This window comes from Lissotriton helveticus, chromosome 2_1 (genome assembly GCF_964261635.1).
Source record: "Lissotriton helveticus chromosome 2_1, aLisHel1.1, whole genome shotgun sequence".
Lineage (NCBI taxonomy): Eukaryota > Metazoa > Chordata > Amphibia > Caudata > Salamandridae > Lissotriton > Lissotriton helveticus.
In genome coordinates, this window is record NC_136059.1 from 2,068,627,063 (window position 1) to 2,068,699,151 (window position 72,089).

Below are 72,089 nucleotides of genomic sequence, written 5' to 3' on the forward strand. Positions count from 1 at the left end.
AAAATTCAAAACTCACTCAGAAAAGTCAACAAATTATACGAAGGCCTCAGTGTAAGAGTGACTGAGGTGGAGGCTCGGACTGGAAAACTAGAGGATGATATTGGAGGATGGCAGGACTTTAAAATGGAGCAAGAGAAGCTGTCAGTTGACCTACAATGGAAGCTGGAGGATTTTGAGAACCGCCAGAGGCGGAATAACATACGCATTTTGGGAGTAGAGGAAGGTGCAGAGGGAGATGACATTATGCAGTTCATGGTTAATCTGTTAAAAGGAGCTTTTCCCGAATCACAGTGGGAGTGGGGGCGAGAGATACAACGTGCACACAGATTTCCATTTACTATCAGGAAAAACCACGGGGATAAGAGACTGGCAGCTCAACAGGTCTTGCCCAGAGCCATTTTGATCTACGTCGGGAATTACCTGCTCAGAGAGGAGATAATGGACAAGGCCAGACCAGATAAGAAAAGATCGTTTGAGGGAGTCACTTTCTTTGCCAGACCGGACTTCTGCCACGTAACGGTGGAGAGAAGATGGAGGCTTAGGCAGCTGATCAAACCCTTTCAGGCTCTGGGCTCTGAGGCCTTTCTCTTGTTTCCAGCTAAACTTAAAGTGGTCACAAGGGGTAGAATAAACATTTTTCAATCCGAGGTAAAAGCCCAGCAATACTTGGAGGAGATCAAGGCACAGAAAGGGAGCTGAGAAGTTTAAAAGAGGACAAGGAAAGGAATGGCAGACTCTGGTGTGCAATGGGTTGGAGGGTTGGAGAGTTGGTTAAGCAGAATGGATTGCTCTTTGCAAATGAATAGGGAATTGGCACAGAGGAGTATATAGCACTTGGGGTGTTGGGTCCAGGGGGGGGAGGGGAGCGATATCCACAGACTGCGGCTGCTACACATAGGTCTGCCGGACCTATTTGCCTGTAAAGGGGGGGAGGGGGGAGGGGTCCAGAGCCAGGGGAGGGCGGGAGTAGGGGGGGAAGGGGGGGCAGAGAGGGTTAAAAAAACAACAAAAAAAAGAGTGAAACTATGGAAGAAACAGCACAAAAAAACACACTTCAGATCACAAGTAAAGAATTCTTATTGGTATTCAATAATGGAAAGGATGAGACCTCACGATACATATCAGGTTTTCTATGAGAATAAAATCTTTGACAAGGGACGGTTCGCGGAGTTGGGCAAAATAACCGATTTAGGTAAATGACCTGTAGGATAGCTACTATTAATGTGTGCGGTCTGAATGATTTGGGGAAAAGATTAAAGGTGGCGGCCTTACTTAGGACACTCAAGCTGGATCTGGTCTGCCTTCAAGAAACGCATGTTGAAGCTCCCAAGAGTTATATAATGAGTCAGCTAGGGTTCTCGGTATTGGCAAATACTACGCAAGGGACAAAACACAGAGGAGTGGCGGTATTAGGTAGACCCTCTGATGTGGTAGTAATAAGGAAGTTAGAAGATAAGTGGGGAAGATGGGTTATAATAGAAATAAAATTTAAGGGGGAAAAATGCACTATAGTCTCTGTGTATGGGTCTACGGAAGATGACCCAGACCTCTTTCAATTCTTAGACACAGAGCTGGCACTGTGGCCTGAGCCAATCATATGCTGCGGAGATCTTAACATTCATGATCCTACTAGTTCATTTGGTCAAATTGGGGCCATTTATACAGGAAGAAAAAAGAGAACTCATAGGGCATTATCAGCTATGGTAGTAAATAACTCTTTAGTAGACCCATGGATAAAAATAAAACCAAGTATCGATAGTAGTACATTCTATTCGGCCCCACATAAAGTACTTGTTAGGTTGGACTACTTTCTGATCTCACACTCCCTGCTATCAGAGGTACAGATAGAGAAACAGCCTCGAATTGTTTCAGACCACAGTCCCTTGGTTTTAACGATTAATCTGGGTCAGGCACAAACAAAAGATAGACAGTGGACTTTTGACAGAGCTCTGCTGAAAGATGAAGGCTATAGGGGTCATATGACAGGATGGATTAGATCATATTGGGAAATTAATAAAGATTCAGCCCCAGTGGGTGTAGTCTGGGATGCCTTTAAGGCAGGAGTACGGGGAGAAACAATGACGTATGTGTTCTCAGCACAGAAAAGAACAAGACTCAAAATCAGCGAAGTGGTACAAAAACTGATAAGGGTGGAGGAGGACTTGGCGCAGGCTTTAAGAAACAGGGCACCGATAGAAGATCATCTGCTAAAAATAGTGGCACTCAGGGCAGAGGTGACGGAGAGTATCTCTAAAAAAGCAGCAGAGAATTATCTATCTAAAAGAGAGGATGCTTACGAGCTGAGCGAGAAGATAGGTCATCTTTTGGCAGTACGTACCAGGCAGAGACTAGCTGCATCGGATATTGTCCAGATTATGAATGAGAACGGAACTTTGGTAACTGAAGTAGATAGAGTGAGAGAGGTATTTAGGCAGTTTTATGAAAAATTATATACCAGGGATAGCACGGGAACGGTGGGTGAGTTGGAAAATTATTTAAGGGAGGATCCCGATCCAGGTCTGACGGTAGATGAGAAAGACAGCTTGGATTCCCCCTTTGTTCTAGAGGAATTTATCATGGCTTTAAGCACGCTCCCGGCTGGTAAAGCAGCCGGACCGGATCAGATCCCGGTGGAGTTTTACAAGGTCTTTTATCAAACAGTGGGTTTGGAAATGTTCAATGTCATGATGGAGGCACAGAAAGGCGATAAAGTACCCGAGACATGGGGGGAGGCAGATATTATTGTTATTCTAAAAAAAGGGAAAATTCCAACACTCCCAGGGTCATACAGACCTATCACACTGTTGAATGCAGATGCGAAGATATACTCTAAGATCATAGCGACAAGACTGGCGGGAGTAATAGAGGGGTTGGTAAGCCATACTCAGCATGGTTTTATTCCTGGCAAAGGCACAACGCAACACACCAGACAAGTTATTACAGCATTTGACGCAGCAAATGGCATGGGGGACCCTCTCGCAGCACTATTTTTAGACGCCGAAAAGGCCTTCGATAGAGTGTCCTGGGAATATCTATGGCGAATATTAAAATGGAATGGATTTGGAAATAGTTTTGTAACTGCAACGAAGACACTTTATAAAAACCCAACAGCAAGGATTAGAGTAAATAGAGGCAAATCACTAGCGGTTATGATTGGGAGAGGAACTAGACAGGGCTGTCCTGCATCACCATTATTATTTGCTCTTTACCTAGATCCCTTGATAAGGAAAATTGAAAGCAATATAAGAATCCCCCCAGTAAGGTTGAACGGATGCGTAATAAAGACACTAGCTTACGCAGATGACATTGCTATCTTGACTCCTAATCCTAGCATGGCCTTAGTGGAAATTGAGGCTGAAGCTCAAAGATTCGGGCAAATATCTGGTTATAGCCTGAACAGCTCCAAAACCCAAATTGTATGCAATCAACATAGCGTATTTACTGATCAAAGAGTTGTAGACTCTGCTATATACCTGGGGGTCGCAATCACATCTAATTTGGATGAGTTGGTACAGAACAATCTTGCGCCACTCATGTTAAAAGTCAAGTCCGATCTAGTACGTATGAATAATTTGCACCTGTCATTAGTAGGCTGCACCAATGTTATAAAAATGTTAATTTTACCGAAATTTTTGTATTTGTTTAGGACAATACCTTTATTTTTTGAACTAAAATGGTTTAATGATCTGGAAAAAATTCTGAATAGATTTATTTGGGCCCATGGCAAGACTCGAAGGGCATACCGCTTTATGTCCCTTCCCCGAGAGAAAGGAGGGTGGGGGGTGCCCGATTTCAGATTGTACTATTGGGCATCTGTACTCCAATATATGCGGGGATTGATAGGGGGGGGAGGTGTAGACGTTAGAACATTGAATGACTCATCCAGGATATACTCTACTGTGTTGGGACCGGAGGTAGAGAACTCCTTCCTCAAATGTATTGATTTTGCGTATTTTAAAAGAACTAGGTTCAAGACAGTACAAGCTGTTACTAAGGTTTGGATTGCAGTGATGAAAAAACTTGGGTTGGGCCGATACAACTGGTATACGAGGTTATATAAAAACATCTCTCTCCCAAGGCAGATCTTCGGCGATACTACAATGGCAGGCTGGGTGGAAAAGGGGATAGTTCAGCTTGGAGATGTGAGGAATATGGAAGGGATGCTTCAATTCACGGAGCTAATGACCAAATTTGGGTTAGATAGGAGGGACCTTTTTAAATTTTTTCAGCTAAGAAGCTTTCTTGGGAATAAGCAAGGTGGAAGTATAGGGTTTGCTAAAGTAGAAATCCTCGAGAAAATAAGATTGGGGGGAGACTGCTCAATACGGAGCTTTTATGCAGAACTGGTAGCAAGTAAACCAGATGACATGGATAAACATGGTGAAAAGTGGGCAGAGAGGCTAGAAGGGGAACCCTGCTGGTTTAAGGAGTCGCTGGACTTAGGGCGTACTCTCCTGTGCTCAGCTCCGCTGCAATCGCAGCAATATAAAACACTTTATTCGCTCTACTTTACCCCTGCAAAAATAGCAAAATGGGGGGGTGCTACAGGCACTACATGCCCAAGATGCTCCGCCCCCAATGCAGATCTAATACATCTATTTGCACTATGCCCACAGATAAAGACAGTGATAAAGGATATAGAGCAGTTTCTGGATACCACTCTTAATATCCAGATTACTTTAAAACCTCCAGAAATACTCCTCGGGATAGCTACAGATACGAATGTTATGCAGAGAGAATTCATCTTTGTTGCAATGGCTGTTTTTAGGTTATGTCTAGCTAGGGCTTGGTTAGATAAAAACCCCCCAGGAATGCAAGTTTGGCTATCGAACTTGTTATCAACCTATAACTTGGAAAAGAACATATACGCTCGGAAAGGTAGGAAAGGGAGGAGCTTGGGGTTAAGGATATGGGATCCTATAATAAGCTGGAAAGAAGGACTGGATTTGTGAGACTTGAACAGGTCATGACATGGCAAATGAAATAAGTAAATAACCTGAGTAGATGCTGATATGTTGCTCAATGAATTCTAAACTGCCTTTTCTTTTTTTCTTTTTCTTTTTTCTCTTCTTTACTTTCTATTATGTATGATGTAATACGATAATTGAATACAATGGATGGTTGAAGAATCGATAATGAACTGTGTAAATTGTGCAATGGTTTAAATAAAAATATATATAAAAAAAAAAAAGAAATTATGGCCCTCATTTTTATGATGCTCCAGTGGTGCAAGCCTCTGAATCATATCTATGAGGCAACTCAAAACCACCCTGTGTGGCTCTGCATGGCCTTATAAAAATAGGGTAAGACAAGGCAGCCAATAGGAATTGTTGTGGGTGTTACTACTCAATACCTATGGATTTGAGAATATCCCAGATTTAAACCATGAGGTAAACCTGGGACAGCGCCAAAAATTTACGCATCCCCAGACCAGGCGTAACAAGGAGAAATTTTTACATTTCTTCTTGTTTTTTCCTCTTTTCACATGTCCTGCATTCTGCAGCACATATAGATAGAGAAAAACGCCTCTCATGATTGTTTTTGTGTAGGAAGGTGCCCTTTCCTGTGCAAAGACAATCATGCCAACAACACAGACACAAGTCCAGTGTGCCGCCGGAGCGTCACTTTTTTTGATGCTCCAGCACGCAGAGTGCAGACCCCTATCTACAAGGTCATGCAAAGCCACCCTGCATGGCTTTTCATGGCCTGGCCTTGTAGATATGATGTAAGGCAATGCATTGCAAGTAGCTGCGTTGCCTCACACTGCGTCAGGGAGGCATGCTATTGGCGTTGCGGTCGGTGTTCCCACCCAATGCCCATGGATTTGGACACATTCCCAGATTTACAACAAAGGGCCTCATTGCGATGTTGCTCGCAAAACATTCTGACCGACTCCTCATCAGAATCGTTTCAAACCGACTTGGGTTCAAGGAGTCCGAAAGACAGATTGCGATGTTTCCGAACACAGTTCGGTCGGACTCCTATTGACTTCAATGGGAGTCTGTGTTCCGACCAACAACACAGGCTCCCATTGAAAAAAGGGGTGGACGCGGTACACCCTGCACCCTGAGGCAGGCACCCCATTGTACCAGCCACACTGTGCATGGTTGTAAAGAGGGGTCCCATGGGCACCCCCACGGGCTCCAATTGGAGGCCTCTGGGTGTAGTAAGGTCTGCTACAGTGTCCCCAAAGTCAGTTTCCGACAGCTGGACCGATTCAGAAAGGTTGTATGAATCTGACATTGTAAAACATGTTGTCGGAAACGCGGTCCATAGACCTGTATGATTCGGCTCAGACTGACTCGCAATCTCCAAATGCTGGTTGGAACCGAGTTGGAAGGACCAAATGGTTATCTTTCCATTGTAATAAGTCGGTCAGAAATGTTTCCGAGTCGATCAGAAACATGGGTTCCAACTCGGGTTAGGAAGATCCGAATGCCGTTTGAAGCCTTTCCGACATAGTCAAAACTGTGCGCCTCCCCAGGGGTGGCATAACGAGGAAAAATAACTTTTTTCCTCTATGCGTGCTGCACAAAATCAATACTTCCTACTACTCTGATACCCTTGCACCATGGAGCAAGGTTGCCTGTTTTGGCACAAGGCAGCCATTTGTGTGCTAGCGCAGTGAAAGAGGACAGGAATGGGCTGTATCCCAGAGATATGGTGCATTCAGCCCTTTTTTGACACAGGGTAACACAGCAAGAAGCCTTGTGGTTTTGCCCTGCACCAAAAAATTGTCAATGAGGCCCTAGGAATGCTTTCTATGTTTGTTACCTAAGCCCACCCTAACCTGCTTGAGCCACTACATGCTTTTGAAGAAAATGAATAAAACTTCAGTCCCAGATATAGAATCAGAGGCAGGATCATCAGATGTCAAGTGTGGATAACAAGTATACCATGTCCCCCCTTGCTATCTGGCACTGGAATGGGGATACTTCCCCCCAGCTACAAATGTGTCCATTGTGAGACACAGGGAGCTGTGCAGATGTCTTGCTATAATTCTATTCTTTAAAAATTACAAAATTGTCTCATAATTTTACTTCATGGCCTGGTATAATATATGTTTATATGTTCCTTTATAAATAAAAAAAAAGCATGTACATTAGGAAGAAACTGTCAAATCAAATGTACATTATCTAATTCATTTCAAAAGTTATGAGAACTTTAGCATTTTCAAATGTTGTTGTCATGCAATTTTAATTGTATTTGGTACAGCGCACAACTTACCCAAGAGCATCTTGGCGCTGCCTACAGCAGCAAGCAAGCATACACTGGAGACAATCAATTAAAATAAGGAGGCATTCAGCAGTTTCTTAATTTGACAGTAGTTGGTGCAGAGTTGCATGTGAAGAGTTATTTTTTTCCAGGGAAGCGGAGCCAGGAAGGAAAAGGCTCTGCCACCACATCTAGACCGGCGGATAAGGGGTGCGCTCAACAAGGCTTTGTCCTGAGATCGTAGGCTTCTAGTAAATATGTAGGATTTGAGTTTTCAAATTCCACATTTCAATGAAGGGGCCAAAGGCATTCTGGGTGGAAGATTGAGAACAAGCTTGGCTGCAGTGTTTTGAACCACTTACAATGTATCCATAAGCGTCTTATTTACTGCTGCCAGTGTGCATTCCCATAATCCAGTCTGCTAATTACAAGAGCCTATACTAGCATTCTTCTGACAGATATCAGAAGATAAGGAAAACTCTACATATTAAACACATAGTATGAAATCACAATCCAGTGGTAACCAAAATCTGCTCTTTCATAGAAAGAGCGTGATCAATTTTTATGTGAAGATTCTTCACAGTCTTCTGGGAGTCAGAACTGTGCCCAATTCAGGTGGCCACTACTCATTGGACCAAAGAGTATTTGCCTTGCCAAACAATATGATCTCAGTCTTATCAGCATTTAGCTGTAGACAATTAGCTGTCATCTAACTAGAGATGGCTAGCACTCCCTTTGCAAAACAATCTTTGTTTTTGGCCAGAGCTTTGTGAAAAGTGTGGATCAGCTGAGTGTTTTCGGCATAGGATATTCTTTCAAAGCCAAATGACTCGACAATCTTAGCAGAGGGCACCACATAAATGTTGAACAGAGTCAGGCTCAAACATGAGCCTGTGGTACACCCTTGTCCATCCGCATCATGCGGGAGGTATAAAGATCAAGACCAATAGTTTGGAATCTATCTTCCTAGAAATTTTGGATCCATTTGAGACTGGTACCCTAGATATCTATCTCACGCAATCTCTGCAACAGCCTTGAGTGAGACACCACATAAAAAGGCTGCAGAAAGGTCCAGCAGCGCTAACATAGATGAAGGACCTGCATTAAGTGAGAGTCTTAAAGACTATGTGAAGGCCAAAAGGGCTCTTTCAGTGCCATGGCATGATCAAAATCCAGATTTGCACGGGTCCAGAATCTGATTCTCTTTGAGATAGGTTGTTAATTGTTTTTCAATTAAGCCTTCTAAAGGTTTTCCCAGAAGGGGTAACTTAGATATGGGGCGATAGTTGGATAAGATATTAGGATCAAAACATGCTTTGTTTAAGATAGGTAGGACTTGCACAGATTTCCATTCAGAGAGGATAATGCCTGTTTCAACAGTTAAATTAAACAGTGTCTGAATAGCCAGGGCAATATGGCTGGAGAGTAGAGCCAAGACCCTAGGAGGGCAAAGGTCCAGGGGAGAGCCAGCTTTCGCTGTATCTAAGGATCTCTGGGCATCCTATTGAGAAAAAGGTTTGAGCGTGCCTAATATAGGAATTCTATATTCAACAACAAGAATGATGCATAGGAAATAATAATCAATCAATTTAAAGGACAGATAGAAGTAAATTATCCCTTCCTATTTGAATTAAATCATATCGAAACCAATCCCTGCTTTATATTCATCTGAAACCAAACTTAAGGATGCCAAAAAACTTTCTAAGTAGCTTTTTTATATTTTGATTACTGTTCTATTTTTTCATAGACAGAAGGAATTCTTTTTTTGCTTTTACAAAAACTACATATACACAACAGATACATATATATATACACCACATTTATATTCAATACAAACTACAGAAATATGTACACAATATTTACATTGACACACTAACACATATATTCAACCTTTTATGTATTATAGACCATTTTTTTTAGCAAAAAGGATGCTTGACTCTCACCCCCAGTCACCGATCTAGGTTGAATCCATCATCATTCATGAGTTTAAACATGCTTTTTAAAGAAGCATGTATATAGCAATATGTGTAGTGCAATTTTTAAAATAGAATTTTTTTAGTTATTATTTTTTGCATGTGCTGGTGGCCATTGTATGTCTGCTTTAGTTTTGTGATTTTGTGACGTGTTCGCGACTATAGCAACGTCGTTGCGGAGATTCCCAAAAACGGAAAAAAGGATCTTTATAAAAAAAATATATATTTTTGGGGGGTTTTGTGGTGGCTATGACAAGAGCCTTTGTGTTGATTGTGTGTATATGACAGCTACAGATAAGACTGGATGCAGTTTTAAGTTACTTAAAATACCCTGTTGCCTATATCTGTAAAGTGCACTCCATCAAAACTATAAATTCCATGCATGTCAAAATGCAGATTGTTGTTATAGATGCAGCCCATGCGATGGTCTCTGTGGAATGTAGAAACAGTTTTATTACCATGCTTCCTGGCTTTTTCAATCTGTATACAGAATTGATTGGAAATTTGCATTTCTGTCTTTGGCATATATTAGAGTACACCAAGACAATGTGAGGGAAAAGCAACATCAATTCTGCAAAGGTATCCTTCATTATGAATTCTATCAGTACCCCAGTCAAAGTGACTAGTTCACTGTTACCACAGTCCACAATCATGAGTTGTGGAGCTAGGCAATCCACAATGGTTTTAACCAAATCCAGCAACTGATGAAAGTTTAACCCTCTCTGTCCAAACCAAGTAATCTCCACATTTAGCAAACCCAAGTCCCTTTTAATACCTCTCTTTTTGCAGCCTCTTCTGCCTAATAGAAATAGCTGTGGCCAACAATCCACACTATAGGCATTTTGAAGTGAAGGAAAAATAGCAGTCAGGAGAAGGCTGGGGCTTAATGATGACGTTTTGCAAATGAAAGCACTTAAAATGGAGGTGTTTTAAAAAAATACAATTAAAAAAACAATATATTTTGTTGAATGCCGTCAGCATGTAAGTGAATAAAATCAGGTAGTGTGTTGGATGCATTTGCAAGAAATCCTAATATTGGCTGTTGTTTAAAAAAAGAAATGTAATACAGACATGGATATGCTTTTGAATCTGTGTAGTTAACCACACCTGCTGCATCTCATTTGGAAGTAGCATGATCCTTCTAGAATGTGCTGTGAACTTGTAACCTACTGGTTCTAGTAGGTTTCAATGGTGATTCTTCTGAGGGTGTATTGGAGGAAGGGAGTTAAAGAGACAGGTATTAATATTTTTTAAATTGGAGAGGTTCTGGTTCATTGTTTTATGAAGTAAGTATGATTACCTAGTGGGGATTTTGCATAAAGTGTAGTGTGGTGTTGAAAATATAAAACTATAAAGGAAAGTAAGTTTTCAGATTCATGTTTGTTTCATTGCGATCGTTGTTATTACCACATGGTAGTTGACACAAATGCATGCATGTTGGGCTACCTTGAAAAAGGAGTGAAATGGTGAACAAACAGTAACCATTCAGAAATGTAGTTATAGCAATGAAATATGAAAGGAGTGCTTTTATTTGCTGACTTTTTCAGTATTAGGTAATTCAAAGTTCAGAAGGTTGCCATTTATGGTGGCTTTGTATAGGAGTGGCATGCCATTCTTGTGCTACGTTTTTTACAAACCCTGAAAATATTGCATATATTAAAAAGAGAAGAAAAACACTTTTACCAACAAACTCAATATTCTGGTATGATAATTACATTTTTTGTAAGAAAAAACATTGATTAAAAATGTAGATAATGATATCATGTTGTGATAAAAGATTTATATATATATGTATATATATATATATTCACTGAAAAAACCATAGGTTATAGACCATATATAGTTAGGAATTAGCATTTACAAAACCTTGAAAATTCACTGAAAAAACCATAGGTTATAGACCATATATAGTTAGGAATTAGCATTTAAAAAACCTTATTTTACTCACACAAAACCATTGAAATTCCATATATAGTTAGTTGCACTAACTATATATCGCGCACCTGCAATCCACTGCTGATGATGTCACATATTACATCATTCATGACATGGTCAGTGACATCACTGATGACATCACTGATGACATCTCAAATGACATCACTGATGACATCACTGATGACATCTCATTTGACATCAATGACCACATCACTGATGATATCATTCATGTGACAATACAATGCATCTCCTCACATTTTAATATAACCTCTGTTTCACCCAGTGTTAAATACAGAATATAATTTTTGAAACCATTGACACACCAATACTAGTTACTACATACGCACTCACTGATTCCTACGTCTACACACACCTTCACTCATTCACCCATACTATCATTCATACATACAATCACTCATCTTTACAACACTATCATATGCACTCATACACCTATACAGACACTCACAGTCTGCCACTCATCCATGGAGTTACTCACACACCTAGTCAGTCCTGTAAAGAATCAATGACACTTCCATTTTCTTGTCTATACAGTTAAACATAGAGCACCTTACATTTTCAAACATATACTAACACATACTTACCTTCTTATAGAATCATTGATACAAGTACACATTGATCTGCACAGAGTCACACACCTCCCAGCCAGCCACACACACACTCAGTCTCCCATACAAATACTTGGACAATCAATCAGTAACCCATATAGTTAATCATATAGCTACTGATCAAAACATGCAGCAGTTTACAGAACAACAGACATAATGATGCACAAATTAAGACACTTTAGTCACTAACCCATGCACTCAGTGAGACACATTTAATCACTCACTCATGCATTCAGTCATGCACCTACTAAATCCTTTGTCCAGACACTTATACTTCCACTCATTCTTCAATATGTAAGACACATTTTAACTCTACAGAAACATACAGTCACTGGATGTTGTCATCAGTGATGTCATCAGTGATGTCATTTGAGATGTCATCAGTGATGTCATCAGTGATGTCACTGACCATGTCATGAATGATGTAATATGTGACATCATCAGCAGTGGATTGCAGGTGCGCGATATATAGTTAGTGCAACTAACTATATATGGAATTTCAATGGTTTTGTGTGAGTAAAATAAGGTTTTTTAAATGCTAATTCCTAACTATATATGGTCTATAACCTATGGTTTTTTCAGTGAATTTTCAAGGTTTTGTAAATGCTAATTCCTAACTATATATGGTCTATAACCTATGGTTTTTTCAGTGAATTTCAATGGTTTTTTAATTGCAAATATCATAAGCTGTCGAATGTCAAGTACGTGGTAAGTGAAAACATTTTCGTGTTTATGCACACTGATCTGCTTTGAATGGTGCCCCCCCCCCTCATTTCTATTAGGAGTACTCTCTCTTTGCAGATAGTGAAAGGTAGTTAACGCAGGTCTTTGCCCCCATTGTAATCCGTCGTGCCTGCTTCTCTCTCCATTTGATTCATTGTTATCCAAGTATTTACTGTTTTAGAATTAGTTATCTTTGGTTCATTCTCTATTTACAAACAAACACAGAGTCGCAATACTCTGTTTAGTCTTTGCAGATAACGAAAAATCGTGTAAAAAAAAAGAAAAGGAATCGAGCAAAATCAGTAGGCCACTAATGGGATCTCTTTTTGACCTCGCTAAAATAGAAACATTAGGAACAACCCCTCATGACAAATACAAAACGACTGAGATGAACTGAACTCCACACAATGATGGCTGCAAAACAGCTCGGCTCCGCCACCCACCCCGCCCAAAATAATGATAAAGAACTGCTGCCATGATTGGTTGCGGAATGACCACGACGGAGCTACGAAATGGTGCTGCTCTCATGCTAACCCCAGCTTCAGTCTGAAACATCCAGAAACACTGTAGACTACCAATTCGATCAGTTCCGGTAGCGCCCCAATGTAACCCGGTAGAGAAGAACTAGCCCTCCCCTCTTTGACTGATGGTTCTTGTTGCCTGTCCCTTCTGTTGTCATTTAACAGAACTATTTAGCCTGCTGAAAGGGGTTGTGTTCCGATCGCTGGTTGGTGGAGACATTTTGACTATATTCTGTACCTGCGTTGTCGCGTAATGCGTCATATGACCCGCCGCGTTAGCGCATCCGGAAGTCATCCGGGGCGCGCAGCGCGTAACGTAAGCATAACAAGTCATGTGACTTGTTAATAAAACTTTTCATTGGTTCATTTTACTTTTCTTATTGTAATGATGAAAGGCTTGGTCATATGACCTAAAAATTACGCTTTTCATTACTTCCGAACATTATTTTTTCTTAAATATATGTTATAATGTTCCAGGCTAATGTACTTTCCCGGAAATTTTACAACTGTCCTGCAAGTAAAATATATTCTTTTTTCGAGAAAAAGAGCGTTTCTTCGTCCCATGACGGAGCCGTTGAGCAAAAGAGGGTCGACCTGCTGTCTTAGTCGCCGATACGCCTGAATATGAGATTCTTATCGATCACTTTATGTTGCAGGAATAGAAAACACAACAGCCCTTGACCATTTATCTTTACTGCGTTCCTTCGTATTATACCTTTTACCCTTCATGTAATTGGTCTGCTTTATTTCACTTGCCTTTTAATGATTCTAAAACAGTGACTATTATTAAAAACTTTACCAATGTATATACTACTACCATGTTTTCTTTTAAAAACCTTTATTGTGAAAATTTCATTATACAAATACGAGCCTATAACCACGTGGGCCGGCCACGGAGCAAACTGTAATCGTATATGATGAATAGACATTTACACTGTAGAGGAACGTAACGGGCGGGCCATTACGTTGCAAGAACTAAGGTGTCTAACAGTTACGGAATCGGTGGACGTACATTTTATAATTAAAATACGACAGGGCCAGTTACAATAAAATTATCTAGATATACATTTGCGGGCAAGTACCATGGGTGACGTTAATTCGAACTTTCAACAGTACAGTAATCAATAACACATCAGAACTTAATATCAATAGGGATGTCGAAATATTCAATCAATTCTCGTCCCCGCCCGCCATTTGCTTCAAAACTGCATACGTATCTCGTGATTTCAAGGTTCTGCAACCAGTACACAACAAGGAGTTACGAGTCCCATTTATTCTGGCGCCATTTTGGGCGAGGACGGGCAGGTCCAGGATATAGTCAAAATGTCTCTACCAACCATCGACTATGATGATGTTCATATGCTGTATTTATTAGAGTAACACTCATCTGTCCACATGAAATTAATTTGCCACAATCTAAACATGTCATTTTAATCTTTCCAAAGTTCTTCTAAATATTTGGGACCGTTTCCCTTGCCTCTGAAGCTCTCAGTGCCACTTCTTTGATGAATGTACTAGCAGGTCAGGGGTTCTCCTCCAAATCTCTCTTTTATGCAGCACTATAATTAATTGGTGCCACCTCTCCATATGACGATGCATGGTATAGTTACCACAACTATATTTTTTTTCGGTTCCTCTGGAGAGTTCATCGTGGCAGATGAAGCGTGTAACGTACCGGGCATTTACCTTTTTTTGCATGTACAGGAAAGGAAAAAAAAATCGAGCGTCCGAGTTCTAAGGTGTCCCAGGGCCATTTTAGTGGACCAGGCCCAAATCCAAAGAACAGGCCGCCATTTTGAGAGTCCTGTTGCAGCCGCCTGTCGCTGTAGCATCAAGAGCAGCCGAAACTCAGCTGAATGGCAACTGAAACGGTAAAGGGGCGCCCCACTACAGCAGACGAGCCAGGCCCAAATCCAAAGAACAGCTATCTCACAGGCTAATGGGGCGACCCACGCCGAGTTTCAGCATTGTAGGATGACCACACAAGTACAGCAACTTGCTAGACATCACCTCGGTGCCATCCGGATCTCGGCGCCCCACTGCAGATGAAGTGCCTCTCAACTATGAAACCACCACGGTGACATCCGGATCTTGGCGCGTTGTGCTGCCTTCGGCCTATTCGCACATCGGTCCGCTACTGACGCCATCTCACAGGCTAATGGGGCGACCCACGCCGAGTTTCAGCATTGTAGGATGACCACACCAACTTGCTAGACATCACCTCAGTGCCATCCGAATCTTGGCATCTCAACGCCTAGTGGTATCTTCCATACAAAAAATATTGTTACGCTGCCTTTGGCCCCATTCGCACATCAGTCCGCAACTTAGACATCACCTCGGTGCCATCCGGATCTTGGCATCTCAGCGCCTTGTGGTGTCAGTCAGAAAATATTGTTGTGCTGCCTTCGGCCTATTCGCACATCGGTCCGCTACTGACGCCATCTCACAGGCCAACGGGGCGCCCCACGCCGACTTTCAGCATTGTAGGATGGCCACACCAGTGCGGCAACTTGCTACACACCACCTCGGTGCCATCCGGATCTTGGCATCTCAGCGCCTTGTGGTCTCTTCTACACCGGAAATATAGTAGAAAATATTGTTGCGCTGCCTTTGGCCCCATTCACACATCAGTCCGCTACTGACACCATCTCACAGGCCAACGGGGCGCCCCACGCCGACTTTCAACATTGTAGGATGGCCACAGAAGTGCGACAACTTACTAGACACCACCTCGGTGCCATCCGGATCTTGGCGCGTTGTGCTGCCTTCGGCCTATTCGCACATCGGTCCGCTACTGACGCAAACTCACAGGCCAACGGGGCGCCCCACGCCGACTTTCAGCATTGTAGGATGGCCACACCAGTGCGGCAACTTCCTACACACCACCTCGGTGCCATCCGGATCTTGGCGCGTAGTGAAGCTGCAGCAGCTGCAAATAAGCTTCAGACAGTGTTACAACCGCTGCTCAGAACTCTCAACTATGACACCACCTCGATGCCATCCGGATCTTGACGCGTTGTGTTGCCTTCGGCCTATTCGCACATCGGTCCGCTACTGACGCCGCCTCACGTGCCAACGTATTTTCTCCGCATTTTATACCCTATGCCGCATAACAGGTCATGTGACTTGTTTATAAAACTTTTCATTGGTTCATTTTACTTTTGGTTTCCTAATGATGGAAGGCTTGATCATATGACCTAAAAACAACACTTTTCATTGGATGAAAACTTTTTTTTTCCCCCAAACGATGAAAGCCCCACCTTGTTTCTGGATGTTTCAGACTGAAGCTGGCGTCACCATGAGAGCACCACCATCTCGTAGCTCCGTCGTGGTCATTCCGCGAGCAATCATGGCAGCCGCTCCCCACCAGAAGCCTGCAGGAGTCGGGGCCCCCAAAACTTTTGATGAATTCTCAAGGCGGAGGGGACGCTTTCGAGAATGGGGTCCAAGACCTAGCAGACAAGCGTCCGATTTCCAAGGTGTCCCAGGGCCATTTCAGTGGACCAGGCCCAAAAAGGAAACAGCCTGCCGCCATTTTGAGAGTCCTGTGACAGCCGCCTATCGCTGCACCGCAAGAGTGGGCGCAACTCAGCTGAATGGCGGATTTTGACACAGTGGACCAAAAGCGGACGGAATGGCAACTGAAACGGTAAAGGGGCGCCCCACTACAACAGACGAGACTCCACCTGGAGAGGCCCGTTCACGCCGCCTCCCCCGGGGCGCTCCACGCCGTTATTCGGAGCAGCATTGTAGGATACCAAAACCAGTGCGGCAACTTACTGGACATCACCTTGGTGCCATCGTTCTGCTGCCTTGGAACTATTCGCACAACAGTTTGCTACTGATGACCCACCCCCCGCGACTCCCCACGCCGTTATTTGCTGGGTGGCAACTTACTAGACATCACTTTTGTGTCATCTAGATTTCGGCGCGTTCTGCTGCCTTGGAACTATTCGCACAACAGTTTGCTACTGATCACCCACCCCCTGCGACGCCCCACGCCGGAAATCTGGACGTTGTGCTGCGTTGGGACTATTCGCACAGCCGACCGCTACTTCGTTGTTTTTCTCTAAAAATGTTTATATGTTATTACTATTTTTGTTTTCTTGTATATATTTATAAATTATTAAAGTTTTATAATCTTACTACTTTGTCGGAGTGCTATATATTTTTAATGTGACACATAATTGTAAAAACTTTGATGTACAAAGAGTCATCCCTGGAATCTTCCGCTTCACGCTCGGTCCCCTCCCCAATCACAATACAGGATGGTTTTCAGATAATAGCAACGCTTCTGCTGTGACGGATCTCATCGAGTGTGGGCATTGATCTACTATAACTCCTTTGAAGACGGGTGATTCTTTACAGCTGTGGCCATAAACTACATCTGCAGGGCTAGCTGATAGCCTAGGACCGGCCTGGACAATCGGACACAGAGGAAAAGGAGTGTCAGAGGGTGCGGTAGTGAATAGGGCGAAAGGGAGGTGTCGGGCGGGCACAGGGTGTGATTCTCAGGGAAGAACAGCGCAGATGGGGGGAGGTTTATTACCCATGCATAAAACAGAGAGCGGGGGTGACCACTGCCTGGGGGAGATGCTTGCGAGGGTGGGGAGCCATGCTAAGGATCGATAGCGTGCACAGAGTGGATCTGGTCAAGGCATCTAAAATGGCTGCCGTGCACGACAAAAGTGTGGCATTTGAAAAAAGACAAGATGGCGCACACAATGTTTTTCAACAATTCCTGATTTCCTTCGAATCGAACGTTAACAGACGTTGGGGCATATTACCAAAGTTAAGCGATATTTATCCCTAACGATGCATTGCAAAGATTTTTTTACCGTCAGAAATTATCGCAGATAAACCTTGCTATTATCAAGGTTTATCGCAAATACGATAAAAAACGAGCGCAATGCATTAATATCGCTGAAAACTCCGCGATATTCATGCATTACCGAGCTAATGCTCTTAGCCATGTTATCCACCTCCCATTGGATAACATGGCTAAGAACTGCTCAGTAATTTCAAAAAAGCTTGTTTCCTTCCCAGTGTAAGAATTGGCTTTTGTAGTTTGGTTTGCCCTGTTCCCATCATGCACTGGGACAGGAACAGACTAATTTGCATACAGCCAGGTTCTGAAACTGGGATGGTGCAATGAGCTAAAAAACGGTGTTGGATCTAGCCCTGATCTTTTGACTGGGTGAGAGTATTCTGCTTAATTCAGAGACTCTGTCCCTCATCACCCCTTGTTGTAAATAAGAACTGCTCAGGGCAGCTGTTACTTTTTGGAGATATTCGCGCTTATCTCGAATATTTCCAAAAGTTGATAATAGGAGATAGCGATGTTAGCGACTGTTTCCAGTCGCTAACATCTTGGCATGCCCACTTTACATGTCATTAGTGATAAATATCACTCACATGCAAAGTGGGGCCCAAGATGGTCGCTATCTCCTACTAGCCGTCGCTAACTGGTGTTAGCAACAGCTACGTAATACAGATATAATTTTATCTCCGCGAAGCGGAGCGCTGTTACAGATATATATCTTGTTTTTGAACGTTAATTTCTCAAAATGCACTGAAGCACATATATTGAGACCTAGCAAAGGCACATCGGGCTACCAGTCCCTAATATTTTACCAAGTTTCGTGCAAATCCATTCAGCCGTTCGATTATTATTATTATTTATTTTTTTTGCCCCGCGGGGCCCTTTTAAAACCTCCACATCAAACCTAGGGGATCAGCGAGGATCTACTATGCCCCCTTATGGTCATTTGCCCCTTCGCTTTGGCCTCCTCTTGTCTCTCGATCCTACCGAGAGACAAGATGGCGGCCGCTACGGACTGTTTGGAATGTTTACAGACACCGGAGAGCCAATCAGCTTCGCTTCGCAAAGCTCCGTAACGCGAAAAGTACGCGAAGCGGTCCGCTGTTACAGATATATATCTTTTTTTGAACGTTAATTTCTCAAAATCCACTGAAGCACATATATTGAGACCTAGCAAAGGCACATCGGGCTACCAGTCCCTACAATTTTGCCAAGTTTCGTGCAAATCCATTCAGCCGTAAGATTATTATTATAATTTTTTTTTTTTGCCCCGCGGGGCCCTTTTAAAACCTCCACATCAAACCTAGGGGGTCAGCGAGGATCTACTATTCCCCCTTATGGTCATTTGCCCCTTCGCTTTGGCCTCCTCTTGTCTCTCGATCCTACCGAGAGACAAGATGGCGGCCGCTACGGACTTTTTGGAATGTTGACAGACGCCAGAGAACCAATCAGCTTCGCTTCACAAAGCTCCGTTGCGCGAAAAGTCCGCGAACCAGTGCGCTAACTGGTCCGCTGTTACAGATATATATCTTTTTTTAAACGTTAATTTCTCAAAATCCACTGGAGCACATATATTGAGACCTACAAAAGGCACATCGGGCTACCAGTCCCTACAATTTTGCCAAGTTTCGTGCAAATCCATTCAGCCGTTCGGGCTAAAAGTGAGGCCAACCGCCCTATGGAAAACTCAATGTTAAAAACACGTTTTGGGACCCCCCTTTTTTCTCGGCCCCCACTGGACGAACCCCCCCCAAATTTTCAAGGGCTGCTCAGAAACAAAATGTGCCATTATCCTGAAAATTTCAGCCAATTCCGTCCACAAACGCCAAAGTTATTAGACATAGAATTTTCAAAAAACCCATAGAGAAAAAATCCTAACTATATATACCTACTGGCGACCGCCAGTAGGTAATATATATATATATATATATATATATTCACTGAAAAAACCATAGGTTATAGACCATATATAGTTAGGAATTTGCATTTACAAAACCTTGAAAATTCACTGAAAAAACCATAGGTTAGAGACCATATATAGTTAGCTGGACATTTTATTGACATAAAACCAATGAAATTCCATATATAGTTAGTTGCACTAACTATATATCGCGCACCCGCAATCCACTGCTGATGATGTCACATATTACATCATTCATGACATGGTCAGTGACATCACTGATGACATCACTGATGACATCTCAAATGACATCACTGATGACATCACTGATGACATCTCAAATGACATCACTGATGACATCATCTAGTGTCTGTGTGTTTTTGTAAAGTTTAAATATGTTTTACATATTGAAGAATGAGTGGATGTATGGAAGACTGAGTGTGTGTGTGGCTGGCTGGGAGGTGTGTGACTCTGCATATCAATGTGTACTTGTATCAGTGATTGTATAAGAGAGTAAGTATGTGTTAGTATATGTGTGAAAAGTATGGCGTTCTGTCTTTAACTGTATAGATGAGGAAATCGAAGTGTGATTGATTCTTCACAGGACTGACTAGGTGTATGAGTGCATATGATAGTGTTGTAATAATGAGTGACTGTATGTATGAGTGATTGTATGGGTGAATGAGTGAATGTGTGTGTAGACGTAGGAATCAGTGAGTGCGTATGTAGTAACTGGTATTGGTGTGTCATGATGTCATTAGTGATGTCATTTGAGATGTCATCAGTGATGTCATTTGAGATGTCATCAGTGATGTCATCAGTGATGTCACTGAAGTATGGTGTTCTGTGTTTAACTGTATAGATGAGGAAATGGAAGTGTGATTGATTCTTTACAGGACTGACTATGTGTGTGAGTAACTCCATGGATCAGTGGAAGTGTGTGAGTGTCTGCATAGGTGTATGAGTGCATATGATAGTGTTGTAATAATGAGTGACTGTATGTATGAGTGATTGTATGGGTGAATGAGTGAATGTGTGTGTAGACGTAGGAATCAGTGAGTGCGTATGTAGTAACTGGTATTGGTGTGTCATGATGTCATCAGTGATGTCATTTGAGATGTCATTTGAGATGTCATCAGTGATGTCATCAGTGATGTCACTGACCATGTCATGAATGATGTAATATGTGACATCATCAGCAGTGGATTGCGGGTGCGCGATATATAGTCAGTGCAACTAACTATATATGGAATTTCATTGGTTTTATGTCAATAAAATGTCCAGCTAACTATATATGGTCTCTAACCTATGGTTTTTTCAGTGAATTTTCAAGGTTTTGTAAATGCAAATTCCTAACTATATATGGTCTATAACCTATGGTTTTTTCAGTGAATTTCATTGGTTTTTTAAAAGCTAATATCTATAGCTGTAAAATATATTCTTTATTACGTGACGGATCACGTAGCCACGTGAGACGCCTCATGACGCGTCGCATAACCGTGACGTATCGGCTCTGCAGCGCAAACAAAACCCGTAACGTAAGCGTGCCGGAGCACGCTTACAGATATATATTTTTTTTTTAACCTTAAGTAGACAAAATCCACACGTGCACATATCTTGAGTCCTTGCAAAGGCACATCAAACAAACAGTCCCTACAATTTTGCCAAGTTTGCTGGAAATCTATTCCCTTAATTTTTTTTTTACTGTTTCTCTTGGTTTTCCCCTTGTTACGCTTACCGGGACGCTACCCGGTACGCGAACCGGACGCTCCAAAAACACAAGATGGCGGACTCCCGCTACGCTGCCGGTTAGCTGCCCGGTTCGCGTACCGGGAAGCGCCTCTACCGCGAAAAATCGCGGGGGACTTTAATATCCCCCTCATCAATCCTAGGGGTCAGGAGGGGTTTACCTTGCCCCCTTTCCTTCATTTCCCCCTTCTTTTTTCACCACATCTTGTCTCTCGAACCTACCGAGAGACAAGATGGCGGCCGCTCCGGACTGTTTACAATGTTGACAGCTACGCTGCCGGTTAGCTGCCCGGTTAGCTGCCCGGTGAGCTGCCCAGTGAGCTGCCCGGTTCGCGTACCGGGAAGCGCCTCTACCGCGAAAAATCGCGGGGCACTTCAATATCCCCCTCATCAATCCTAGGGGGTCAGGAGTGGTCTACCTTGCCCCCTTTCCTTCATTTCCCCCTTCGTTTTTCGCCACATCTTGTCTCTCGATCGTACCGAGAGACAAGATGGCGGCCGCTCCGGACTGTTTAGAATGTTGACAGACACCGGAGAGCCAATCAGCTTCACTTCGCGAAGTTCCGTTACGCGTCAGGTACGCGAACCGGGGCGCTAACCGGAGCGCTGTCACAGATATATATATTTTTTTAAACGTTAATTTCTCAAAATCCACTGGAGCACATATATTGAGACATAGCAAAGGCACGTCGGGCAAACCATATCTACAATTTTGCCAAGTTTCATGTAAATCTATTCAGCCGTTCGAGCTAAAAGTGAGTCCAACCGCCCTATTGAAAAATGAATGGGAAAAACGCGTTTTGGGACCCCCCTTTTTTCTCAGCCCCCCCTTGACGAAACCCCCCCAAATTTTCAGGGGCTGCTCAGAAACAAAATGTGCCATTTTTCTGACAATGTCAGCCAATTCCGTCCACAAACGCCAAAGTTATTAGACATAGAATTTTCAGAAATCCCATAGAGAAAAAATCCTAACTATATATACCCACTGGCTATCGCCAGTAGGTAATATACATATATAAACATATATAATCTGCATATCTATATAAATATAAATGCATGCATACATATACATATATGCATACATATGCATGTTATTTACATGAAAGTTTTAAAAACACTAATAAAAGCAAAGCTAAAAAGCCACCTCATTACAAACAGAATGGCTTTAACTTAAACGAGGGCGAGATCTATTGCATTTTCAATGCTTGTTTACCTTGGTTCTATCAAGAAGGCATTCAGATGTGTCACACATTTGCCATAAATTCTGAATGTTAGCACTCTAGTTGCTCATTAGATCATTGTAGTAAAGCTAGTGCTCACCAGGGAAGTCTGCTGCTAATCATGGTTTGCAGCCATTTTCCCGCATTTTTTATCCCGCAGACTTTCAGTCTGCATACCATTATCCCGCAAGGTCATTGACCTCGCATACCATTATCCCGCATTTTTTCAAAACGCATGTGCATTTATCGCGCATGCCTTTACAAAGAATTACGTTTTAAAGGCATGTATGGTAAATGCATTTGCGTTGTGAAAACCACGATGACGAGAGAGGTAAGTGGGTTTGTGTTAATTTTTTCGTGGGTTAGTGATTGTGTAGTGTAGTGTTGTGTAGTGTAGTGTTGTGTTAGTGTAGTGTAGAGTTGTGGTGGTTGTTTAGTGTAGGGTCATGCTGGGGGTAGTGTTTTAGGGTTTAGGGTTGTGTTGTAGTGTTTGCGTAGTATAGGGTCATGCTGGGGGTAGTGTTTTAGGGTTTAGGGTAGTGTTGTAGTGTTTGCGTAGTGTAGGGTCATGCTGGGGGTAGTGTTTTAGGGTTTAGGGTTGTGTTGTAGTGTTTGCGTAGTGTAGGGTCATGCTGGGGCTAGTGTTTTAGGGTTTAGGGTAGTGTTGTAGTGTTTGCGTAGTGTAGGGTCATGCTGGGCGTAGTGTTTTAGGGTTTAGGATAGTGTTGTAGTGTTTGTGTAGTTTAGGGTCATGCTGGGGGTAGTGTTTTAGGGTTTTGGGTAGTGTTGTAGTGTTTGCGTAGTGTAGGGTCATGCTGGGGTGTAGTGTTTTAGGGTTTTGGGTAGTGTTGTAGTGTTTGCGTAGTGTAGGGTCATGCTGGGGGTAGTGTTTTAGGGTTTTGGGTAGTGTTGTAGTGTTTGCGTAGTGTAGGGTCATGCTGGGGGTAGTGTTTTAGGGTTTTGGGTAGTGTTGTAGTGTTTGTGTAGTGTAGGGTCATGCTGGGGGGTAGTGTTTTAGGGTTTTGGGTAGTGTTGTAGTGTTTGCGTAGTGTAGGGTCATGCTGGGGGTAGTGTTTTAGGGTTTTGGGTAGTGTTGTAGTGTTTGCGTAGTGTAGGGTCATGCTGGGGGTAGTGTTTTAGGGTTTAGGGTAGTGTTGTAGTGTTTGCGTAGTGTAGGGTCATGCTGGGGGTAGTGTTTTAGGGTTTAGATTAGTGTTGTAGTGTTTGCGTAGTGTAGGGTCATGCTGGGGGTAGTGTTTTAGGGTTTAGGGTAGTGTTGTAGTGTTTGCGTAGTGTAGGGTCATGCTGGGGGTAGTGTTTTAGGGTTTAGGGTAGTGTTGTAGTGTTTGTGTAGTGTAGGGTCATGCTGGGGTGTAGTGTTTTAGGGTTTTGGGTAGTGTTGTAGTGTTTGCGTAGTGTAGGGTCATGCTGGGGGTAGTGTTTTAGGGTTTAGGGTAGTGTTGTAGTGTTTGCGTAGTGTAGGGTCATGCTGGGGTGTAGTGTTTTAGGGTTTTGGGTAGTGTTGTAGTGTTTGCGTAGTGTAGGGTCATGCTGGGGGTAGTGTTTTAGGGTTTAGGGTAGTGTTGTAGTGTTTGCGTAGTGTAGGGTCATGCTGGGGGTAGTGTTTTAGGGTTTAGGGTTGTGTTGTAGTGTTTGCGTAGTGTAGAGTCATGCTGGGGGTAGTGTTTTAGGGTTTAGGGTTGTGTTGTAGTGTTTGTGTAGTGTAGGGTCATGCTGGGGGTAGTGTTTTAGGGTTTAGGGTAGTGTTGTAGTGTTTGCGTAGTGTAGGGTCATGCTGGGGTGTAGTGTTTTAGGGTTTTGGGTAGTGTTGTAGTGTTTGCGTAGTGTAGGGTCATGCTGGGGGTAGTGTTTTAGGGTTTAGGGTAGTGTTGTAGTGTTTGTGTAGTGTAGGGTCATGCTGGGGGTAGTGTTTTAGGGTTTAGGGTAGTGTTGTACTGTTTGTGTAGTGTAGGGTCATGCTGGGGGTAGTGTTTTAGGGTTTAGGGTAGTTTAGTTGTTTAGTGTATGCTAAAGGCATATTCGTTCTAAAAGTTTTCGTTATTTTAATTTGCGGCCTAATAGTACATGCAGGATTTTTTTTGCGGACTGATGGTATGCGGGATTTCGTCATATATTCGCTAATCATACTTTCTATGGCAAAATGAACCCCCTCATTTTGTTCATTTTTAAATTAAATGTTTTAAGAGTTACCACTTTATTCCAATCAAGATGGCTTCAGGTGTGCCATACCTTTGTAATAAGTAGGACTGTTAGCACTCTAGTTGTTCTTTAGAACACTCTGGGACATTCTGTCATTGGGCTATAGTTGGGCTACATCTGGCTGATATTTGGGCTACATTTGTTTTTTCTGTCTCTGGTGGCCATCTTTGGGCTACATTGGGCTACATTGGGCTACATTGGGCTACATTTGGGCTCCAACATATATATAGCCCAATGTAGCCCAATATATATTTTTCAAAGTTAACTTTCGTAAAAACCACTGGAGCCTATATCTTGAGACATAGCAAAGGCACATCGGGCTACCAGTCCCTACAATTTTGCCAAGTTTGGTGTAAATCCATTCAGCCGTTCAGGCTAAAAGTGAGGCCAACCGCCCTATGGAAAATTGCATGGGAAAAACACGTTTTGGGACCCCCCTTTTTTCTCGGCCCCCCCTTGACGAAACCCCCCCAAATTTTCAGGGGCTGCTCAGAAACAAAATGTTCCATTTTCCTGAATATTTCAGCCAATTCTGTCCTGAAACGCCAAAGTTATTCGACATAGAATTTTCAAAAATCCCATAGGAAAAAAATCCTAACTATATATAGTAGAAGAGGTGTTAGGTAATGAGGTTTTAGGGAGACGTCCTAAGGGTCCTGTGTACACCTGGAAGTGTAGTAGTATTTGCAGTGTACGACAGGATTCCCTCAATTTGCTTTGTGATTTTGTACGGACATTTAATAAGAAAAGTTTGAAGCAGAAAATGATGTTGTTGCAAGAATTAGATCCTTGCAGAGTGAGAGAAGTGACAGGTTTGCATGGTCATTCACTGGCTTGTCTTTCCAGGAGAGTATGCCAGAGTGTTTTTCATCATTTCAGGATGCTAGCAGTGCATCATAATAAAGTGAGGAAATTAGTTAGAATGTTGTATTATGCTAAGAGTCCAGCAATTATGCTTAAACAATTATGCGCTGCTCTTTTGCATGGTTCTGAAATAGATGTGAAAAATATGTGTGAAGAAATTGAGTTTTGTTACTTTGGAAGTAAAGAGGAGAATGTTGAAATTGACCCAGAAGAAGAGGGTAATGTGGAAGATAGTGTACAGGTTTCCAGTACAGATAATTTTCAGAAGGAAATTGCCACGTTTCAGGTGAAATCAAGTGAGAGGCCTAATTTCACTTGTGTGTGTTGTCGACGCACTTATTATAAGAATCAGACTAAGTTAGTGGATTTATATGCAAAAAGTGAAAGGGAAAATAATAGTGAATGGAAGGATTTTGCTACATACTTGATGGTGGAAAATTGTTTTGATTTGGGATCGGATCAACGTGTGTGTACTTATTGTTGTAACAAATTAAATCAAAACCAGATGCCTGCTAGAGCGGTTCAGAATAATCTGGAATTGGTTGAGATTCCTTCTGAATTGAAGGATTTAAATACTTATGAATCTATTTTGATTCAAAGTATCCATCCGTTTCAGGCTATTGTAAGAATGGAGCCAAAGACAGGGAAATTGCCTCCATCAGATTTACAGAGAGGATTAAAGGGAAGAGTTGTTTATTTGCCTCTAGATTTGAAGAAAAACATTAACACAATTGGAGTAGAAAAAGTGGAAGAGGAACCTCTGGTTATCTTAGTTAATGGGGTTCCGACAAAGAATAAGAAAATATGGCAAGATTTAGTGGATGTTAGGAAAGTCAAAAAGGCAACATTGTATTTGACAAAAAATAATAAGTACTATAAGAATGTATATGTTGCAGAAGAGGAAGTAAGTGAGGAAGAGCATAGAGATTTGTGTGCTGGTCAAATTGAGAAAGTAGAACCCTCTAAAAGTGAAGAAATATATGAACATTATAGTGTTCATCCTTTGCATTCCAAGGAAGTCATGGGGAATGCTATTGAGTTGTTTCAAATGAAACAAGCCAAAGGGAGTCCCATTAGTGTTTGGGAGGAAAGTTTGGAAGCTCGGTGTTTCCCACAGCTATTTCCAACAGGTCAAGGAGGAAGATATGATGAGCGACCTCATCAAATTCCTGCTTCTGAATACCGGACTTTACGATTGTATGCAGAAGATGCTAGGTTTCGACAATGCATTCCCTATTTGTTTCATCTCCTGTTTGAAAGCGATCTGTCTGGACTGTCATATGCAGTGAACCACATCTTGAAAAGTGGTATACAGATGCAAAACATCTCGGCAAGTGACTTTATGGATAAAGTCAATGTCCAAGACAGTATTTTGGATTGTCACCTGATTAATCTCATGGCGTGTCAGCGTGGTACTAATGAGTACTGGTACCGTCGTCATGGTGATTTAAAATGTATGCTGAGGAACTTAGGAACTCCCACATGGTTCCTCACTCTGAGCTGTGCCGAGTATGGCTGGGAAGACTTACTTGAATTTCTACGAGAGGCAAATGGAAACATCGAAAACATCGAATTCAAGACACCTGGAGAACTGTGCTCTTTGGATCCAGTCAATGTATGCAGGTACTTCAATCATAGATTTGAAGCTATGATGTCTTTCATCATGAATAAGAAGAATCCACCTCTTGGAGAGGTGTTGGATTTCTTCTGGAGAAAGGAGTATCAAGCAAGAGGTGCTCCTCATATACATATGCTGCTGTGGATCAAGAATGCACCTAAATTTGGAACAGATCCAGAAGACTCAGTGATGAGTTTCATACAACAGTATTCTACGTGTGCTGTTCCAAACGCAAAGGAGAAGAAAAGCCTAAGAGAAAAAGTTCTACGTTTCCAAAGCCATCGTTGTGGAAAGTACTGTCGTCGTAAATTCAGAAACAAGGACAAGTTCTACACCAAATGTCGTTTCGGTTTTCCACGACCGGTGATTTCTAAAGGAAGAGTAAACAGTTTGATGTCTTCGCTGCGACATAATGTGATGAAGAAATCACCTAAAAACACATACAATTTGAAGAGGAACAAAGAGTCCAAGTACATCAACGACTACAACCCAGTGATTTTGTCCATGTGGAATGCTAACATGGATATACAGTTTGTGTCTGATAACTGTATGGCTGTGGCTCGGTATGTGACATCTTACATCACCAAAAAAGAAAAGACAGAATTGAAGGATATGTGGGAGGACATTTCCCATGAAAAGAGCCTCAGTAAGAAGTTGTACAGTTTCAGTCTGAAGATGTTGTTGCATCGAGAAATCGGAGCTTACAAATGTTCTGACCGGTTGTCTTCAGCAAGTCTCTATGCCAAATCTAGGAGTATCGTTTGGGCGAGTCTTGGTCTTGCTGCAACGCGTAATCGAGTTCTGAAACCTGTGCGGGAAATTGAGTATTTGGCGGAAAAGGAGCCAAACAGTACCGACATTTTGAAGACCAACATGTTGGATACATATTATCCAAATCGAAGCAGTCACCTCGAGAATGTTTGTCTGTATGAGGTTCTACAAAATTACATATTCAAGAGGAACATCAAAGAAGATATTGATAAAGGAGTGTATGCTGTAATTGGAAGTGAGGGATGTCTGGTCAAGCAAAGAAAATGCCACTTGGTAAACCGTCGAAAATTGAGTGGCGAATCTCCTGAAAAAAAGGAGTTTTTCTATTTAGCACTTTTGCAACTTTTCAAGCCTTGGCGTGCAGAAGAGGAACTGCTTGGAGATTTCCTCTGTTACGAAGACTCTTTCACTGCCGCCAAGGAGACCATAGAATGTCCTGCTTTTCCCAAATATGTAGAAATGTTGAATGCGGAAATCGAGCAGGAAGCAACGATTGCAGCTGAGATTGCCAGAGACAGTTCTCAGGACAGTCAGAGTTCTGTTTCATTGAGTCAGGATCCACTAGGAGGACCTGTTATCGAAAATGAAGCTGCCACTGCCATGAATGAAGTGGAAAGAGCCATGGCACATGCTCAGGAGGATGCGGTTAATTTAGAAGACTTGGAAAGACAACTCAACGTTGAGCAGAGGAAAATATATGACGAAGTTACCAAGCAAATTGATCATAGATTAAGTCATGAGAAGAAAGAGTGCTCATGTACGTCGTTGAAGCCTGTCCGACTGTACATGAGTGGAGAAGCGGGAACTGGAAAAGGTTTCCTCATTAAAGCAATTTCATGTTATTTGAAGGAAAGAACTGAGTCATCGCTGTCTTGTGTTGTCACCGCTCCAACTGGACTGGCAGCACATAACATTAAAGGTATTACTTTGCATCGTCTACTGATGCTGCCAGTGGAGCATGATAACAAATTACAATACCACAAGTTATCTGGAGATGCTTGTTGTGAAGTTTCAAGAGTCTTGAGGAAAATGAAACTTCTTATCATTGACGAAGTAAGCATGGTTTCCAATGTCATGCTTGCCTTTGTGCATTTGAGAATGCAAGAAGTTCTTAAAACAGAGTATGATGTGTTATTTGGTGGCAAACACATCATTGTTTTCGGAGATCTTCTGCAGCTGACACCAGTGAAAGGAGCAACCTGTGTTCAAAATGCTCACGCATGAAGATACCAGGAAGTGCCTAGGGAGCATTGGCAACGTCAATATATGGTTAAGCTTCAATTATGCTGAACTGCATGAAAATATGCGTCAGGCAAAGGATGAAGTTTACAAGAATATTCTACAAGATGTTAGAATTGGAAAAGTGACCGAGCATGGGAAAGAAGCTTTACATGCACGATTACTGTCAAATTTATATCCAGAACAAGACGTTGTGCCTGAGAATATTTTTCAGAAAATTACTGAGAAGAAATCTGGAATATCTTTGATGCCAACTCTTGCAGAATGTGCCATCTTCAACAACAAAATGTTGCATTTAGAAAACCAAGAGATTGTGAAACTGGAAGCTATTGACAGAGTAGAGCATATGGGATCAACAATTATTTTGTCTGAGAATTTGAAAACAAAATTGGATTAATTAGAGAAGACTATATCTAAAACTGCAGGTTTTGAAAAGACTCTGAATGTGTGCTTAAATTGCCGTATAATTTTAAGAAGGAATTTACATGTTGAAAGAGGTCTGGTAAATGGATCAATGGGTAATGTTGTTGATTTTGTGAAATACAGAAATAGAGATGGAATTGAATTTTTAAAAATTAAATTTGATGGCATTGAGGAAGTACAGCTAATTGGTCGTTGTTCTGCTAGATTTTTGCTTGTAAAAGACTTATATGTTCGCCGTAAGCAGTTTCCTGTTTGCTTGGCATATGCGGTGACAATCCATAAATCACAAGGTTTAAGTGTAGACAGTGCATTGGTGAATATTGGCAGTTCTGTGTTCAAGGAGGGTATGGCATATGTGGCATTGTCACGAGTTAGAACTTTATCGGGATTGTACTTGATTGAGTGTGATGTCACAAACATTTGTGCGGATCTAGATTGTGTTAGGGAATACAATAGGTTAAGAAGAGAGTATGCGCTACATTTGCCTCAATATCCTTTGTTTGAGAAACGTGTGGTAGGCCGGAAACGAAGAAATGTGACCAATAGTAGGGAGGTTGTAGCAAAAAGACGAAAAGTCGATGAACCTGAAATTATAAGCAGAAAGAAAAAGGATTCTGTTGAAGATGTTGTTGGTTTTCAATTTGAAAACAGTTCTGGTGTCAACTGCTATGCTAATGTAGTGGTTAATGTTTTGTTTTCTCTAGAAAATGTAAAAGAAGAGATTGTGGTCAATTCGGATCACAGATTTTGCAGTTTGTTGAATTCTGTGTTAGAGAAATGTAGCACTGATAGAACAAAAATAGAAAGTGTGTCTGAAATTCGAAATCTGTTAGACAGATGTTCAGGGCAAACACAATTCTCTCAAAATATTCAGCAAGATTGTCAGGAGTTTTTAATCTATATGCTTGATGTATTGCATGCTGAAAGTGTAGATGTAGATCACCTGTTTGGGCTTTCTTATCAATGGCAGCATGACTGCGAGAACTGTAGGGTATCAAGTACTACTAGTGTAGACTCAGAAAGATTTATATATTTAACTTTGCCAGACAGTAAATTAGTGTCCTTTAATAAGCTAGTAAAAGCAGCTGATCACAACATGGAGTGTAGCCAATGTAAATCTGAAATGATGTCAACATTATTTATACAAACATATGGCCAGTATGTCATTTTAATGTTCCAACGATGTAGGCCTGATGGAACAAAATTGACAACTTTAATTAAAAAATTTGTAGCTTCGCAGTTGTCAATATCAGGAAGGACTTTTGTAACTGCAGCAATTATATATCATGACGGTCCTTCAATAACATCAGGACATTACACAGCTTATTTAAAGTCTAGAAACGGCTGGTCATTCTGCAACGATTCTGTTTTAACTTTCAAACAAAAATTGCCGTATGACCTTAAAAATTCTTACCTGGTGTTTTTAAAACCAACATTTTAGGGAAAGAATCTCGGGATGTGCTCTGAGGAATTTCAAGAGGTTCTAATGAATTGAAGGATTTAAATACTTATGAATCTATTTTGATTCAAAGTATCCATCCCTTTCAGGCTATTGTAAGAATGGAGCCAAAGACAGGGAAATTGCCTCCATCAGATTTACAGAGAGGATTAAAGGGAAGAGTTGTTTATTTGCCTCTAGATTTGAAGAAAAACATTAACACAATTGGAGTAGAAAAAGTGGAAGAGGAACCTCTGGTTATCTTAGTTAATGGGGTTCCGACAAAGAATAAGAAAATATGGCAAGATTTAGTGGATGTTAGGAAAGTCAAAAAGGCAACATTGTATTTGACAAAAAATAATAAGTACTATAAGAATGTATATGTTGCAGAAGAGGAAGTAAGTGAGGAAGAGCATAGAGATTTGTGTGCTGGTCAAATTGAGAAAGTAGAACCCTCTAAAAGTGAAGAAATATATGAACATTATAGTGTTCATCCTTTGCATTCCAAGGAAGTCATGGGGAATGCTATTGAGTTGTTTCAAATGAAACAAGCCAAAGGGAGTCCCATTAGTGTTTGGGAGGAAAGTTTGGAAGCTCGGTGTTTCCCACAGCTATTTCCAACAGGTCAAGGAGGAAGATATGATGAGCGACCTCATCAAATTCCTGCTTCTGAATACCGGACTTTACGATTGTATGCAGAAGATGCTAGGTTTCGACAATGCATTCCCTATTTGTTTCATCTCCTGTTTGAAAGCGATCTGTCTGGACTGTCATATGCAGTGAACCACATCTTGAAAAGTGGTATACAGATGCAAAACATCTCGGCAAGTGACTTTATGGATAAAGTCAATGTCCAAGACAGTATTTTGGATTGTCACCTGATTAATCTCATGGCGTGTCAGCGTGGTACTAATGAGTACTGGTACCGTCGTCATGGTGATTTAAAATGTATGCTGAGGAACTTAGGAACTCCCACATGGTTCCTCACTCTGAGCTGTGCCGAGTATGGCTGGGAAGACTTACTTGAATTTCTACGAGAGGCAAATGGAAACATCGAAAACATCGAATTCAAGACACCTGGAGAACTGTGCTCTTTGGATCCAGTCAATGTATGCAGGTACTTCAATCATAGATTTGAAGCTATGATGTCTTTCATCATGAATAAGAAGAATCCACCTCTTGGAGAGGTGTTGGATTTCTTCTGGAGAAAGGAGTACCAAGCAAGAGGTGCTCCTCATATACATATGCTGCTGTGGATCAAGAATGCACCTAAATTTGGAACAGATCCAGAAGACTCAGTGATGAGTTTCATACAACAGTATTCTACGTGTGCTGTTCCAAACGCAAAGGAGAAGAAAAGCCTAAGAGAAAAAGTTCTACGTTTCCAAAGCCATCGTTGTGGAAAGTACTGTCGTCGTAAATTCAGAAACAAGGACAAGTTCTACACCAAATGTCGTTTCGGTTTTCCACGACCGGTGATTTCTAAAGGAAGAGTAAACAGTTTGATGTCTTCGCTGCGACATAATGTGATGAAGAAATCACCTAAAAACACATACAATTTGAAGAGGAACAAAGAGTCCAAGTACATCAACGACTACAACCCAGTGATTTTGTCCATGTGGAATGCTAACATGGATATACAGTTTGTGTCTGATAACTGTATGGCTGTGGCTCGGTATGTGACATCTTACATCACCAAAAAAGAAAAGACAGAATTGAAGGATATGTGGGAGGACATTTCCCATGAAAAGAGCCTCAGTAAGAAGTTGTACAGTTTCAGTCTGAAGATGTTGTTGCATCGAGAAATCGGAGCTTACAAATGTTCTGACCGGTTGTCTTCAGCAAGTCTCTATGCCAAATCTAGGAGTATCGTTTGGGCGAGTCTTGGTCTTGCTGCAACGCGTAATCGAGTTCTGAAACCTGTGCGGGAAATTGAGTATTTGGCGGAAAAGGAGCCAAACAGTACCGACATTTTGAAGACCAACATGTTGGATACATATTATCCAAATCGAAGCAGTCACCTCGAGAATGTTTGTCTGTATGAGGTTCTACAAAATTACATATTCAAGAGGAACATCAAAGAAGATATTGATAAAGGAGTGTATGCTGTAATTGGAAGTGAGGGATGTCTGGTCAAGCAAAGAAAATGCCACTTGGTAAACCGTCGAAAATTGAGTGGCGAATCTCCTGAAAAAAAGGAGTTTTTCTATTTAGCACTTTTGCAACTTTTCAAGCCTTGGCGTGCAGAAGAGGAACTGCTTGGAGATTTCCTCTGTTACGAAGACTCTTTCACTGCCGCCAAGGAGACCATAGAATGTCCTGCTTTTCCCAAATATGTAGAAATGTTGAATGCGGAAATCGAGCAGGAAGCAACGATTGCAGCTGAGATTGCCAGAGACAGTTCTCAGGACAGTCAGAGTTCTGTTTCATTGAGTCAGGATCCACTAGGAGGACCTGTTATCGAAAATGAAGCTGCCACTGCCATGAATGAAGTGGAAAGAGCCATGGCACATGCTCAGGAGGATGCGGTTAATTTAGAAGACTTGGAAAGACAACTCAACGTTGAGCAGAGGAAAATATATGACGAAGTTACCAAGCAAATTGATCATAGATTAAGTCATGAGAAGAAAGAGTGCTCATGTACGTCGTTGAAGCCTGTCCGACTGTACATGAGTGGAGAAGCGGGAACTGGAAAAGGTTTCCTCATTAAAGCAATTTCATGTTATTTGAAGGAAAGAACTGAGTCATCGCTGTCTTGTGTTGTCACCGCTCCAACTGGACTGGCAGCACATAACATTAAAGGTATTACTTTGCATCGTCTACTGATGCTGCCAGTGGAGCATGATAACAAATTACAATACCACAAGTTATCTGGAGATGCTTGTTGTGAAGTTTCAAGAGTCTTGAGGAAAATGAAACTTCTTATCATTGACGAAGTAAGCATGGTTTCCAATGTCATGCTTGCCTTTGTGCATTTGAGAATGCAAGAAGTTCTTAAAACAGAGTATGATGTGTTATTTGGTGGCAAACACATCATTGTTTTCGGAGATCTTCTGCAGCTGACACCAGTGAAAGGAGCAACCTGTGTTCAAAATGCTCACGCATGAAGATACCAGGAAGTGCCTAGGGAGCATTGGCAACGTCAATATATGGTTAAGCTTCAATTATGCTGAACTGCATGAAAATATGCGTCAGGCAAAGGATGAAGTTTACAAGAATATTCTACAAGATGTTAGAATTGGAAAAGTGACCGAGCATGGGAAAGAAGCTTTACATGCACGATTACTGTCAAATTTATATCCAGAACAAGACGTTGTGCCTGAGAATATTTTTCAGAAAATTACTGAGAAGAAATCTGGAATATCTTTGATGCCAACTCTTGCAGAATGTGCCATCTTCAACAACAAAATGTTGCATTTAGAAAACCAAGAGATTGTGAAACTGGAAGCTATTGACAGAGTAGAGCATATGGGATCAACAATTATTTTGTCTGAGAATTTGAAAACAAAATTGGATTAATTAGAGAAGACTATATCTAAAACTGCAGGTTTTGAAAAGACTCTGAATGTGTGCTTAAATTGCCGTATAATTTTAAGAAGGAATTTACATGTTGAAAGAGGTCTGGTAAATGGATCAATGGGTAATGTTGTTGATTTTGTGAAATACAGAAATAGAGATGGAATTGAATTTTTAAAAATTAAATTTGATGGCATTGAGGAAGTACAGCTAATTGGTCGTTGTTCTGCTAGATTTTTGCTTGTAAAAGACTTATATGTTCGCCGTAAGCAGTTTCCTGTTTGCTTGGCATATGCGGTGACAATCCATAAATCACAAGGTTTAAGTGTAGACAGTGCATTGGTGAATATTGGCAGTTCTGTGTTCAAGGAGGGTATGGCATATGTGGCATTGTCACGAGTTAGAACTTTATCGGGATTGTACTTGATTGAGTGTGATGTCACAAACATTTGTGCGGATCTAGATTGTGTTAGGGAATACAATAGGTTAAGAAGAGAGTATGCGCTACATTTGCCTCAATATCCTTTGTTTGAGAAACGTGTGGTAGGCCGGAAACGAAGAAATGTGACCAATAGTAGGGAGGTTGTAGCAAAAAGACGAAAAGTCGATGAACCTGAAATTATAAGCAGAAAGAAAAAGGATTCTGTTGAAGATGTTGTTGGTTTTCAATTTGAAAACAGTTCTGGTGTCAACTGCTATGCTAATGTAGTGGTTAATGTTTTGTTTTCTCTAGAAAATGTAAAAGAAGAGATTGTGGTCAATTCGGATCACAGATTTTGCAGTTTGTTGAATTCTGTGTTAGAGAAATGTAGCACTGATAGAACAAAAATAGAAAGTGTGTCTGAAATTCGAAATCTGTTAGACAGATGTTCAGGGCAAACACAATTCTCTCAAAATATTCAGCAAGATTGTCAGGAGTTTTTAATCTATATGCTTGATGTATTGCATGCTGAAAGTGTAGATGTAGATCACCTGTTTGGGCTTTCTTATCAATGGCAGCATGACTGCGAGAACTGTAGGGTATCAAGTACTACTAGTGTAGACTCAGAAAGATTTATATATTTAACTTTGCCAGACAGTAAATTAGTGTCCTTTAATAAGCTAGTAAAAGCAGCTGATCACAACATGGAGTGTAGCCAATGTAAATCTGAAATGATGTCAACATTATTTATACAAACATATGGCCAGTATGTCATTTTAATGTTCCAACGATGTAGGCCTGATGGAACAAAATTGACAACTTTAATTAAAAAATTTGTAGCTTCGCAGTTGTCAATATCAGGAAGGACTTTTGTAACTGCAGCAATTATATATCATGACGGTCCTTCAATAACATCAGGACATTACACAGCTTATTTAAAGTCTAGAAACGGCTGGTCATTCTGCAACGATTCTGTTTTAACTTTCAAACAAAAATTGCCGTATGACCTTAAAAATTCTTACCTGGTGTTTTTAAAACCAACATTTTAGGGAAAGAATCTCGGGATGTGCTCTGAGGAATTTCAAGAGGTTCTAATGGCTCCTACACGATTTGGCCTTGAGGATAAGTGTAGTACAGAGACATAAGTTATTTTTGAGTATTAAATAGTTCCTTGAAAAAAAGAAGATTTTCTTACAGAAAGTGGTGGGCACAGAGTAGTTGAAGGACAACAGAGTATTTCCCAAAGCAAAAGGTCTTCTTACCATAACACTTGACGTCATGGAAAAATAACTGCACTTTGAATGAGTTCAGAAAAACTGTTTCTTTTTATAAGCTAATTCAAGCAGCCAATCAAAACATGGAGTAGAGGGAATGTAAGTCTGCAATGCTGTCTAGATTATTGGTCAAAACTTTTGATTATAATGTCATTTTAAAAATCCAACTATATAAACCTGATGAAAGTAAGTCTTCAACTTTAATTACAAATGTTGTGGCTACACAGTCGTTGATTTTAGGAAGAACATTTGTAACTGCAGCTATTATATGGCATGATGGTCATTTGACAAGATCCGCTTATTACACAGCTTATTGAAAATGTAAAAAAATTTGCTGTTTCGGAAATTATTGCCATTTGACTACGATACAATGTTGCCTTTTTACTTAAAAATATTCTTACTTTCTGTTTTCAGAAAAGAGAATTTAGGGTAGGTAACTGGCGTATAATGATTCTAGGGGTTGATATAATTTTATCTACTGTTTTATATTGCTTTGTGATTAAAAGTGATGTAGAGAATTAAATAATTGTAGTACTCATAGAGGTAGTGTAAGTCTGCTTCATAGTAAGCAGTATCAGTGTCATAGGAAATGTAGAACATGAGTGAGCAAGAAGGGTAAGATATTACTAGTCTAGGATTGTGAAAGTGATCTTGAATGTTTTCTTTCTGAAAGTTGCGGAAATAGAAAATGACGGGATTTGCTTACAAGAATTCCAAGAGTTATAAATGGCTCTTACATGATTTGGCCTTGTGGAAACGTGTGGTAGAGAGCGAGAAGTCATTTATTGTATGTAACATATTTCTCAAAACGATGTAGGTTTTCTTTCAGAAAGTGGCGGGCTGAAAATAAAAACAGCACAACCGAGTGTAAGCTGTTCATAGGACATCCTTCGACGTCATGGAAAGTAAGTTACTTTTGAGGAGTTCTGATTTCTGATTGGTTATGTTATATGGGTTTTTTAAACACAATCATTTTGATTGTGTTTTTTTTTCCCCGCTGTTATATGATGAATACCTTCAAGTCACTGTTTTTAGTGAAATTTGATACATTCTGAGAACAGCAAAAATAAACCATTTAACATGTATAATTAATTCTGTACTGTTTGTATTTATGATGTACATTTAGAACTGTGTAGGAGGCATGGAGAAGGTGAGGCTTCTGTAAGTGTCAAAGTTGTTGCATACAGTGCTCACATTCTACGTAGTCTTTCATATGATAGACTACATTTCCACAATGAGATACCTAAGCAAAGGAAACACAGGTGATGTGATTGTGGAATGACCCAAAAAAATTGCACGTTTTTCTATTATATTACCTGTGTTTCCTAACATTACACATCACATTGTGTAGATGAGGTTTAGGCCTGTTCCAGGAGACAGAGGAGATCTGACATTTGTTCAAGAGTGCAGTGGGCATGACTCACTTCGTTAGTAGGCCTGCACATGTATTATCTCCTCTATACTCTTCAACAAGCCTAAATTTCATCTGCAACCCTGAGTAGGACTTACCTGAAACAAATCTGTGGATAGGTTACACCTTATCAGCATCTAGAAACAATCATTTAAAATGTTAAGGGCAGTTTATTGAAGGCTGTGTGCCTCTTTTACGCCGCTGTTCCGTCACTTTTGTGTAAAAGATGCACCATGTTGTAAGATACGCCTCAGTTCATTTCCAGCAAGATACCGTCAGTTTAAAATGTATATAATTAGGACTGTGTAGGGGGTATGGAGAAGCTGAGGCTTCAGTAAGTGTCAAAGTTGTTGCATGCAGTGCGTATTCTTTCATATGCTGGACTACATCTGCACAATGAGATACCTAACCAAAGGAAACACAAGTGATGTGATTGTGAAATCAGCAAAAGAAATTGCACATTTTTCAAATACATTACCTGTGTTTCGTAACATTACGAATCAAATTGTGCAGATGAAGTTTAGGCCTGTCCAGGGAAACAGAGGAAGTCTGAACTTTATTGGTTGGCCTGCACATGTATTATCTCCTCTGTACTCTTCAACAAGGCTAAATTTGATCTGCAACCCTGAGTAGGCCTCACCTGAAACAAACGTCTGGATAGGACACACCTTATTGCCATCCTGAAACAATCATTTAAAATGTTAGGAACAGTTTTATGATGATTGTGCACCTCTTTTGCGCTGCCATTGCGTCACTTTTGTGAGACAACAGCAGTGCAAAAGATGCACCATGTTCCAAGATAGGCCTCACTTCATCTGCATCAAGATACTGTTAGTTTAAAATGTATATCTTTAGGACTGTGTAGGGGGCCTGGAGAAGCAGAAGCTTCTGTAAGTGTCAAAGTTGTTGAAAAACTGTTTGTCCTTCAATCTTTTCCCTTGTCTTTTCTAATTTTTAAATACATGTTTTAATATTTTTCAAATGTTTGTTCTCTCTTTCACAGATTGAAAGTATAAAATAACAAGTGAGTAAGTTAACGACAATTATAAGGTAAATGTTTTGTACTCTTTTCATTACATTTCTATCACATTTAACTACTATTAGTTCCACTGCTTCATTTCTTTAACCCTTACTTTCCTGCCTTTGCTACTTCCCTCATTCCTTTCTCTATTACTTACTTACTCTACTCCTTCCACTCCTTTTCTCAGTCCCTCTCTTCTCATAGTTCCTCACTCTTGTTCACTCACTCCGTCTCTATTACTCTTAGTGTCTTTGACTGATCACTCTTTCACTACTTGTTCATTATGCTTTCTCTGTGTAGTTGAAGCACACTAAGGGGCATATTATGAACACAGCCAATACAATTATTGCTGTTTTTATCGGCAGAAAACTGCTGCAAAAGCGGTTTTAGCGGCAGTTTTCTGCCGCAAAAGCGGCTTTAGCGACACATTTCTGCCGATAAAAGCTGCAAAACTTTTATTGCCTATGTTGATAATGTGGCCCTATGTTATTTACATTTCTTTGCTGTTTCAATTATTCTTTTTCTGTTACTTCTTCTTTTCTGCTTTCTGTTTTTTCTCTCTGTTATTCCACATGTTTTAATCTTATTTTGAACATTCACTCACATTCTCTAAGAAACTCTTCTTTGTTATTCTTCTACTCTCCTTTTTTTCTTTCACTTCCTTATCTATTTTGTTTTTCACAATTATATCCTCTTCCATCTTTTCTTCGGTAAATAAATCTATTAAACAGTATCTCTGGTTTAGTCCCTATAGCTGTCTTTCTTTTAACATTACTCTCTGTTTACTTCCCTTATACTTACTCTTCTTTTTTTTTTGGTTCGCTCCCGGTTCGCGTACCGGCGAGCGAACCGGGAAGCGAACCAAAAGAAATAGAGCTTGCCAGAATGCTAAACATTCTAGCAATTGTTTTTATAATGGGGAGGTAGTTCTGAAAATAACTTTTTTTTAAATGTTTTTGTTGTTTATATATTTTTTTTTTTTTCTGAACATTTTTTGTTTTTTTTGTATTTTTTGAACAATTTTTTTGGTTTTTTTGGAGGGGAAACAACAAAAAACAGGCATTGGAAAGGGCTCAACAGGAGCAAATTTTTTTTTTATTTTTTGGGGCGTTTAGAGCACTTGTGGTTTTCAAATGCTCTGTTTATTAAGTTAATGCTCATATTGGCACATGAGAGTAAGGTACCGCAATATATACAGACAATCTTCATGTGGACAAAGTTTTCCTGAATGTTTGGCACTGTTTCCCGTGCCTCTGGCCCCGACAGAGATACCTGTGCCGATGTCCTGGCCACAGGAGTTGGTGGGTTGTCCTGAAGGTCACGCATCTCTGCCCGGCTGTAATTTAGTGGATGCCACCTCTGCATGTGACGGTGCATAGTATAGTTGCCGTAACTATACTTCTTATCTGTGCCTCTAGATAAGTCCTCTTTGCATATGAGGCACGTCACATACCGAGCATTAACTTTTTTCTGTCCTTCAGGAAAAGAAAAAAACTGCCAAATGAAACTATTTTTATGATGAGATACCCGGGGCTCCTCTTGTAAAAACTGTGTTGCCTGTATTTCCTCTTCCTCTTCTTGATCCTCTTCCTCCTCTGTGTTGGGAAGGAACTGTGGAGGTGGTCCTCTCTTCCTTGATGGTGGTGGTGGTGGTGGTGGGGGTGCACCAGCTGCAGCTACTAGTGAAGCCATTTTCCACTGAGCAAAATAGGTCTTCCTTTCACAAAGTTGAAAGTCAGAGTGAGAAAAAAGGTGGGGGCTTTCATCATTTGGGAAAAAAAATAGTTCTAAACCAATGAAAAGTGTTATTTTTAGGTCACCTGACCTAGCCTTACATCATTAGGAAACCAAAAGTGAAATGAACCAATGAAAAGTTTTATTAACAAGTCACATGACCTGTTACGCTTATGTTACGCGCTGCGGAACGCGCCCCGGATCGCTTCCGGGGAGCTGCGCTTCGCGCCTCGGTTCGCGCTCCGGAGCACTTCCGGGTGCGCTAACGGGGCGCGCCATAAGACGCATTATGCGGCAACGCGATACGTCGCGCTTTCGCGACGCGCCCCGGATCGCTTCCGGGGAGCTGCGCTTCGCGTCTCAGTTCGCGTACCGGAGCTCTTCCGGGTGCGCTAACGCGGCGCGTCATAAGACGCATTACGCAACAACGTGATACGTCGCGCTTCCGCGACGCGTTACGATGTTGATTTCTAACGCGGCAGTTGCGCAAACGGAACGTTTACCGGTTCGCGGACCGGGTCGCGGCATCAAATTGAGCTAACGGGAAGCTTCCCGGTTCGCGAACCGGGAGCGAACAAAAAAAAATAATAATAAAAAAAATTATTAATAAACATATAAAATATATTTTTTGATTTAAAGAAGAATACATTTTACAGCTATAGATATTAGCTTTTAAAAAACCAATGAAATTCACTGAAAAAACCATAGGTTATAGACCATATATAGTTAGGAATTAGCATTTACAAAACCTTGAAAATTCACTGAAAAAACCATAGGTTATAGACCATATATAGTTAGGAATTAGCATTTAAAAAACCTTTTTTTACTCACACAAAACCATTGAAATTCCATATATAGTTAGTTGCACTAACTATATATCGCGCACCCGCAATCCACTGCTGATCATGTCACATATTACATCATTCATGACATGGTCAGTGACATCACTGATGACATCACTGATGACATCTCAAATGACATCACTGATGACATCACTGATAACTACATCCAGTGACTGTATGATTCTGTAAAGTTAAAGTATGTCTTACATATTGAATAATGAGTGGATTTATAAGTTTCTGGATGAAGGATTTAGTAGGTGCATGACTGACTGTATGAGTGAGTGATTAAATGTGTCTCACTGAGTGCATGGGTTAGTGACTATACTGTCTTAATTTGTGCATCATTATGTCTGTTGTTCTGTAAACTGCTGCATGTGTTGATCAGTAGCTATATGAGTAACTATATGGGTTATTGATTGGTTGCCCAAGTATTTGTATGGGAGACTGAGTTTCTGTGTGGTACAACTAACTATATATGGAATTTCAATGGTTTTGTGTGAGTAAAATAAGGTTTTTTAAATGCTAATTCCTAACTATATATGGTGTATAACCTATGGTTTTTTCAGTGAATTTTCAAGGTTTTGTAAATGCTAATTCCTAACTATATATGGTCTATAACCTATGGTTTTTTCAGTGAATTTCATTGGTTTTTTAAAAGCTAATATCTATAGCTGTAAAATGTATTCTTCTTTAAATCCAAAAATATATTTTATATGTTTATTAATAATTTTTTTTAAATTTTTTTTTGTTTCGCTCCTGGTCCGCGAACCGGGAAGCTTCCCGTTAGCTCAATTTGATGCCGCGACCCGGTCCGCGAACCGGTAAGAAATCAACATAGTGACGGTATCGCGTTGCCGCGTAATGCGTCTTATGACGTACTGCGTTAGCGCACCCGGAAGTGCCCCGGGGCGCGGACCGAGGCGCGAAACGCAGCTCCCCGGAAGCGATCCGCGGCGCGTCGCGAAAGCGCGACGTATCGCGTTGCCGCGTAATGCGTCTTGTGACGTACCGCGTTAGCGCACCCGGAAGTGTCCCGGGGCGCGGACCGAGGCGCGAAGCTCAGCGACCCGGAAGCTAACCGGGGCGCGTTCCGCAGCGCGTAACATGAGCGTGAGAGGTCATGTGACTTGTTAATAAAACTTTTCATTGGTTCATTTCACTTTTGGTTTCATAATGATGTAAGGCTAGGTCAGGTGACCTAAAAATAACACTTTTCATTGGTTGAGAAGTATTGTTTTTCCCAAATGATGAAAACCCCTCCTTCTTTCCTCACTCTGACTTTCATCATTGTGAGAGGAAGACCTTCATTACTATATCAGAAATGGCTTCAGTAGTTGCTTCAGCTGGTGGACCCCCACCACCACCTCCACCTCCTCATGGGAAGAGAGGACCACCTCCCCAGGTGATGACCAACACTGAGGAGGAAGAGGAAGAAATGGATGAAGAGGAGGGAGAAGAACCACAGTTCTTAGAAGAGGTGCCCCGGGTTTCACATAAGAAAGCCAGTTTCATCTGGCAGTTTTATTCGATCCCTCCTGGCCAAAAAAAAGTCAATGCGAGGTATGTCACCTGCCTCATCTGTAAAGAAAAATTATCCAGAGGGACGGATAAGAAATATAGTTATGGCAACCATACTATGCACAGGCACATGACAAGGAAGCATCCACTGAATTATAGCCGGGCGGAAATACGGGATTTGCAGGAAAATCCAAGATCAACTCCTGTGGCCAGATCAAGAATACCCATTTCATTGACACCAGCAGAGGCACGGGAAACTGTGCCAAATATACAAGAAAATTTTGGCCACATGATCCACACTTGTATGCACTGTCGTGCGTTGTTAGCATGTGGCAACATGAGCATAAATGCTATAAACCTGGCGTATGAACACCATTATTGCCCTAACCGCCCCCAGTAATTTTTTTTTTGCTCCTGTTGAGCCCTTTTCAATGCCTGTTTTTTGTTGTTTCCCCCCCCAAAAAAACCAAAAAAAATATAAAATCGTTCAAAAAATACAAAAAAAACAAAAAATGTTCAAAAAATAAAAAAAAAATATAAAACAACAAAAATATTTAAAAAAAAGTTCTTTTCAGAACTACCTTCCCTTTCAAAAAAAATTGCTAGAATGTTTAGCACTCTGGCAAGCTCTATTTCTTTTGGTTCGCTTCCCGGTTAGCTTCCCGGTACGCGGACCGGGAGCTAACCAAAAAATATTTTTTTTTAAAAAAGAGTAAGTATAAGGAAAGTAAACAGAGAGTGATGTTAAAAGAAAGACAGCTATAGGGAGTAAAGAAGAGATACTGTTTAATAGATCTATTTACCGAAGAAAAGACGGAAGAGGGTATAATTGTGAAAAACAAAATAGATAACAAAGTGAAAGAAAAAAAAAGAGAGTATAACATTAACAAAGAAGAGTTTCTTGGAGAATGTGAGTGAATGTTCAAAATAAGATTAAAACATGAGAAATAACAGAAAGAAAAAATAGAAAACAGAAAACAAAAAATAACAGAAAAAGATTAATTGAAACAGCAAAGAAATGTAAGTAACATAGAGCCATATCATCAACATAGGCAATAAAAGTTTTGCAGCTTTTATCGGCAGAAAACTGCCGCTAAAACCACTTTTGCACCAGTTTTCTGCCAATAAAAAGAGCAATCATTTTATTGGCTGTGTTCATAATATGCCCCTTAGTGTGCTTCAACTACACAGAGAAAGCATTATGAACAAGTAGTGATAGAGTGATCAGTCAAAGACACTAAGAGTAATAGAGACGGAGTGAGTGAACAAGAGTGAGGAACTATGAGAAGAGAGGGACTGAGAAAAAGAGTGGAAGGAGTTGAGTAAGTAGGTAATAGAGAAAGGAATGAGGAAAGTAGCAAAGGCAGGAAACTGAGGGTTAAAGAAATGAAGCAGTGGAACTAATAGAAGTTAAATGTGATAGAAATGTAATGAAAAGAGTACAAAACATTTACCTTATAATTGTCGTTAAATTACTCACTTTTTGTTTTTATACTTTCAATCTGTGAAAGAGAGAACAAACATTTGAAAAATATTAAAACATGTATTTAAAAATTACAAAAGACAAGGGAAAAGATTGAAGGACAAACAGTTTTTCAACAACTTTGACACTTACAGAAGCTTCTGCTTCTCCAGGCCCCCTACACAGTCCTAAAGATATACATTTTAAACTAACAGTATCTTGATGCAGATGAAGTGAGGCCTATCTTAAAACATGGTGCATCTTTTGCATTGCTGTTGTCTCAGAAAAGTGTCGCAAGACACTAAAATTTTAAATGATTACTTCAGGATGCCAATAAGATGTGTCCTATCCAGAGGTTTGTTTGAGGTCATAATACATGTGAAGGTCTACCAATGAAGTGAGTCATGTCCACTGCACTCTTGAACAAAGTCCAAACCTCCTATGTTTCCCTGGACAGACCTAAACTTGATCTGCACAATGTGATTCATAATGATAGGAAACACAGGTGATGTAAATGAAATACGTGCAATTTATTTTGCTCATTTCACAATCACATCACTTGTGTTTCCTTTGCTTAGGTATCTCATTGTGCACATGTAGTCCAGCATATGAAAGAATACGCAGAAGTGCAGCACTGCATGCAACAACTTTGACACTTACAGAAGCCTCACCTTCTCCATGCCTCCTACACAGTTCTACATATACATCATAAATGCAAACAGTACAGAATTAATTATACATGTTAAATGGTTTATTTTTGCTGTTCTCAGAATGTATCAAAATTCACTAAAAACAGTGACTTGAAGGTATTCATCATATAACAGCGGGGAAAAAAAAACACAATCAAAATGATTGTGTTTAAAAAACCCATACAACATAACAAATCAGAATTCAGAACTCCTTAAAGTTAACTTACTTTCCATGACGTCAAAGGATGTCCTATGAACAGCTTACACTCTGTTGTGCTGTTATTACTTTCAGCCCGCCACTTTCTGAAAGAAAATCTCCATCGTTTTTAAAAACATGTTACATGCAATAAATGACTTCTTGCTCTCTACCACAAGTTTCCACAAGGCCAAATCTTGTCAGACCCATTTATAACTATTGGATTTCTTGTAAGCCAATCCCGTCATTTGGCATTTCCGCAACTTTCAGAATTAAAATGTTGAAGATCATTTTCACAATCCTGGTATAGTAATATCTTCCCCTTCTTGCTCAGTCATGTTCTACATTTCCTATGACACTGATACTGCTTACTATGAAGCAGACTTACACTACCTCTATGACTACTACAATTATTTAATTCTCTACATCACTTTTAATCACAAAGCAATGTAAAACAGTAGACAGCATTGCAGACTTACATTCCCTCTACTTTATGTTTTGATTGGCTGCTTCAATTAGCTTATAAAAAGAAATAGTTTTTCTGAACTCATTCAAAGTGCACTTATTTCTCCATGACGTCCAGTCTTATGGTTAGAAGTTATGTCTCTGAACTACACTTATCCTCAAGGCCAAATTGTGTAGGAGCCATTAGAACTTCTTGAAATTCCACAGAGCACATCCCGAGATTATTTCCCTAAAATTTTGGTTTTAAAAACACCAGGTAAGAGTTTTTAAGGTCATACGGCAATTTTTTTTTGAAAATTAAAACAGAATCGTTGCAGAATGACCAGCCATTTCTAGACTTTAAATAAGCTGTGTAATGTCCTGATGTTATTGAAGGACCGTCATGATATATAATTGCTGCAGTTACAAAAGTCCTTCCTGATATTGACAACTGCGAAGCTACAAAATTTTTAATTAAAGTTGTCAATTTTGTTCCATCAGGCCTACATCGTTGGAACATTAAAATGACATACTGGCCATATGTTCGTATAAATAATGTGGACATCATTTCAGATTTACATTGGCTACACTCCATGTTGTGATCAGCTGCTTTTACTAGCTTATTAAAGGAGACTGATTTACTGTCTGGCAAAGTTAAATATATAAATCTTTCTGAGTCTACACTAGTAGTACTTGATACCATACAGTTCTCGCAGTCATGCTGCCATTGATAAGAAAGCCCAAACAGCTGATCTACATCTACACCTTCAGCATGTAATACATCAAGCATATACATTAAAAACTCCTGACAATCTTGCTGAATATTTTGAGAGAATTGTGTTTGGCCTGAACATCTGTCTAACAGATTTCGAATTTCAGACACACTTTCTATGTTTGTTCTATCAGTGCTACATTTCTCTAACACAGAATTGAACAAACTGCAAAATGTTTGATCAGAATTGACCACAATCTCTTCTTTTACATTTTCTAGAGAAAACAAAACATTAACCACTACATTAGCATAGCAGTTGACACCAGAACTGTTTTCAAACTGAAAACCAACAACATCTTCAACAGAATCCTTTTTGTTTCTGCTTGTAATTTTAGGTTCATTGACTTTTTGTCTTTTTGCTACAACCTCCCCAGTATTGGTCACATTTCTTCGTTTCCGGCCTACCACACGTTTCTCAAACAAAGGATACTGAGGCAAATGTGGCGCATACTCTCTTCTTAACCTATTGTATTCCTTAACACAATCTAGCTCCGCACAAATATTTGTGACATCACACTCAATCAAGTACAATCCCGATAAAGTTCTAACTCGTGACAATGCCACATATGCCATACCCTCCTTGAACACAGAACTGCCAATATTCACCAATGCACTGTCTACACTTAAACCTTGCGATTTATGGATTGTCACCGCATATGCCAAGCAAACAGGAAACTGCTTACGGCGAACATATAAGTCTTTTACAAGCAAAAATCTAGCAGAACAACGACCAATTAGCTGTACTTCCTCAATGCCATCAAATTTAATTTTTAAAAATTCAATTCCATCTCTATTTCTGTATTTCACAAAATCAACAACATTACCCATTGATCCATTTACCAGACCTCTTTCAACATGTAAATTCCTTCTTAAAATTATACGGCAGTTCAAGCACACATTCAGAGTCTTTTCAAAACCTGCAGTTTTAGATATACTCTTCTCTAATGAATCCAATTTTGTTTTCAGATTCTCAGACAAAATAATTGTTGATCCCATATGCTCTACTCTGTCAATAGCTTCCAGTTTCACAATCTCTTGCTTTTCTAAATACAACATTTTGTTGTTGAATTTGGCACATTCTGCAAGAGTTGGCATCAAACATATTCCAGATTTCTTCTCAGTAATTTTCTGAAAAATATTCTCAGGCACAACATCTTGTTCTGGATATAAATTTGACAGTAATCGTGCATGTAAAGCTTCTTTCCCATGCTCGGTCACTTTTCCAATTCTAACATCTTGTAGAATAGTCTTGTAAACTTCATCCTTCGCCTGACGCATATTTTCATGCAGTTCAGCATAATTGAAGTTTAACCATATATTGACGTTGCCAATGCTCCCTAGGCACTTCCTGGTATCTTCATGCGTGAGCATTTTGAACACAGGTTGCCCTTTCACTGGTGTCAGCTGCAAAAGATCTCCGAAAACAATGATGTGTTTGCCACCAAATAACACATCATACTCTGTTTTGAGAACTTCTTGCATTCTCAAATGCACAAAGGCAAGCATGACATTGGAAACCATGCTTACTTCGTCAATGATAAGAAGTTTCATTTTCCTCAAGATTCTTGAAACTTCAAAACAAGCATCTCCAGATAGCTTGTGATATTGTAATTTGTTGTCATGCTCCACTGGCAGCATCAGTAAACGATGTAAAGTAATCCCTTTAATGTTATGTGCTGCCAGTCCAGTTGGAGCGGTGACAACACAAGACAGCGATGACTCTGTCCTTTCCTGCAAATAGCATGAAATTGCTTTAATGAGGAAACTTTTTCCAGTTCCCGCTTCTCCACTCACGTACAGTCGGACAGGCTTCAACGATGTACATGAGCACTCTTTCTTGTCATGACTTAATCCATGATCAATTTGCATGGTAACATGGTCATATATTTTCCTCTGCTCAACGTTGAGTTGTCTTTCCAACTCTTCTAAGTTAACCGCATCCTCCTGAGCATGTGCCATGGCTCTTTCCACTTCATTCATGGCAGTGGCAGCTTCATTTTCGATAACAGGTCCTCCTAGTGGATCCTGACTCAATGAAGCAGAACTCTGACTGTCATGAGAACTGTCTCTGGCAATCTCGGCTGCAATCGTTGCTTCCTGCTCAATTTCCGCATTCAACATTTCTACATATTTGGGAAAAGCAGGACATTCTATGGTCTCCTTGGCGGCATTGAAAGAGTCTTCGTAACAGAGGAAATCTCCAAGCAGTTCCTCTTCTGCACGCCAAGGCTTGAAAAGTTGCAAAAGTGCTAAATAGAAAAACTCCTTTTTTTCAGGAGATTCGCCACTCAATTTTCGATGGTTTACCAAGTGGCATTTTCTTTGCTTGACCAGACATCCCTCACTTCCTATTACAGCATACACTCCTTTCTCAGTATCTTCTTTGATGTTCCTCTTGAATATGTAATTTTGAAGAACCTCATACAGACAAACATTGTCGAGGTGACTGCTTCTATTTGGATAATATGTATCCAACATGTTGGTCTTCAAAATGTCGGTACTGTTTGGCTCCTTTTCCGCCAAATACTCAATTTCCCGCACAGGTTTGAGAACTCGATTACGCGTTGCAGCAAGACCAAGACTCGCCCAAACGATACTCCTGGACTTGGCATAGAGACTTGCTGAAGACAACCGGTCAGAGCATTCGTAAGCTCCAATTTCTCGATGCGACAACATCTTCAGACTGAAACTGTACAACTTATTGCTGAGGCTCTTTTCATGGGAAATGTCCTCCCACATATCCTTCAATTCTGTCTTCTCTTTTTTGGTGATGTAAGACGTCACATACCGAGCCACAGCCATACAGTTATCAGCCACAAACTGTATATCCATGTTAGCATTCCACATGGACAAAATCACCGGGTTGTAGTCGTTGATGTACTTGGACTCTTCGTTCCTCTTCAAATTGTATGTGTTTTTAGGTGATTTCTTCATGACATTGTGTCGCAGCGAAGACATCAAACTGTTTACTCTTCCTTTAGAAATCACCGGTCGTGGAAAGCCGAAACGACATTTAGTGTAGAACTTGTCCTTGTTTCGGAATTTACGACGGCAGTACTTTCCACATCGATGGCTTTGGAAACGCAGAACTTTTTCTCTTAGGCTTTTCTTCTCCTTTGCGTTTGGAACAGCACACGTAGAATACTGTTGGATGAAACTCATCACTGAGTCTTCTGGATCCGTACCAAATTTAGGTGCATCCTTGATCCACAGCAGCATATGTATATGAGGAGCACCTCTTGCTTGGTACTCCTTTCTCCAGAAGAAATCCAACACCTCTCCAAGAGGTGGATTCTTCTTATTCATGATGAAAGACATCATAGCTTCAAATCTATGATTGAAGTACCTACATACATTGACTGGATCCAAAGAGCACAGTTCTCCGGGTGTCTTGAATTCGATGTTATCTACGTTAGCATTTGCCTCTCGTAGAAATTCAAGTAAGTCTTCCCAGCCATACTCGGCACAGCTCAGAGTGAGGAACCATGTGGGAGTACCTAAGTTCCTCAGCATACATTTTAAATCACCATGACGACGGTACCAGTACTCATTAGTACCACGCTGACACGCCATGAGATTAATCAGGTGAGAATCCAAAATACTGTCTTGGACATTGACTTTATCCATAAAGTCACTTGCCGAGATGTTTTGCATGTGTATACCACTTTTCAAGATGTGGTTCACTGCATATGACAGTCCAGACAGATCGCTTTCAAACAGGAGATGAAACAAATAAGGAATGCATTGTCGAAACCTAGCATCTCCTGCATACAATCGCAAAGTCTGGTATTCAGAAGCAGGAATTTGATGAGGTCGCTCATCATATCTTCCTCCCTGACCTGTTGGAAAAAGCTGTGGGAAACACCGAGCTTCCAAACTTTCCTCCCAAACACTAATGGGACTCCCTTTCGCTTGTTTCATTTGAAACAACTCAATAGCATTCCCCATGACTTCCTTGGAATGCAAAGGATGAACACTATAATGTTCATATATTTCTTCACTAGTACAGGGTTCTACTTTCTCAATTTGACCAGCACACAAATCGCTGTCCTCTTCCTCACTTACTTCCTCTTCTGCAACATATACATTTTTATAGTATTTATTATATTTTTTCAAATACAATGTTGCCCTTTTGACTTTCCTAACATCTACTAAATCTTGCCATATTTTCTTATTCTTTGTCGGAACCCCATTAACTAAGATAACAAGAGGTTCCTCTTCCACTTTTTCTACTCCAATTGTGTTAATGTTTTTCTTCAAATCTAGAGGCAAATAAACAACTCTTCCCTTTAATCCTCTCTGTAAATCTGATGGAGGCAATTTCCCTGTCTTTGGCTCCATTCTTACAATAGCCTGAAAGGGATGGATACTTTGAATCAAAATAGATTCATAAGTATTTAAATCCTTCAATTCAGAAGGAATCTCAACCAATTCCAGATTATTATGAACTGCTCTAGCAGGCATCTGGTTTTGATTTAATTTGCAACAACAATAAGTACACATACGTTGATCCAATCCCAAATCAAAACAATTTTCTACCATCAAGTATGTTGCGAAATCCTTCCATTCACTATTATTTTCCCTTTCACTTTTTGCATATAAATCCACTAACTTAGTCTGATTCTTATAATAAGTGCATCGACAACACACACAAGTGAAATTAGGCCTCTCACTTGATTTCACCTGAAACGTCGCAATTTCCTTCTGAAAATTATCTGTACTGGAAACCTGTACACTATCTTCCACATTACCCTCTTCTTCTTGGTCAATTTCAACATTCTCCTCTTTACTTCCAAAGTAACAAAACTCAATTTCTTCACATATATTCTTCACATCTATTTCAGAACCATGCAAAAGAGCAGCGCATAATTGTTTAAGCATAATTGCTGGACTCTTAGCATAATACAACATTCTAACTAATTTCCTCACTTTATTATGATGCACTGCTAGCATCCTGAAATGATGAAAAACACTCTGGCATACTCTCCTGGAAAGACAAGTCAATGAATGCACATGCAAAACTGTCACTTCTATCACTCTGCAAGGATCTAATTCTTGCAACAACCTTATTTTCTGCTTCAAACTTTACTTATTAAATGACCGTACAAAATCACAAAGCAAATTGATGGAATCCTGTCGCACACTACAAATACTACTACACTTCCAGGTGTAGACAGGACCCTTAGCACGTCTTCCTAAAACCTCATTACCTAACACCTCTTCTGTCTCTGTTGTCACAAGTTTTTCTTTTTCAACTGGACAACCATCTTTCACTTCATAAGCACGACCACTGGTGTCAACTGCATGCATCAAATCATTATCCTGGAAATAACTCTCCTCATTAAAAAATGCCTCACAGCTTGAAATATGCATCCATTCTCCAGAAAAAACTTCACAAAAATTACTACGATTAACTATTCTCTTCCATCTACTATTTCTTTTGAAATCATAAATTGCCTTGTTTAGCTTCCTAATTCTATTGATTATCAAAATAAATAACTTACGTTTAATTTCAAATGCCTGATCAATAACTTTCTCAACTTTTTTTTTTCTCTTATAAAAAACCACTTTCTGTTGACCTTTCTTAATATTTTTTAACAAATTGCCAATTATCCTGTTGCGGAACATTCGTTTACGAATGTCCCTAAACTGTTGTTTCCTTCTACTATCATGCACAGAGTTATCTCTTGCTCTAGCAATAACATTTTTGATTGGCCTTTCCTTTCCATTTGAATTGGTTCTCTTTTTCTGGACTGAAACATTTTCTGTAGTAATATTTTTTTTACTACACATATTTCTTATGAAATATTTTGTGCTCTTACCCGGTGCTTTCTTCGTGACTTGACAAATCTTTTTGTTAGAGGACTGCTGCTTATTTTGTTTCACCTGCTGTCTTTGACGTTTTGCAGCCTTTCTCTGTCTTTCTATTGTTGGCATGGTGAAATCTTGAAATGATCTGCAGTTGAATCTGTGGTAAAATATAATAAAAAATGTTATTAACCACTATTACCAAACAGTAAATCAATAACAGTGATCAAAAACTTAACACACTACTTGACATTTTAAATAGAAGATTTTTTAGTCCTTGGCAAATTTACAATACAGAAATAGCAGAAAAGAAATGACATTTATATTTATGTTACCTGTGCTATTTTATATGTGAATCTGATCTAATTTTATGAGCATATTTTAATATTTTATTGAAGACACTACACATAACCTGTTTTTGAAGGTGTCTTTATTTTTAAATTAAACGGTTTACATTTTTACTTTTTTTTTATTATAAATTTTAAAAATAAATGTTTATAGTTCCATAGGCTCAAGCAGGTCAGCTTCCCACCCTATGTCATATAATTCGGACAAATCTGCATCCTCATCACGCTCTTCTTCATCCTCAGGATTTAAATCATCCAAGGGATCAACATCCACTGATGTTTCAATTACGAGTTCAATGATGAGGTCAAAATCAACTGATTGCAGATTGTCGCTCATGTTGATGTTGTCTTTATCTTTAAAGAAAGATAACAACAATGAGATGTTGCAGAGTAAGAGACAAATCTCAGAGATTATAATAGTAAAATTGTTTAACAAGAGTAATATTTTGCAGCTATTATTTAGCCATGTCCAGCAATGCTGAGCAGGTGAAGACTATGTCTAATTTTTCAGTGAACAGGACTCATCTCTTCTTAACCTTGGATAAGCCTCACCGACTCTGTGTCCCCTGCACATACTTAAATGTAAAGGGGCAGATTTATGTTAAATGGCACATCCCCAGGCATGCACCAGTTAACGTGCACCGCTGCTCTTCCACCCATGGTGTGCCGTATTTACAATCAGATAGGAGAAAGCTGCGTCAAAACCCTGCGCCTGCTTTAAGCAGGCATAGGTCTTGACGCAACATTGTGGAGATGGGGCACCCCTGAGCCTTGCTTGAGCTGCATCGCACTTGCGATACAACTCCAGCAATCACTACCTTTACAGCACAGATACGTCACGCATCTGTGCCATTTTTGCCCCATGATGCCCCGCATTGTAAATGCAGCACACCATGGGTGGCGGAACAGCGGCGCAGGATGACTGACACATCCCTGGTGATGCACCAGTCATCATAAATCTATCCCTAAGCTTCTTATCTTGTTACAGATGAACCGCCATATGTACCATCAAACTATTTTGCATTTCCTAAATAGCGAATTTTAAGGGATAAATAGCAATTCTTTACCATTCCTAATTTGCAATGAGCAAATTGCTAATTGCAAGTTACCCATTCATTTCCATGGGCTAGGAGGCTCATAGGAATGAAGGTTTAATTTGCGATTAGCAATTTGCTCATCACAAATTAGGAATTTTTCCAAGGGTGCAGGGGTGTCTCAAAAACACCCTGCTGCACCCCTGAAAAAGAAATTTGGGGGCATATGGCACACATACATGCCCTAAGGGCATGTGTTGGCGTCATATGGGACCTTTTGTTTTTGGGAAAAAAAGCTTTTTGAAAAGAATTCACAAATTACCACCAACTAGAAGTTGGTGGTAGTTTCCAAATCCTTAATGTCATTTTTTACATATTTTTTGTTTGATACATTGCATTTAAGTAATCGCAAAATTTGCAAATCCTTCAGTGCAATCGCAAAATAAGGAATAGCAAATTTTGCTACTCCTTATTTTGCATCAAACTTGTTTGATACATACCATTTGTCTAATTAACATTCGCAAAGGCCGAAATTCGCAGAATTTTGATCTTTGCGAATGCTAATTAGCTTGATACATATGGCCCCAAGTGAGGCCTGTCTTGCAACATGGTGCATCTTTTGCATCACTGCTGCATCGGTTTCATGTGGTACGTTTTTTTACACCATGACATATCTGCCTAAATGCATCAATTTGTAATTTTGTCGCCTCATAGTAAATCTTTTGCACCGCCGCTGCATCATAAAAGTGACGCACAGTGGCGCAAAAGAGGCATACACCTATCATAAATCTGTCCCTAGCATTTTAAATGATTAATCCAGGATGACGATAAGGTGTGGCCTATCCAAAGGTTTGTTTAAGGTGAGGCCTACTCAGGATTGCAGATTAAAGTTACGCTTGATGAAGAATACAGAGGAGATAATACATGTAAAGGCCTACCAATGAAGTAAGTAATGTGCACTTTATTTCGCCAGTCATCATAAATGTATCCCTAAGCTTCTTATCTTGTTACAGATGAACCACCATATGTACCATCAAACTATTTTGCATTTCCTAAATAGCGAATTTTAAGGAATAAATAGCAATTCTTTACCATTCCTAATTTGCAATGAGCAAATTGCTAATTGCAAATTACCCATTCATTTCCATGGGCTAGGAGGCTCATAGGAATGATGGTGCAATTTGCGATTAGCAATTAGCTCATCACAAAATAGGAATTTTTTCAAGGGTGCAGGGGTATCTCAAGAACACCCTGCTGCACCCCTGAAAAAGAAATTTGGGGGCATATGGCGCACATACATGCCCTAAGGACATGTATTGGCGTCATATGGCACCTTTTGTTTTTTGGAAAAAAATGCTTTTTGAAAAGAATTCGCAAATTACCACAAACTAGAAGTTGGTGGTAGTTTCCAAATCCTTAATGTCATTTTTTACATATTTTTTGTTTGATACATTACATTTAAGGAATCGCAAAATTTGCAAATCCTTCAGTGCAATCGCAAAATAAGGAATAGCAAATTTTGAATTAAGGACATTTTAAGTCATTTCCACATGTGCAGTGTTTTCAAATTATGATTTGAAAATCGTTTTTGGGGAAAAGTAATGGTTTGCAAATTTATGACAAGGACATAATGGTGTATGCTTCTCTATAAGGCATTTCAGTGTCTCTGATGTCATTTTTCCCATATTACATTATAAGACCTTTCCCCATGGAGCACATTCCTTGTAAATATGCTCCCACCTGTGCATGGTGAATTTAGATTTTGACTGTTTGAGTCACATAGCCATGTTAAAAGTGACCCAAAAAAATTGCAAACGCTTTAAAAAAACACATTCTTGTGTCTTAAGGACATTTTAAGTCATTTCCCCGTGGACAGTGTTTTGTAAGTGGCGCAAAAGAGGCATACACCTATCATAAATCTGTCCCTAGCATTTTAAATGATTAATTCATGATGACGATAAGGTGTGGCCTATCCAGAGGTTTGTTTAAGGTGAGGCCTACTCAGGATTGCAGATTAAAGTTACGCTTGATGAAGAATACAGAGGACATAATACATGTAAAGCTCTACCAATGAAGTAAGTGATGTCCACTTCATTGCGCCAGTCATCATAAATGTATCCCTAAGCTTCTTATCTTGTTAGACATCAACCGCCATATGTATCATATAACTATTTTGCATTTCCAAAATAGCGAATTTTAAGGAATAAATAGCGATTCTTTACCATTCCAAATTTGCGATGAGCAAATTGCTAATTGCAAATTACCCATTCATTTCCATGGGCCAGGATGCCCATATGAATGAAGGTGCAATTTGCGATTAGCAATTAGCTCATCGCAAATTAGGAATTTTTCCAAAGGTGCAGGGGTGTCTCAAGAACACCCTGCTGCACCCCTGAAAAATAAATTTGGGGGCATATGGCGCACATAAATTTTAACAACATTCCATTACCTCAAAAACGATTTTCAATTAATAATTTGAAAACACTGCCCACAGGGAAATTACTTAAAATGTCCTTAAGACACATGAAAGTTTTTTTTAAAAGCCTTTGCAAGTTTTTGGGTCACTTTTAACATGGCTATGTAACTCAAACAGTCAAAATCTAAATTTACCATGCACAGGTGGGAGCATATTTACAAGGAATGTGCTCCACAGGGAAAGGTCTTTTAATGTAATATGTGAAAAATGACATCAGAGACACTGAAATGCCTTATAAAGAATCATACACCATTATGTCCTTGTCATAAATTTACAAACCATTCCTTTTCCCCAAAAACGATTTTCAAATCATAATTTGAAAACACTGCACATGAGGAAATGACTTAAAATGTCCTTAAGACACATGAAAGTGTTTTTTGATTGCCTTTCCAGCATGGTTGGGTCACTTTTAACATGGCTATGTAACACAAACATTTAAAATCTAAATTTGCCATGCACAGGTGGGACCATATTTACAAGCAATTTGCGCCACAGAGAAAGGTCTTACATTAAAATGGGAAAAATAACATTAGGGACAGTCAATTGCCGTATAAAGAAGCATACACCATTATGTCCTTGTCATAAATTTGAAAACAATTCCTTTTCCCCAAAAACGATTTTCAAATCATAATTTCAAAACACTGCACATGGGAAAATTACTTAAAATGTCCTTAAGACACATAAAAGCGTTTTTTAATTGCCTTTGCAGCATGTTTGTATCACTTTTAACATGGCTATGTAACACAAACATTCAAAATCTAAATTTTCCATGCACAGATGGGAGCATATTTACAAGCAATTTGCGCCACATAATTCATAATTTTTTCCTTAAAGCACACTATTCTCTATCTAAATTAAAGAAATATTTTCTCACCTTAGCAAATACTTTGAGTTTGAAAACAGTCTCAGAAACACACCAATTTGTCTTCAGCAGAGCAAAAGGTATGCACTCCAGAGTCTGCAGCTATCAAAAGCACAGAAATGCTGTAATTCTTCACACATATCTCTCATGTCACCCAATCAAAACTCTTCCCTCACTTTTTTTCAAATGAAAACCCTTCCCCCCTCTGCCATTTCATGCCTTTTCTGCATAGCAACCACCTCTTGGAAGACCTCTGGTGTTTGCAAGTTCACACAACAATGTTGCAATTGAACTCTGAACTCTCAATGCACCTGCGTATCCACTGCAATCTTTCATTTAATGATTTTTTATTGACCACTCAAAATACATCTTTCAAAGAACACATCCATGCACCCTAACTTTCTGTTTTCAGCAATCAAAATCCACCAATCACTGTTACTGCTTCATGAACACAGAAACTCCACAGTTTTTTTCATTTTAAACTCTCATTTTTTCAACTGCCATTTCATTGCCACACTTCATCTGACTGCAGGAGAACCTCCTCTCACCATGTTTTCTGTCTGGATTGTTGGACATAGTTATATTCACTGGGCTCACAGGTATGCTGAGAACAGAAAATTACCTAACCTCAATTTACAAGATGTGGAAATTAAGTGGTTTGGCCACAGAGGATTAAAATGTCACCAATTGATACCATTGGTGAAAACCTTTATGCATTTGCCCAAACCTGACCTGTTAATTGTGCATTGTGGAGGTAATGATTTGGGCACTTTGACTGGGGTAGGTCTGGAAATGCTTTTAAAGGACACCTTTGAGCAATTGATGGCACTTTTTCCTCAGACTGCCTTGGTATATTCAAATATATGCCAAAGACAGAAATGGAGGTGGTCAAACCAATTTTGTCCACAAATTGAGAAGTCGAGGAAGCATGTAAACAAATCTGTTTCAGCTTACATGAGAGACCATGGAATGGGCTCCCTGTACAACAATAACTTGCGTTACTACATGCAAGATATCTACAGAGGAGATGGAGTTCACTTCTCAGATGAGGGCAACAGAATTTTCACTCTGAATTTAAGACTGTGCATTGGTACCTACTTATAAGTACCTAAATGTACCATAAACCCAAAAGCTCTTCTCAGAGCTACCCTACATCTGATCACTCACAATTATTATTTTACTCTAACATTTTTCACTAATTTTCAACAAAGTACGCTCCCTGGGACGCTACCCGGTACGCGAACCGGGAACTAACCTCGCGAAATTTTTAAAAAAAATGTTTTTTTTTCGCACATATAAGCCTCCTCAGCCACCCTCACAAAACCTAGGGGGTCAAGATAAGTCTACCGTGCCCCCTTCTACCCATTCTGAACATTATTTGCCCTCCATTTTGTATCTTAATTCGACCGAAACACAAAATGGTGGACTCCCGTAACGCTTAAGGTTCCAATTAATATGTTACTTTCATTTTCTACTTTTTTTACCTGACATTTCATTGGTTATATACCTGAATATATATAAAGGAAGAGAAGAAAACACAGCCATTTTGACTACTACTTCTTGGTGTACATTTCAATAGTATTTTCACTAATTCCTTCAACTTCTTTCTAAAGGTAAGTTTTTATTTTTAAAACTGAAGTATATTGTGCACTATAAGTTAATATGGTAAACTTTTTCTGATAGTTATATACTATCCCTCTGTAGTAGTTATAGATTTAGATAGACTTCTCTGTTATAGTTATGGATGGAGTTAGGCTTCTCTTGTATAATTATGAATTTACTTACGTTAAATCACATACACTTTTTTATATTCCTACTTCCACTCTGATACTATACACTGCCCAAAGATAAATTCACTGATAAAAACTGCCTATCTAAAATTAATCCCAACAGTGCCCTATCTCTACTAATATATATTGTTTTAATCTAAATTTCAGGCAAAATGGAAGGCGAACAGAAAGTTGAATTTCAAATTGTCCTGCAAGAGAGCAGCCAAGAAATCATTGATGAAAATGATATTGAATTTTTCGATGAAACTTGGGACAAAGAACTACTGCAATGTGTACAAGCAGTAGATAACCTCCTTGAAAATGAGGACATTTTACACCCTCAGAGACTACAATGTATATTCAATGATAATTATGAAATTTCTGACAATGAAATGTTAGAAAGTTTAATAAATTATGAAACACAATCACAATAAAAAAAAATGCTTAAAAAATAAAGAAAATAAAAAATAATCAACAAAACCAACAATCAATTAACATACAGCATTTACAAAGTCTATCATTCAATTTTCATTGCAGTACGCTGCCCAGAATGCTTCCCGGTTCGCGGACCGGGCGCTACCCCGCGGGGCCCTTTTAAAGCCTCCACATTAAACCTAGGGGGTCAGGGAGGATCTACTATGCCCCCTTATGGTTATTTCCCCCTTTGTTTTGGCCTCCTCTTGTCTCTCAATCCTACCGAGAGACAAGATGGCGGCCGCTCCGGACTGTTTAGAATGTTGACAGACACCGGAGAACCAATCAGCTTCGCTACGCGAAGTTCCGGTACGCGCCCCGGTCCGCGAACCGGGGCGCTGCCCGGTCCGCTGTTACAGATATATATCTTTTTTTAAACGTTAATTTCTCAAAATCCACTGGAGCACATATATTGAGACCTACAAAAGGCACATCGGGCTACCAGTCCCTACAATTTTGCCAAGTTTCGTGCAAATCCATTCAGCCGTTCGGGCTAAAAGTGAGGCCAACCGCCCTATGGAAAACTCTATGTTAAAAACACGTTTTGGGACCCCCCTTTTTTCTCGGCCCCCCCTTGACGAACCCCCCCCAAATCTTCAGGGGCTGCTCAGAAACAAAATTTTCAATTTTCCAGAAAATTTCAGCCAATTCCGTCCACAAACGCCAAAGTTATTAGACATAGAATTTTCAAAAATCCCATAGAGAAAAAATCCTAACTATATATACCTACTGGCGACCGCCAGTAGGTAATATATATATATATATATATATATATATATATATATATATATATATGGTCAGTGACATCACTCATGACATCACTGATGACACCATCCAGTGAATGTGTGTCTTTCTGAAAAATAAATATTACTGAGTAATGTTTAAATATTTAAATATATGTATTAATGTTTCACTTTGTGTATAAGTGGCTGCATGGGTTGGTGAGTAGCTACATGTGTATGTATATGGGTTATTAGATGTTTTTTTAATATCAGTATGAGTGTCTATATGGTTTGATGAGGGTATTACTTAGCACATAGATGCATGAATGACTGACTCTCTGTTTGTATGTGTTTTGAAGACAACATATGTGCAGGACTGTATGGGTGGATGAGTGTGTATATGTGTGTGTTACTGACTGAATGACTGTCTCACTAGTGTCTTTATCAGTAACTACATATGTTTTAATGTAGTATATGTGAATATTGATGTATATAAGTGAGTATTTGTGAGAGTGAGGGATCGTAAGAGTTCCTGTTTAAATAAGTATGTGTTTCTATAAGTGATTGTTTAAGAGAGTAAGTATGTATAAGGTTCCTTAGAAGTAAGGTGGTAGTGTGTGTATAGCTGTATATGCAAATAAATGGATGTTCAATAGTTTATTTGCATGTGTGAGTATGTGTGTGAGTAACTTTTGGATGACTGTCGTGTCACAGGATATATACGTAATCACTATATATGATGACTGAGTATATGTATGAGTGACTACACAGAACTGTTGGTGAATGAGTGGATGTGTATATAGATAGTGGAATTACTGAATTGGTTGTTGTAACTGGTATGGGTATCTCCATTTTTTTGAAACTTTTAGTTTCTATTTTTGAATATCTGTTTCAAAGGTTACATTACAGTGAAAGGAGGTCTGTCACTCTGTCACAAGGATGGTGTCATAAGTGATGTCATGAGTGATGTCACTGACCATGTCATGAGTGATGTAATATGTGACGTCATCAGCAGTGCATTGCACGCGCAAGTTATAGTGAGTCCAACTAACTATAGCGTGGGAATTTCAATGGTTTTATGCGAGTAAAAATTCCAGCTAACTATAACTGGTGTGAAACCTATGGTTTTTTCAGTGAATTTAACAGTTTTTTTTAATGCTAATTCCTAACTATAACTGGTGTGAAACCTATGGTTTTTTCAGTGAATTTCATAGGTTTTTTAATAGCAAATCTCTATAGGTATGAAAAGTAATAATTTTTATAACGAATTTAATATTGTATAAATATGTATATATATATTTTTTTTTATTGTTTGCACCGGGGCGCTCCCGGGGCGCGTACCGGTGAACGCACGGGTGAGCGCAATGTTACGGCGCGCCACGGGGCGCGTACCGGGGAGCGTCCTGTTAGCGCTATTCCCGCGAACGAAAACAACATCGTGATGTTTCGCGTAGTCGCGTGATGCGTCATATGACGCACTGCGTAAGCGCACCCGGAAGCACGCGATCGCATACGTTCGCGGAACATCTCGACTCGCTTACGCGACGCGCCCCGGGGCGCGTAGCGTAAGCGCGTCGGGTCATGTGATCTGAAAATAACACTTTTCATTGGTGCAGATCAGTTTTGGTTTCCAAATGATGAATGCCTGGATCATGTGACTTGAAAATAACACTTTTCATTGGTCCAGAACACTTTTGTTTTCCAAATGATGAAAGCCCTCTCCTTTTTTCTTTATTCTGACTTTGTCCTTTGACTGAGGAAGACCTGTTTCGAGTTCTATCTCAGAAAATGGCTACAGTAGTGTCAGCAGCTGGAGCATCTGGACCACCACCACCACCACCACCATCTAAAAGACCACCACAAGATTACTTTGGTGGTGAAGAGGAAGAGGAGGAGGAGGATGATGAAGAGGAGGCACAGAGAAGGGAGTTCCTGCCTGAAGATAAACAGACCTACAAACCCAAAGAGCACTTTGTGTGGCAGTTCTACAAACTCCCAAGGGGTTTTAAAAAAGTAAACGCAGCAAAGGTGACTTGTTTAATTTGTGGAGCTCAGCTATCCAGGGGGAACCCTAACAAAAAGTATTCCTTCGGGAATCACACGATGATTCGCCACATGATGCGTGCGCATCCAAACAACTACTCTAATGCAGAGTTAAGGGACATCTGCAGTAAACTACCCCCATCAACTTCTCGACGCTCAACATCAAAACAACCCACTCCATCGGGTTCGGGGGCAAGAGACACATTGGCTACTATTCAACCTAACTTTGCCGATTACAAAATCTTGTGCAAATTTTGTAACAAGACACTTTGCTATGGGGAGCAAAGCATCGAACTTATAATGGTTGCTGGTGATAACCATAAGTGTCCTAAAAAACCCTTATTTTTTCTGGGTTTTTTTATGCTCCAGTTGAGCTATTTACAATTCCCTGTTTTTTGTTTCTCCCCATAAAAAATACAAATAAATATAACAGTGTTCAGAAAAGCCAAAAAAAGTACAAAATGTTCATAAAAACAAAAAAAATATAAAACAACAAAAAGAAGAGAAAAAAAAGTTATTTTTAGAACTACCTTTACTTTATACAAATAAACCTATATTTTAAAAGAATTTGTATCAACCTTTTTTCTGCAGAGTACGCGTACCGGTACGTGCACCGGGGCGCACCGGGGAGCGCACCAAAAAAACAAAAAACAAAAAAATAATGAAGGAGTTAGCTTGAGGGAACAAACACAAACAGAGTAATGTTAAGAGAAAGAGAGCTAGAGGGAGAAACACAGAGGGATTGTTTATTACATATTTAAAAATAGAAAAGGTGTAATAGGGTGAAAGTGAGAAAAGTAAAATCACTAAAGGAGCGAAAGAAGGGAAGAGAGAGGAAGAAGACTAAAGTAGAGATAGTGGGAGAATGTGAGTGGGTGTTGAAAGTAAAAGATAGGACAGAAAAAAATTGAGAATGAAGGGTAGTGGCGTAACTGGGATAAATGAAGAACGTTGAGGGAGGGTAAGAAAAGACCAGTTAGTATAACTAAAGAGGGGTGAAAGAGAGTGAAAAATTGAATTAGGATAAGAGATGGGGAGTGACAATGAGAAAGGACAGAGAGAATAAAGGAAACAGTACCTGAATGGGTTTGAGTGAAATAGCAAAGAAAGATAAGTAATGCAGTGTGTGTGACTTATAGGGAGTCAGTGGGTGTAGGTCGGGGTGTGGGTGTGTAAGGTGTGTCTGTGGGTGTTGGTGTGTGGGGTGTTTTGGTATGCGTGAAGGTGAGGGTGTGTGAAGTATGTGTGAGCAGTGTATGGGTGTGGGGTGTATATGTGTGCGATGTATGTGTGTGTATGGAATGTGTGTGTGTATGTGAAGAGTGTGTATGGGAGTATTTTTTGTGTGTATGAGGTGTGTGTGTGGTGAGTGTATGGGGTGTATGTTAGAGGTGTGTGTATGTGTTGAGAGGGGATGAGGTGTGTGTGTAGGCGTAAGGTAAATAATTAAGGAAAACAGAATGAGTGAAGAAGCAAAAGAAGTTGAATATGAGAGGGGAAATAGGGAAATTTGAGTAAACTTGGAGAATAAGTGAGGGAAGCAGAGTAAAGAAACAGGAGTGAGGTTCGTTGAGAAAATATTAGTGAGCTTAAATCAAAGGGTGATCACAAAATAAATTTTTATAGTCATACTTACCATATAATTAATCTAACTTTGTATCTGTGAAAGAGAGAAGAAAAAATAAGTTATAATTGGTGAAATTTGTATTTTAAATTAAAAGATACAAATGAAGAGGTTACAAATCATAACACTGTATTTAGAAATAAACTAATAGTGAAGGACACAAAAAGGGCAATAAAGTAAGGTAGCAAGATAAAAAGAGAAAAAAAATAGAATGAGGGCAAATTACTAAGAGTAAGGCATATAGATTCACTGACACAGATGAAGATAAGAACAGAGAAATGAACTGAAGACAAGAAAGATACTAAAACAATGAGAGTTAGCAAAACTAAATCAGGAAACAGTAGTAAGTAAAAAGATAACAGAGACAGAAAAGAGTCTAATAAGGATGCATTTAGAAGATAAACACAAGTGAACATAACACAAGGAGAGTGAGGCACTCAGGACGTAGAGGTAGTGAATGAAAAATAGAGAGAAGAGGTCAAAAGAAAGGAGCAAACAAAGATAAGTGAGGGAGAGTGGGTGAGTTATAGTGATAGAGTGTGACAATACTACTCAGTGAGTTAAAAGGAATTACTAAAAGAACAAAGGAGGAAAAGACGGAAAAGGGAAGTAAAGCAGAGACACTGAAAGCTGAAAAGTGGTGCAAGGGAGAGAGGGGATGCAGACAGTTGAAATGGAAATGAGGGGTTGTGAAAGAAGTGGAGTAAACGAATGGGTGTGAAACAAAGTGAGAGAAAGGCAGTGTGAGTGAGTAAAGAGAGCTGAAAGAGAGAGGAAAAAGGAAAGTGAGTGTCAGAGAATGGGAATACAATTTAATTTACACAATCCAAAGTATACAATAACTTGTACAACATGTTAAATAGTTTATTTTTGCTGTTCTCAGAATATATTGAATTTTACTTAAAACAGTGAGTTCAAATTACTCATCATATGACAGCGGGAAAAAAAACACAATCTAAAAGATTGTGGGGTATATTACCAACAACTAGCGATAGTTTTTGTCTCTAACTTGTTTAGAGACAAAAATTATCGCCGCAAACCGGCGATTTTTATCGCAGATAAACCTTGCTATTAGCAAGGTTTATCGCAAATGCGATAAAAAACGGCCGCAATGCATGAATATCGCTGAAAAGTCAGCGATATTCATGCATTATCGAGCAAATGCTCTTAGCCATGTTATCCACCTCCCATTGGATAACATGGCTAAGAACTGCTCAGGGCAGGTGTTAGCTTTTGGAGATATTCGCGCTTAGCGCGAATATCTCCAAAAGTTGGTAATAGGAGATAGCGATGTTAGCGACTGTTTCCAGTCGCTAACATCTTGGCACGCCCACTTTGCATGTCATTAGTGATAAATATCACTGACATGCAAAGTGGGGCCCATGATGGTCGCTATCTCCTATTAGCTGTCGCTAACTGGTGTTAGCGACAGCTTGGTAATAGGGAGATAATTTTATCTCCGCTTTCTTGGCTTTTAAAGCCAAAAAAGCGGAGATAAAACCCCTTGATAATATACCCCTGTGTTTTTAAAAAAACCTTAGATACTGACAAATGACAAATGTACACTAATCTTCGATTGACTTACTTTTCCTTGAGGCCAAATAGTATATCATGGAGGTCCTTTTCTCGTTGCAAAGTACTTTGCTGTTCAGTAAAAAATCCATTGCATCGACTTTCTAGAAGAAAAGCTCCAAGAACAACTGAAATATTTTCATTATTTTCATATACTCCTTTGTTTCAGTCATGACTCTTTACTCATTTTGTACCTTTCCTTTTGGCCAAATAGTGTCAGATGTATGAGTATATATTTTCAAATTAATTGAAAGAAACTCTGAAATGACATTTTTTCCGACGTTCTGAAAGAAAGGCTCTACAACATTTTCACAATATTTAAGTATTTGTAAAAGCATCTCTGACTCACTCATGTTCATCATTTTGTATAATACTAATATCACTTACTATGAGATCCACTTACAGTACCTATATGACAAGTCAATTTTTTATATTACCTGGATTACTTTTACTCAGAATATATTTTTAAACAGCAAAATAACCTTTATTAACTGCTCCCGTCTAAATAGGCCAATTACCTTTACCTAAATTTTGGTTGTAAAAACACTAGGTATGAATTTTTAAAGCCAAAAGGCAAACGTTGTTTGAAAGTCAAATGAGTGTCGTTACATTGAGTCCAACCTTTACAATTTTTTAAATAGCATGTGTAATGCCCTGATGTTGTAGAAGGACCATCATGAAAAATAATAGCTGCAGTTGCAAAGGTTCTTCCTGATATCGATAACTGTGAAGCCACGAAATTTTTAATAGAAGTTGTCAATTTAGTTCCATCAGGTCTACATCGTTGGAACATTAAAATGACATACTGACCATAATTTTGTAGAAATAATGTGGACAGCATTGTAGACTTACATTGGGGACACACCATATTGTGATCCGCTGCTTTAACTAGATTATTAAAAGGCACTGATTTGCAGTCTGGTAAAGTCAAATATATAAATCTTTCAGTGTCTATTCTAGTAGCACTTGATAAAGTACAGTTGTCGCAGTCATGCTGCCACTGATAAGAAAGGTTAAAAAGATTTTTAATATCTACACCTTCATCTTCCAATACATCAAACATATACATTAAAAATTCCTGACAATCCTGCTGAATATTCTGTGAAAATTGATTTTGACCAGTAGATATGTCTAGAAGATTTCGAATTTCTGAAACACTTTCTATTTTTGCTCTATCACTGGTACATTTCTCAAACACGGAATTCAACAAACAACAGAATCTTTGATCCCGATTTTCAACAATCTGTTCTTGTATATTTTGAAGAAAAAAAACAACATTAACCACTACATTAGCATAGCAGTTGACACCAGAACTGTTTTCAAACTGAAATCCAACAACATCTTCAACAGAATCTTTTTTCCTTCTGCTTACAATTATAGTTCCGTCTACTTTTTGTCTTTTTGCTACTACCTCACTGCAATTACTCTCATTTCTTCTTTTTCGGCCTACCACACTTTTTTCAATCAGAAGATATTGAGGCAAATGTGGAGCATACTCTCTTCTTAACCTATTATATTCTTTAACACAATGTAGATCTGCACAAATCTTTGTTTCATCACAGTCAATCAAGTACAATCCTGATAAAGTTCTGACTCGTGATAATGCCACATATGCCATACCCTCTTTAAACACAGAACTTCCAATGTTCGCCAAAGCGCTATCTACACTTAAACCTTGAGACTTATGAATTGTCACCGCATATGCCAAACAAATAGGAAACTGTTTTCGCCGAACATATAAGTCTTTCACGAGCAAAAATATAGCTGAACAACGACAAATTTGTTCTATTTCATCAATGCCATCAAATTTAATTTTTAAAATTTCAATTGCATCTCTATTTTTGTAATTCACAAAACCAACAACATGACCCATTGCTCCATTTACCAGACCTCTTTCAACATTTAAATTCCTTCTCAAAATGATACGACAATTTAAACACACATTTAGAGTCTTTTTAAAACCAGCAGTTTTAGATATAGTCTTCTCTAATGAATCCAATTTTGATTTCAAATTTTCAGACAAAATAATTGTTGCTCCCATATGCTCTATTTTATCTGTAGCTTCCAGTTTTACTATCTCTTCATTTTCTAACTGTAACATTTTGTTGTTGAACATGGAACATTCTTTCAGAGTTGGCATCAAACATATGCCAGATTTCTTCTCGTTAATTTTCTTAAAAATATTCTCTGGAAGAATGTTTTCATTTGGGTACAAATTTGAAATTAATCGTCCATGTAAAGCTTCTTTCCCTTGCTGACTTAGTTTTCCGATTCTTACATCTTGTAAAATATTTTTATAATCTTCATCCTTTGCCTGCCGTATATTTTGAAGCAGTTCTGCATATTTGAAGTTTAACCATATATTAACGTTTCCAATACTTCCTAAGCACTTCCTGGTATCTTCATGCGTGAGCATTTTGAACACAGGCTGTCCTTTCACTGGAGTCAACTGCAGTAGATCTCCAAAAACAATAATGTGTGTTCCTCCAAATAAGACATCATAGTCTGTTCTAAGAATTTCTTGCATTCTCAAATGCACAAAAGCAAGCATTATATTTGACACCATGCTTACTTCATCAATGATAAGAAGTTTCATTTTCTTCAGGACTCTCGAAACTTCGGAACACGCATCTCCAGATAGCTTGTGGTACTCCAATTTGTTATCATGCTCCACTGGCAGCATCAGTAAACGATGTAAAGTAATCCCTTTAATGGTATGTGCATCCAGCCCAGTTGGAGCGGTAACAACACAAGACAGCGGTGATTCAGTCCTTTTCTGCAGATAAGTTGCAATTGCTTTAATCAGAAAACTTTTTCCAGTTCCCGCTTTTCCACTCACGTACAGTTGGACAGGCTTAAATGATGTACATGAGCACTCTTTCTTCTCATGACTGAATCCATGTTCAATCTGTTCTGTTACTTCGTCATCTATCTGTTTCTGCTCAAGGTTTAGTTGTTTCACCAAATCTTCTAAGTTAACTACATCATCTTGAGCTTGTTCCATAGTTCTTTCCACCTCATCCATGGCAGTGGCAGCTTCATTTTGTATAATTGGTCCTCCAAGTGGATCCTGACTCAATGAAGCAGAACTCTGACTGTCTTGAGAACTGTCTCTAGCAATCTCTGCAGCAATTGTGGCTTCTTGCTCTATTTCTTCGTTCAACATTTGCAGATAATTTGGAAAAACAGGGCATTCTATGGTATCCTTGATTGCATTAAAAGAATCTTCGTAACACAGAAAATCTACAAGTAGTTCCTCTTCTGTACGCCATGGCTTAAAGAGTTGCAAAAGAGCTAAATAGTAAAATTCCCTTTTCTCTGGATTTTCGCAACTCAATGTTCGATGATTAATCAAATGGCCTTTTTTCTGTCTCACTAGACATCCTTCACACCCAAAGTTAGCATATATTCCATTGTTGATATCTTCTCTGATGGTTCTCTTATAAATATAGTTTTGCAGAACTTCATACAAACAACTGTTCTCAAGATGGCTACTTCTATTTGGATAGTATGTATCCAACATGTTTGTCTTCAAAATATCTGTACTTTCTGGTTCTTTCTCCGCCAAATACTCTATTTCTTGTACAGATTTCAAAACTCGGTTTCGTGTTGCAGCAAGACCTAGACTCACCCAAATGATGGTTCTAGATTTGGAATAGAGACTTGCTGACGACAATCGATCAGAACATTCATATGCTCCAATTTCTCGATGCGACAACATCTTCAGACTGTAACTGTATAATTTCTTGCTTAGACTCTTTTCATGTGAAATGTCCTCCCACATTTCCTTCAGTTCTGTCTTTTCTTTTTTTGTGATGTAAGACGTCACATATCGAGCCACAGCAATAGAGCTGTCAGCAACGAACTGAATATCCATGTTAGCATTCCACATGGACAAAATCACTGGGTTGTAGTCGTTGATGTACTTGGACTCTTCGTTTCTTTTTAAATTGTATGTATTTTTTGGTGATTTCCTCGTCACAGTATGTCGCAGAGAAGACATCAAATTATTTACTCTTCCTTTAGAAATCACTGGTCGTGGAAAGCCGAAACGACATTTTGTGTAGAACTTGTCCTTGTTTCTGAATTTTTGACGACAGTACTTTCCACAACGATGGGATTGAAAGCGTAAAACTTGTTGCCTTAAACTGTTTTCCTCTGTAGTTTTCGGAACAGCACATGTTGAATACTCTTCAATGAAACTCATCACTGTTTCATCCGAATCTGTTCCAAATTTGGGTGCATCTTTAATCCACAACAACATATGTATGTGAGGAGCACCTCTCGCTTGATACTCCTTTCTCCAACAGAAATCCAAAACCTCCCCAAGGGGAGGATTTTTTTAGTTGGTATTAAAAGACATCATAGCTTCAAATCTATGATTGAAATATCTGCATACATTCACTGGATCCAAAGAACACAGCTCTCCAGGTGTTTTGAATTCTATTTTTTGTATATTTGCATTTGCCTCTCGTAGAAATTGAAGTAAGTCGTCCCATGCATACTCGGCACAGCTAAGAGTGAGGAACTATGTCGGAGTTCCTAAGTTTCCTAGCATACATTTCAATTCCCCAGGACGACGGTACCAATACTCATTTGTACCACGCTGACATGCCATGAGATTGATTAGATGAGATTCCAAAATATTATCTTGCAGATTCACTTTCTCCATAAAGTCCCTAGCCGAAACATTTTGCAGATGTGCTCCACTTTTCAGTATATGGTTTACTGCATAAGAAAGCCCAGACACGTCACTTTCATACAGTAGATGAAACAAATAGGGAATGCATTGACGAAACCTTGGATCTTCAGCATATAATCTTACAGTTTGATATTCAGATGCAGGAATTTGAAGTGGACGATCATCATATCGTCCACCTCGACCTGTTGGAAATAGCTGTGGAAAACAACGAGCTTCCAAACTTTCTTCCCATACACTAATGGGACTTCCTTTTGCTGCTTTCATTTGAAACAATTCAATTGCATTCCCCATTACTTCTTTGGAATGCAAAGGATGAACAGTATAATGTTCATATATTTCTTCACTTCTAGACACATCAACTTTTTCAATTTGTCCGCCTGAACAATCACTGTCTTCATCTGCAGCTGTTTCCTCTGATGCAACACATACATCTTTGTAATACTCATTGTTTTTGACTAAATACAACGTTGCCTTTTTGACTTTCCTAACATCCACTAAATCTTGCCAGATTTTCTTACTCTTTGTCGGAACCTCATTAACTAGAATAACTAAAGGTTCCTCTTCTACTTTTTCTATACCAATTGTATCAATATTTTTTTTCAAATCAAGAGGCAAATAAACAACTCTTCCCTTTAATCCTCTCTGCAAATCTGTAGGAGGCAATTTCCCTATCTTAGGCTCCATGCGAACAATTGCCTGAAAAGGATGGACACATTGAATCAAAATAGACTCATATGTATTGAAATCCATCAATTCACGGGGAATGTCTACCAACTCCAGATTATTATGAACACCTCTAGCAGACATTCTGTTTTGATTTAATTTATCATAACAATATTTACAAATACGCTGATCAGAACTCAAATCAAAACAATTCTCCACCCACAAATAAGTTGCAAAATCCTTCCACTCATAATTATTCATCTTTTCACTTTTTACGTATAAATCAACTAATCTAGTTTGATGCTTATAATGACTTCGTCGACAACACACACAAGTAAAATTCGGCCTTTCACTTGATTTCACCTTAAACCTGGTAATTTCCTGCTCAAACTTTTCTGTACTTGAAATCTGTACATTGTCTTCCACATTACCTTGAATTGCTGTGTCAATTTCTACACTATCCTCTTTTTCACCAAAATAACAAATCTCAATTTCTTCACAAATCTTCTTCACATCTAATTCAGTTCCATGCAAAAGAGCACTGTTTAATTGTTTAAGCTTAATTGCTGGACTTTTTGCATAATACAACACTCTCACTAATTTCCTCATTTTGGTATGATGCACTGCTAACATCCTAAAATGATGAAAAACACTCTGACAGACTTTTCTAGAAAGACAAGCCAGTGAATGCCCTTGCAAACCTGTGTTTTCTCTCACTCTGCAAGGATCTAAGTCTTGCAACAACTTCACTTTCTGCTTTAGACTTTTCTTACTATATGTACGTAAGAAATTACAAAACAAATCAATTGATTCCTGTCGCACACTACAAATACGACTACACTTCCAAGTGTACACTGGACCCTTAGTACGTCTCCCTAAAACTTCATCAGTTAACACCTCTTCTGGTTCTCTAGGCACAAGTTTCTCTTTTTCAATCGGATAACCATCTTTCACTTCATACGCTCGACCACTGGTGTCAACTGCATGCACTAAATCATTCTCCTGGAAGTAACTCTCCTCATTAAAAAATGGCTCAGAACTTGAACTGTGCATCCATTCTCCAGAAAAAACTTTACAAAAATTAGTCCGATTAATTACTCTTTTCCATCTACTGTTTGATTTGAAAACATCAATTGTCTTGTTAAGTGTCCTAATTCTATTGATTATTAAAATACATAATTTTTTCTTAACTTCAAAAGCCTGATCAACAATCTTCTCTACACTTTTCTTTTTCTTATAAAAAGCAGCTCTCTGTTTACCTTTCCTAATGTTTTTTAACAAATTTAAAACCACCCTATTGCGAAACATTCGTTTACGAATGTCTCTAAACTGATTCTGCCTTCTATTCCTATACATATTATTCTCTCCTGCTCCAGTTGTAGGATTCTTTGAGGTTCTCTCCTTCCTTTTCAAATTTACTCTCTCATTCTCTTTTT